This window comes from Zonotrichia leucophrys, chromosome 4A (assembly GCF_028769735.1).
Source record: "Zonotrichia leucophrys gambelii isolate GWCS_2022_RI chromosome 4A, RI_Zleu_2.0, whole genome shotgun sequence".
In the NCBI taxonomy this organism is placed as follows: domain Eukaryota; kingdom Metazoa; phylum Chordata; class Aves; order Passeriformes; family Passerellidae; genus Zonotrichia; species Zonotrichia leucophrys.
In genome coordinates, this window is record NC_088174.1 from 6,497,773 (window position 1) to 6,569,622 (window position 71,850).

Here is a 71,850-nt window from a genome sequence, read left to right on the forward strand (position 1 = left end):
CTAGCCCTTCAGTGAATAATCAGAAGGAGCAATGCACACTATTTAAAATTAATAGCCTTAGCTCTCTTTCCTTGGAGAAAACTAAAACCCAACAGGAAATTCAGGATGAAAGGCAATTTGTATGCATAAAACCATGCACATAAAGGCTGGATAAACATCTGTGGCTTGGATCACCCTGAAGTCCTCAATGCCCCTCCTGCCCTGGAAAAAGGAACCGCACATTTGTTACACATGGCATGGCACTCAGTCTCTGGGACCTTTTAAACTTTATACTTCTGAACACATTGCTACTTTCTGCCTTCTAGGACAAGCTCAACAATTCATGCAGTAGAAGATATTTTGGATTTGCACATAAGCAAGCCATTTAGTGCCTGAAACATCTCTGCATTATAGGTCAATAGGAACTCTTTAGTCAGCTTTTTCCATTTTCTGTGTACAGAGGAAATTTCAAAACATGTCACTCAGCCTAAGAAACAAGCTGATGCTCAGACAAGTTATTTTTAAATTTAGGTCTTCACAAACAGAATATCTAACAGACTTCTTAATATGCCACTCATTTGCTTTACATCTACAGCACCATTTAGCAACAAGACCAGTTTTGCTGTCACTCTTGCCACCTGCTTTCTTGTACCACTACCTGCACCTGCAGTACTGGATGCCAGCCTGTGTGGTTAAACCAGGAGCACCTTCAATTGTAGCTTAAGCAAACTCAGGGGGTTTTGATCTAGTGCATTAGAATGCTTACACTGCATCTGTTTTCATACCTACCACACATGAGCTGAGGAGTTATGAGTTTGATTCCACACAAATAGGAAGTCCTGCATTTTTAATACAGGGGAGATGTAGGACTTAGAGCTACATGGCAAAACAGAAAAAGCAGGTGAGTTCCAGTCCTCACTTTCCAGTAGGTACTTTACCCATAGAAATTCTCTATTATGGTCAAATGGGTCTTGGATTGCTCAATTTAATGTGCCTGTACTGTAATCATTGTGACACTGCCAATAACTACCTGAGTTGAGAGCACCTTAAAATTTTGACTCCACACACCCCAAGCTTGTTCTCATTATTCATTACAAACTTACTTCAGATCAGAGACAGAAACCTACCAGTGCCTCTGTCTACCTGTGTCCTTCTGTTCAGAAAACACAGAATTCTGCCTTAGTGAACACTAAGTGGAAAGCATTAAGGTGGTTTGCAGTTTTCATTTCCTTCCATTTGTCTTTTTTGATGAAATATCCTTCTTCTACCCAACCATTTCCATACTCAGCCTCAGAGTCTCTGGATGCCTTGCTGTCTGAAGGACTTTAAGTTCTACAACAGTGAAAAGTGATAAAAAGGTTTTCTATTATCTTCCTGCTGTAGCAGTTCCTTTTTTTCCCCCACTTTCTATTTAATATAACTTAACAGACTTACTCATAACTCCTTTCCAAGTTATGGCATAAATTTAATAAATGCAGAAATCCTTTAGCTTACATTGCATACACCCTATACCCTTTCTCTAAAAATCATTTTGCCTACTCCTTCTGTCAATGGTTTGGAGCAAGGACAAACACACTCTAACTTTGCTATGGCAGCCAAGCGAGCTCCCACTCCAGGCTCTCTCTGATGCAATAAGGCAGCACACGTAGGAAGAGAAAACTGCAGGAAATGTCTGAGAAGCTGATTGCCAGTAGCCACAAAACAAAAAATAAAGGCATATATTGCCTTTTTGCAGATAAGTTTGAAAGAAGTCTGAAATAGAAAATAGAAAATCTAATGGGGAAGGAAAAAGGGAATGATAGACCAAAGAAAGCAGCAGAAATCTGACAAAGAGATCTGGGAAGTCAGTATGTTAAACCTGAATTATTTGCTGAATGCTTCATATTCTTACAGTATTCTAGATGCAGTCCACTATTTCTGTCTCTTTGATTCTTCCAATTATTTTATTTCTTTGGCTTTTACATTCTTTCCACCAAGCAAGGCTTGTTGTTTTATCCTGAGCTCATCTTTCTCTTTTATAAGCCACAGCCTCAACCATGCACTCAGAAACCCGAGTTGGTACCTGATCCAATGAATTATTTTGGTTTTAGAGGACCCCCACCCACACCCAGCAGCCTGAAGCCTTTGGGTGGGATCAAACACATCAACCAACACTGCCTTTAAAACAAAAGAATTCCAGCTACAGATGCAGCCTGCAAACTGAAATCTCAAACTTTATGGCTCTCAAAACCAGCTGCAATGAAAACTTAGGATAAAAGGGAAGAGATCTTGATTATTTCTTCCAATGTTAAAATCTAAATATAAGTAGTCTAAAAAACCCAATTTTTTTTTAGTGGATGTCACACTCCAACAATACAGGCTGCCTGCAACAATGCTATTAATATAACCATTCTTATTAGCACATTTTTACCACAGGAAACATGATGTTATTGTTTCTAATCTCTAACATATTGAATAATATTTTCAACAAGATAATTCCAAACACATTTCCTCTTGTAGCTATTTTATTACATTTCCTACAGATAATGCTTACAAAATTATCTCACTTATTGTTATTACTGTAGCCTCTGGCTTAGGAGACAAACTCTAATAAAAAGAAAAATTCTGTTTTACATTTTTAGTCCTAGCAGGGATAAAACCTTCCTGTGTTTAGCCTGTATTATCAAAGCACACAGTGGAAAGTGACCAAAAATCCATAAATACATCCAACTTCTAAAAAAAATCCCCAAACCTCCTAGTGTCAATCACCCCTAGCATATCAAACAGGACAAAATACCTTCAGCAATGCTTCTAAAGAAATTATAATTAGTTTGTTTTATATGACTGAAAGATTAGAAGGCTGGTGCTGTATTTTAGGGGAAAAAAGAAGCAATAAATTGAATAATCACTTGTTAATGACAGGCTTTCACACTGAGATAGGAAACCCTATGTTTTTACACTATGGAGTATCTGAAACTATGGTGTGATAAGGGAAAATGGGAACTAATGTAAGTTGTTCTGTTTTATAGTACTGACCAAAAAGAAAATTTAATCCTGTTTTCTAGCTGAAAATGCTTTTTTTTTTCTTTTTCTCTTTGCACAAGAATAGCTGGTCAAGCAAGCAGTTCTAGGTGACAGCAAACAACTGTATTGCAAATGCTTTCCTGGAAAAATTGTATTTTTACTTTTCTGTGTAGTAGCTGGACAGTTAAAAATGAGTACCTATTATTCTTTTACTAAGACTTTCATCTGATAAGCACCCATTTACCAAGAATACAGGTTAGGAACCAAGGCTTCATTTTTTGACAGACACACTGTTGTAAATTTAATCAGTTTGGATAAGTTCCTAATGGTGATTAATTTGACATAGACCAAACAGAGTAAAGTTTTCAGGGAGATCAGATTTTTATTAACAAAGATATTTCCCTACAAATAGCTTCTGAAGAACATCCTGATTTTCTTCCATCTACATAGATTCATATCCTGAAAACAAAAAATTTCCCCCAAACCCTAACAGCCTAAGCTCTGTTACTTTATGTGGTAAAGTTTGAGTATTTCTCTACCGTTTTTTTCCTCAGTGTCTCTCTAATTTTGATCCAAATCTCTGGGATTTGTCTTCCTGTCTGCAGAAAGCAAAGAAGATGTGTAGCTGTTGGGAGGGTTGAAAGGTTTGCCCAGCATGTGCTGCAGGCTCTGAGAGAGCTGGAAGTGTCTCTCACTGGTAGAAGGATCATTGATGTTTGTCTGATCACTGTTTACTTAATTTAGAGTGAAAACAGTCTTAGAGAGACCTCACTTGTGGTTCCTTTTCTGTCTTCCTAATGCCCTGTGTATTTTTATCTAAATATAGACCCTCACTTTTCTCCTTGGATAATTCTTGATCGGTTCTGATGCACAATTTTGTCAACCACAGGGGCACAAACAGCCTCTCAATCTGCTTTTCCCATTAAACAGAATCTCTGAATGACTTATTAATAACTCCTTTTCATGTTGGGAAGCTGTCAAAGTTAAAATCAAAGCAATAGCTATAGCAAAACCCATCAGCAATAGCTAATTTCTACACACCCGAGCAGGGCTGATGTTTGACAGATCTGTTTCACACACAGAACATTGTTGGGTCTACTCTGCTCCTACTCAGGTAACAAACAAAACTGTTCTTCACTTTACCAGCAATCATTCTTAGTTGTTTGTCTTGCTGGGGTGGTTAATTAAGACAGACCTGAGGGATAATTCAGGGAGATGCTGTGCCATAGCTGCCCCTGCTGCTGTCCCCAGCCCAACCACACCTGGTGGCTTTTCCTGCTGTCCTTCCCAGGACTCCTGCAGGACATGGGGAAGGGAGAATGGGCAAACAGACTCCCTGCCACTGCTCTTTCAGTGAGTATCTTGTTTTTTTTCACTCCATACAGCCTCACCACCAACAAACTGTTGGCTTATACAGCTGCTTGACCACCAGTATGTGAATTTTTCATTTACAGAATCAGATTTTCATCCCTTTCAGTGATCTCTGCTCTTTGGCCTTTCATCCTCCTCTCAGTTGCATCATCCAGAGTTCTTTCTGTCTTGTCTGTAAAACTCTCACTATCATTTTGGTAACTGTCATATTCCCTAATGCTTTAGCCCAGAGGCTGAGATTTATTTATTCTTTGTCCAATCAATAACAAATAGTTGAGACACTACCTGATGAGCAATATTGTCTCATTTCCTCTCCTCAAGTAACCAGTCCTGCTATTCCTCCTCAAGCTGTTGTAAAGCACATAATGAGTTTCCAGTGGGCCAAAAGCTTTGACTACCTTCATTTTCTTCCCTTTTATGAGTGACATAACTAAAGGCTTTGATAGACTTTACAGTTTACTATGAGAAGTTTCTTGTTCTTATGAATTTTGGTATAAACACAATTTGTGTTTATACCACTTGGAAGCTGTTTTACATGAAAGTTCCACACTGTTTCATCAAGACAAATTCCTTCAGCGAGTAGGATGCCTCTCATCATAATGTCATCTAAGAACAATTGGTGTGTTGTGATTCTGATTGATAACGTTTGTCTCTTCCTGGGTAATGTTAGACAGCCATTTCAGAGACATTTTTCTTCTGTTCAGAGATGCTTTTCTCAGCAGTTGGTTAACTGTGTCTTTTGTTATTTTATCCTTCCATGTTCATCAGCTACTTTTCAGCAACACCTGACATCCCCATAAATCCTGTGTGGCAGAACCTGTGTCCACACTCCAATTTTTCTCTGGTATAGTTTCCAACTCACACATCTGCTGCAATGTACTCAGCAGATGAGTTTTAACAAGGCACTGAAAGAGTCAATAAAGAAGAAAAATAGTGCCTCTTAAGCTTTATTTTAACCACAGATGTGGCATTTTAATATTTAATGAAAACTGGACATGGACATCACTTCTTGTTCCATCAAATAGCATGAATATCTGAACATGCCTGAAATGCAGAATTACTGCACCATTACAGAATCACAGAATAATTTATAGTGGAAGGCATGTCTGAAGGTCATGCAGTGCAACTCTGTTCTTAGCTGGGCAGCTGAGATGCTGCAGACTGAAGCAGGGCATGACAGGAGGAGCCTTGGCCTCATTGGAACAGTAGGAAAGCTCTGGGGCACTTTGCTCAGCAGAGCCTGCACCAAAACAACCTTGCCACAGGACCCCAGTGTTGGTGGAGAGGTGTAGTGGTGACTCTAGAGTGAGAAAATTACCTGTGCTTGCTTTCTGCATGTCACCAACCCAAGGTTCTGTTTTTCAGCCCAGGGGATGCCAAGCTGCCCACACTCTCCGGCAGCCAACACAAAAACAGCCCCTGCAGCTGGTGCAGAGGAAAACACCTCTGCAAGAGGAGCCCAGTCCTTCCCTCACTGAAATCTGAAGTTTTCCTTCCAAAGTTAAAATTTTCTTTCACTAGCTCCCAGGCCCAGCAATTTTTCTTATTCCAAGAAATTCAGAGAGCACTCATAAAATAAATATACCAGTCTTGTTTTCCTTCTCTGTCTGAAATCTCTTCTGAAAAATGTTACATGTACAAAAGGAAAGCTGATGCACTGAGTGAATCACACCTCTTCAAAATGCAAATCAATAATCACAACTGACATCTAAACACTGGAGTTCTGCCAAACCTTTTGTAAAGGTGTAAATTGTTAATATAAAATCTAGTACAGGACTAGATGTTTTGACAATAATATTAACAAAAGCAGATGTATAAAATGGGGAGACAAATGAGTTCTGACAAAACTCTACTTTGGCAACTTTCCTTTTAATGTCGTGATGGTTTTGCTGAAAATCTCATTTGCTTTGGTTAACTGATACATTATTGAAGTGGAGCCTTTCAAAGTGTAAAGAGTGCAGCACCAAAGTTTTTACTGTTGAATGAGAAAATTTAGTTGACTTTTCATTGCAACCCAAGAGAGCAAAACCTCACTCTCAACTTTCAGTACATAAGATTTTCTTCGAAAGGCTGTGAAAATGAAAAAGATCTCTAAGCCAAAAGGAACAGGACCATTAAAGTAAAATAGGTTTAGTCCAGTTAAAGGGTACATAAGGGAACTTCAGGATTTGACACATGTACTGCCAAGTGCTTGACAGTCTCCTGAGAGCCTGCAAGAAATGGAAGAACACTCTAGGTCATGTTATTTAAGACAGCTCTCAAAATTAAAATACATTCACCATAATAAAAAAAATCCTTTATAATAGTCTAAATTTACCATTAACAAAAACAAAAATTAAAGGTATTATAGGCTCTTAGTGTGTAATTTGTTTCAAGCATTTCTCCTGGGTTCTGTGAGACACTGTGAGTCCCGAGGCGGTCCGGAGGCAGGATTTAGGGAGCTGGGGCAGTGCGCTGTCCCCACAGCGGTGTGAATGCAGTGACAGCATCACGAACCGGGCACGGGCACCGACACCGGGCACCGGCACCGACACCGGCACCGACACCGGGCCCGGAGCGCCCCGCACGGCCGGTCCTGGGGCGCCCTCGTGTGGCCGCAGCCCGGTACTGCAGCCTCGCTCTGCTCGTATCAAGTGATGGCTGAAAGACACGGCGAAAATAAAAAGTGAAAGCATAGCTGTGTCCAGGATATAAATCTATTAATTGTATGACAAAGACTGTGTTCCCAACTAGTAAAGAATAAAACATTAGCTGGGGACAAAAATGTCAGCTACATAAGCCAAAAAATAAAACAAACAAACAAACAAACAAACAAAACAAACTACAACAAAAAAGCATAACTAAAAGACTGCTATTGAAGGGTAATTTTTTCTTTTGTTTGGTTTTTTTTTTCACACTTCATCTGTTGCCACAGCATAAGATTACAGCATTGTTTGCTGTAACAATTTAGTGGGAAAATACAAATAATTTAAGTTAAATATGGTTCTAATAGGAAGTTAAATATCACAGTCTGTCCGGAGAATGACATTTTATATAGTAGTTCCATAGCAGTTCTCACCAGGGTCAATACAAATAACATTAAGGCCATATAAATGTACTGGCATATATAGCCTTTGAAATACAGACTTACTGCTCCTCGACATCCCTGGGAATTCTGCTATGGATTGGAAAGAGCCATGTGATGTTCTCAGATTAATTTCAGCTAAAAGTGCAATATATTCAAGAGAGGCAGTCATCAACCTTCATAAATCTCTGTATCAGCTTCAGACTGAACCCTCCTGTTCATGCACACAGCAATACCAAGGCCTGATGGTCACCCAAAGGATTTACAATGGGTGCTAGGAAAACATGCCCATGTTCTGTGTTATAGAATCAGATAAGTAATCTAGAAATGTCACTCTATTGACTAAAACTTCTCTAGTTTAGATTGACTAGAAAATTAGACTCTCTAAGCTCGTTAGTTCCATCTTTGATATTGTTGCTGATTGGGCACACTCAACTTAGGGAAATTAGTTGAATGTATTACCAATCAAAATCACACCAGGAAAATGAAAAGTAAAAAAAAATCCTAAAAACACCTTCCCCCCCACCTCTCTTTCCTTCATGGGCTTTGTTCCCAATACTCTACCTCCTGCCCCCAGAGATGCCAAGGAACAGGGAACAGGGTTTATGGTCACTTCATCAGTTCAAGTTTCTGCTGACGGTCTGTCATCAGGAGAACTTCTTCCCCTGCTCCAGCATGGTTCCCTCCTATGAGAGACAGCACTCTGAGAACTTCTCCAGTGTGAGTCCCTCCCACAGGGCACAGTCCTACAGGCACAGCTGCCTCAGAGTGGGTCCCCTGTGGGGTCACAAGCTCTGCTGGTAAACATGCTCCAGCATCAGCTTCTCTCTCCATGGGGCCTGCCTGCCATGAGCCTGCTCCAGCACAGCCTTCCCACGGGTCACAGCCTCCTGTGGGCATCCCCCTGCTCTGGCCTGGGCTCCTCCCCGGGCTGCAGCTGGATCCCTGCTGCCAGGCCCCCCTGTGCTGCAGGGCACAGCTGCCTCTCCATGGCAGCACCAGGGGCTGCAGGGGAACCTCTGCCCCAGCACCTGGAGCACCTCCTGCCCCTCCTTCTGCACTGCCCTGCCTGTCTGCAGGGCTGCTCCTCTCACACATTCTCACTTCTCTCTTCTCTGGCCACAATTACTCCCACTCAGTATTTTTTTTCCTTCTTACATATTGCCACAGAAGCATTATCATCATTCCTGATGGGCTTGGCCTTGGCATCAGGGACAGGTCCGTTCTGGAGCTGGCTCCATTGGCTCTGTCAGACCTGGGGGAAGCTTCTGGCAGCTTCTCACCTGCCACGCCTGTGATCCCCTTGTCACTCACTACCAACACCTGGCCATGCAAGCCCAGCACACTGACGAGTGCTGCCCTTTGACACACAGACAGGGGCTGGCTGAAAACTCAGAGAAGACCCTTGTGGAGTCCATCCAGGTGTGCTGACCACAGCACAGCCATCTCCATCTGCATTGCCACCCAAGGCTCTGCTTACAGCCACTGCAATGGAGGGCTGCACTTGCCTCCCTCTCCACACAGTCAAGAGAATCAGGGCTATTTTGATGCCAGTAACTTTTGGATACAATTCTTAATTCTATAAAGGAAATCCATTCCAGATGGATCAAAGTACCAAAATCTTTCCTTTTCTAATCACAGCATCAATGCCAATACTCATGATGATCATAGACTTTTAAGTTTCTGGTTCTCAGAGAAAAAAGCTCATATTCAAAGGCTGTATGTTCAATCTGTGTTATACACTGAGATGAGTATTCTAGAAACATCCAGAACCCCCTGACCTGAACTGAGGGCTGTGTGACCCAGCACACACTGCACACAGGGCAGTGGTTAACCACCACAGGGTGGTTATGGATGTGTCCAACCATGTGAAAACAACAGAACATTTCTCTTGTATTGCATTCTAATCAGTTGTATCCCAAGTCTTCTGAGGGTTTTTTCTGTTTAAATTAATTCATTTTCAATATATACATAATTCAGAGATATTCAAGATACACATAATTCATTTCCACTTTCATCTCATGTTATTTGGTTAGTGATTTTAAAAAAATAACTGAGTAAACCAACATGCAGTTTTCAATATGAATGTGAGTGTTGTCTGTCAAAAAAGACTGTTTACAATACCAATATGCTTCTGCAGAGGAAATAACATGTAGGCTTAATATAATGATAAATGCATTTGTGGGGTTACGAGACAAGTGGGTGGAAACGCATGAGTGGGAGCCGAAACTGAATAATTAAGCAGCAAAATGCTACATAGTATACTTTTAAATTCACTGACATGGAAAACAAGGAAATTTGCTACTGAGAGTTGTGGACCAACGTGATATACAGCCATAGTTCTGGAAGAATGCAGAAATTACTATTAATTTTAAATGAGACCTGTTATTCCAACTAATAACATATCATGAAGCAAATAACGAAGAGATTACCCACCAACATAATTATTTCACAGGTGAGTTGAATGACAATGTTGTTTTTGGAATAAGCAAACTGAGCTAGAGCTTGATAGTTTAAATAAGTAGTATTTCAAAACCACATTTTTTAGAAAATTATATCTGTGTAAGCTAAAAATTTGAATAACCTCCTGAAGTTCAGATTCCAGTATTTATTTCTTTGACTCTTCTCTGTGAAACTGGGAGGCTTCTGTCCTGCAGGCACAAAGTAGTCTTAAATCCCTCAGCCTTCTTTCCATATTGAGGTCAGGAAGACACAGTACACCAGAGAAACTGAAAACCACTTGTGGAAACATATAGCTACACTACAGTAGAATCTGTGGTAAAAATGACCCTTGGATGGCTCTCTACTCCCTGGCTACTATGCAGAAAGCTACATATTCAGAGGCAGAGGTGAACTAATGACTTAGAAACAGGGAAACATTCAAGTTTCACTGAAGGTCAGCTTAAATAATTAGGACAAAAAATCAGTAGACTAGTTGGCTCTTCTCACTAATATATTTTTACAAGGTTAAAGATTACCAACCATCCTAATATATGTAATGAAGGATTTTTTGGTTTAATAATTTGCAATATTCAGGTTTGTCTTTTTGCGATTGTTCTGCTTTTTTTGCCTCTCCACATGAGCACTACCTCACAGATTATTTTATTGGCATTCCCAGAGAAAGTTCACATTATCTATTCAAAGAACTGAATGAACAGGCATCATATAATCTGATTTCTTGTCCATACAAAATAGCATTTCAAATCCTCCCTAGTTTAGTTCAGCTTGTCTTCACAAGCTCTGGGAATACCCACTGCTCTACACCCTGATTGGGATATCTGTCACTTGTGTGCATCACTTCAGCCAAGGAGAAGCTAATAAAACTGCAATATTTTGGTTATATTTAACCTTCACCTATTATTGATTATTCATAAAGCAATGCCTAAGAAGTTTTTCATCTTTGTATCTCTATTAATTGTAACTGCTTCTTCCAAGTGCTGATCTGGTTATTACAACATCACCACTTCAGTGAGGTTATAGAAAAGCCTTTATTGAGGATATCATGCAAATTAGCAAGAAAAGAACATCTGAGCATCTTTATCAGAGTGCAATAGTCTTCTGTCCCCTGAAACTTTTGAACTGACAAGACAACAGCCTGGATTGTTTAGTCTCATTGAAACAACTCACAATCCTATGTATCCCACATGAATTCAAAGTCCCTTTGTCTCAGTATCACATCAGAAATAAGATACATATATTGTGACTTCCAGTCTTAAATGGAAATATGGAGGTCTAAGCATCACCTGTATGGCATGCCACAGATCATAAGGGAGGGGACAAGGAGTCAGCCAGGAGAGGCTGCCATGGGAAGTAATGCAGGAGGAAAACCAGCAGATAGAAATTTGAAAAACTGAGTTAAAATCTCTATGAGTCTTGTCAAGACTGAAGCCCAAAATAGGTAAGTAAGGAAGACTGTATAAAATTCCATTAAGAGACTCTGATAGTTAATTGGATTATCATCTATTTAAAAGATTGTTTCATGAGTAACTCTTATCTGTAGTTCTGGCCATCCCTTTAGGTAAATCTCCCCAGGTGAGGATAACACTCAGTAGTTCCTGTCACTCTCAGCCCAGTGTCTGCGGGAAGAGTCTCTCACTGGGCAGGGTGCTGGGGAGGGCTGTGATGGTTGCTGCTGTTCTGAAAGGGTGGCACCAATGGTTACATTTTAAATTCTTAACTCCTTCAATGTATGGAATCAAGGCTGGTATTCCTGGTGAAGGTCCATGAACAACTGGAACATCTAAGATACAAATCCTCAGAAAAAAAGTATTAGTTAAATTGGTACCAATGATCAAGGATCATATCCCCTGATATGACTGAGGAGTGTCACTTACCTGAGCTTTCTGTCCTTCAACTTTCCTGAGGAGATGGGAAGGGACATTTTTCTTACATTCTCTACAAATATTTAAGAAGGAATTTGAGTGAATCAATTAGTGAATAAAAGCCAAAGTTGTTTTATTTTGCCTTTTAATTATTTGGATGGTGAAAAGAGGCATTTGAAATCACAAGGGGCACAAATCCAGTCAGCAGAGCAGCCTGCAAGCACCAAGCTGTGCAGATCTGAGCGAGAAACAGAAGCACTGGGTTTCTATTCTATCCCCAGGACCAGACCCAGGACTTGGAACAGGTCAGTAGAGACTGGGAAATATGAAAGAATTCAAGGAGGTGGAGGGGTGGGGAATTTTGGTTGAATTATAAAAGCACTGCACACATCAGGGTTGGAACTAGATGATCTTTCATGTCCCTTCCAACCCTAAACCTTCTGTGATTCTATGGTTATGTATTAGTGAAGTCTAATATTTCAATTAAATAACATTTTACCTTTAATAGTAAAAGACTGTAATTGAATTACTGAGATGTATTTTTATAGTGTCACCACATTTGAAATAAATACACATTGGAAAAGATCTACTTTACTGGAAGTCTATCTAAGAACTAGTTATTTAATTTGTGAACACATTGCAGAAGGCACAGACAGTTCAGTCTGAAGATAGTTCAAAGTAAAAATCAAAGTAAAATAGGAAAACAACATGTAACTGGAAAAGTAAGAGGAAAGGTTAGGAGTAAATGAGCAGATAAACTAAGGAGTGTGCTCTGCAGATATTACATGCTCTCATTAAGCAGACAAGGATTAGAACATCACTAGTCAGGTCAAAATAAAGATTGTTAAAGTTAAGCAATGGCAAGGAAAATTTAAGTTCAGCATTATGGAAGATTATACAGAACAGCAGCTTTTATCTTGGGGAGTAGAGAAATCATCACTGGAAGAGCTAAATTAGACACCTCCATATTCTGACTGCTCAGAGATAATCTGCCTTCATGACAGCAACCTATTTGATTAAAAAGAGAATTATTGTGACAAACAATGAATGGGAAAAAAAGAAAACCAACAAAACTTCATCTAATTTTCAGAGCTGGGCATCATCACTCCTGGCAACTGTTGAAATGTTGAGTTGAACCATTTACATGGTTTCCAGTTAAAACAAAATAAAAACAAAAACAAAAAACCCAAACATGAACAAGTCACAACAGTGAGCCATAGCATCTAAATTCCTTCATGGAGACTCTGTAAGATCTAATCTGTCTAGTGGGGTTTTATCTGTACAAAAAAACTTGTCATTGCTCCTCTATTCATTTTTTTTCCTTCAGTTCCTCTTGGACCCTCTGCCATCCCCAGGCAGGTCAATCCTGTGACTGCTTGTCTAATGAGTGCAATGGGTGTAGAATTTCACCATGAGTTGTGTAGGGAGAGCGTCACACACAGTCAGAGAAATCATAACCATAGTAATACATTGTGATTTTTGAGCATAAAGGGGATTTTTTTCCCTCTCTGATTCTTTGCAGTTATGTTAGAAAACATGAAGATTTAATGTTTGTGCAGGGCTAGTGTAAGGCTGAACAAGAAGCTTTTGTGCCAGTGCACTCTAACTTGTAGATATTCCATCACACAGGAGCTCTTTATTCACCATCAGGCTCTACAGTGGACTGTATGTGCAATGTCACATTGAAATGTCCATGGGGTTTAAGTGCAGCTGAAGGATGCAGTTGATGATATTGGAGATCTCTTCCAACATTATGGAATCTATAGTCCTAAAATAATAGTACGTGTTACACTGAGAACTTGTGTGTTGAACACAGGAACTGCTACAGGGCAAAGCACAGGAATCATCCCTTCAGCTCAGCTCCTCTCGTGCCAGACCCTTGGGAGCTGTTCAGGTCTCCAGCAGAACCGGCCCTGCAGGAGCAGGAGCATTCCTAAGGCAGAGTCACGATTCCCAGAATCACAGAATGCCCTCAGTTGGAAGGGACTCGCAAGGATCATTGAACTCCTGGCCCTGCACAGCACAGCCCCAAGAACCCCAACCCATGCCCGAGTGTTGTACAAACACTTCTTGAGCTGTGGCAGCATTAGGGCCGTGACCGCTGCCCTGCAGAGCCCATTCAGTGCTCGACCATGCTCTGGGTGCAGAACCTATTCCTGATACCCAACCTGGATCTGCCCTGGTGCAGCCTCAGGCCATTCTCTCGGAGACAGCAGTGTCTGTCTCTCAGGAGAAAGCTGCAGACTGCGATGGGCTCTCCCCACAGTCTCCTCCAGACTGAGCAGACAAAGTGCCCTCAGCTGCTCCTCACACGGCTTCCCTTCAAGGGCCTTGACCATGCTCGTGGCCTCCTTTGGACAGGAGCTTTGGCTCTCTATTGTACTGGGGTGTCCAAAACTGCACAAAGAACTCAAGGTGTCGGCTCAATTCACATTTATTGTTAACTCCTGGCCATGGCCAAGCAGACAGAGCCCATTCCACGAATGAGCCTTCTTCCCCCACAGCGCAGCCCCTCAGGGACCAAGCCCCAACCCCACGGGCCCAGCCGCCATGTCCCCCTCCATCCCAGGAGCCCCCGCGCTGCTCGGACCGTCATTCCCTTCGCCTCGCCCAGGGCCCCGCAAGGCCATCGCTCCCCGGGGCCGTTACTCGGCGCCGTTTCAGGCCTCAGCACCGCCGGCACCGCCCCCGGCTGAGCGCGGCCCGGGCCGAGGCGGGCACACGGACACGGGGCCGCGGCCCCACACGGACACACACCCCCCGCCATACGGGCCTGGCTGAGGGTGCCGCGCGCCCCGACCAGCGCCGCTCAGGCCGCGCGATCTGATTGGCCGGCAGTGCCGGTCACTCAGGCGCGCGGCGCGGCACCGCGCGACCCGATTGGCCGCCAGGGCGGTCACTCCGGCGCGCGCCGGGCGGGGTGTGGCGGAGGGGGGGAGGCGGGACCTCGGCCCCGCAACTGCCGGGTTCGCGCGCGCCCCGCGCCACTGCGGCTGCGCGCGCGCGGGGCCGTTACAGAGGCGGCGGCGGCGGCGGGTGGGCGAGCGAGCGGCGCGCGCCGGCCCCGGGCCCGCTCCCGGCCCCGCCCCTCCCGCGGTCACGTGACGCGGGCCCCGAGCGCTCGCGTGCGAACCGGGCGCCCTGCGCGCGCCCCCCGCGCGCCGCCCGCCGCCGTTTCGGTTTCATTTCCGGCGGCCCCGGGCCCGGAGCGGCGGCGCCGAGCGGAGCCCCCGGCGCTGCCCCCCGCTCCCGCCCAGGGTGGCCACACCCCCGGGCTCGGCGTGAACCGAGCGCCCCCGCCCCGCACACACACACCGCTCCTCCCCCGCCTGCGCCGGCACAGAGAAAGGGAAGGGAGGCGGCGCCGGGCCCGGGTCTCCCGCACCGCGCACAACATGGAGGAGCTGGTGGTGGAGGTGCGGGGCTCCAACGGGGCCTTCTACAAGGTACCGGGTGCTCGCGGCCGGGCCGGGCCCCAGGGGAGGGAGCGGGCACGGCAACGGGAGGAGGAGGAGGCGGCGGCGGCTCCTCCTCCCCGCGCTGAGGGAGAGCGGAGGCCCTGGGGCAGGAAGGAGGAGGGAGAAGCAGCCAGGGGTGGAGGCCGCGGCGGGTCCCTCGCGGTGGCCGCGCAGAGCGAGCCGGGGGCCGCCGGCGCTGAGCGGACTCGAGGCCCGATGAGGAGCGAGAGCGGGGAGGCCTCGGGCCTTCCCCCTTTGTGGGAAGGGGCGCCCGGGGCCGCCTCGTCCCGGCGCTGAGCGAGGATCAGCCCTGGGATGGGGCATTAATTGCTAAATCCTCAGCTTTTGTCGCTACTTAAGGAAAGTCTCTCTCGCTGTCCGGGTTTCCAGGAGAGCTGCACTGCATGAGCACGGCCTGCAAGGCGGGGAGGAGGGGGCCCTCGTTAATGCACATTCCTGATGAAATGCTGTGGTGGATTCTTGCTCCTAATGCCATGCCTAGTGATATTAAAGGCAGCATTGCTTGGCCACATCTATCTGTGCTGAGTCCCTGAATACGTATAGATATCAAATGTACCTCTTCTTACTGAAATTATTTGGTGCCATTGCATGTTTGTTTCCAAGCCCTTGTGCTTAATAAAGCCAACCCTGAGCCTTGAACATAAGCGCTGAATATGTTTTATTAATACCGTGTAGTATTGTATGGCTTGCATGAGTTGAGTTGTATTAATCAGCTTATTAATAGGGTATAATTTGCAGTTTTGCAGAAAATAAAATTCGGATATGGTGGGTTTGGGCCTAGTCTCATTGACCTGTTATCAACATACCAGGAACAGCCATGGATCAGTTCCTGCAAGTTTGCCATGGTTTAAATGATCCTAGGACTTTAAAAATTGGGCCTAGTTATAGTGCGACATCCAATATTTATGTTAGCATTGAAGGACCGGGTAGAGTTTCACACTCACGTGTTCCTGTGCTAAGCCAGGTAGATACCCAAATGATGTAGTTCCAACACCTCTGAGTTTTTCTAAGAAAAACAGACCTCTTAAAAGCTTATTTTTAAAATTTGTGTGCTATCCTATTCTCAAAATAATTTTTTTTTTCAAAAAAAAAAAAGAATATGAGATACATATCAGTGGTAAATAAGCATCCTGTGAGTTCACAGTGCTGTAGTCAAAGTTCTAGATCTGTATATTGCTTCCTGGATTTAAATAATCTAGCACTTGTAAAAATGTTTTAGGTTTTTAAAGGTACAGTATTTGGTCAGAAAGAAGTAGAAGGAGTAAATGCATTGCACTTTTAATGAGGCTTTCATCAAATTATAGTAGTTACACAGTGATGTGAAGGAGATGATGGTAATAATGATATGGTACTTTCTTTAGTGACAAATATTGAATAAACCTGGGAGAATTGAAAGCTTCTGAAGCTTTTATTGTTTGTGTTCAGGTTTGACACCATGGGGGCCTGTACCCTCATGTGTAGGTGAAAGCTTAATTTGAGCATATGTTCATGGAAGCTTGGTCATGATTTAGTCTACCCAAGTTCTAACCAGACATTGCCCCAAGCAATATGGTTGTGTTTATCTTTTAACTTTTAGAAATTTTGACAGCATTTTTTTTGTTTCCTCTTTATCACTAACCGAACAGCTTTGGTTAAATTGTCTAAAGGGAAAAATGGGCATATGGATTTATCTGTCTTCACCTGAATTACCTCTTGAGATGGAGCATCACACTTAAAATAAATGCAATATTTATTTTTAAAGAATAAAAAAGTGGGAGTTGTTTTACACTCATGTAAATGTTCAGTATAAACTAGCAATTTTCCTCTGGTTTCCTCTAATTTGAATTACTTGAATTCTAATTACAGATTTCTCTTTCATCATGATATCTGACTATCACTCTGTTATAAAGTAATATATCTAATGTTTTTCTTGTGAGTTTTATGCCCATCTTAGAGGTTGGCAATTCAGTTGTAAAAAATGAATGTTGACCCAGCCTAGCAAGAAGTGTGCAGTGATGTCAAGTGTGAACTTAATTGCAGGATGATTTTATTTTTTTCATTTTACAAGTTTCTTTAAGCAGCCTCCTGAGAAGTGATTTACAGCAGTAATGTTTCAGACAAACCAAAAGCAAAACAATTCTTTTATTCAGTCTCAGGTTTTACTGATAACAGGTGAAGATTTATTTGGCTTTGAATAATTCTGAATTAATGGGAATATGTAAATTTTTGGACAAATACACCTCTCTTGTTACTAAGACATGGAAGGGGGAGGAGTATGAGGCTGCTGCAGTCAGGATGGGATGAAGTGGCTCAAGTGGGCACCCAGTTGTGGCTTCAGCTTTTCATATCCTCCTTGCAGGGCTCTCTGAGGACCTGAGCATTTTTGAGTGTACCCACCAACATCATCTGGATCTTTACAGTACACAACTGCCCACCTAAGCCCTGCTGAAAGTAACAAACCAGTGTTTTCTGAGATACATCCAGAGGATTCATGTCCCACACAAAGCATAGGAGATGGTTTGAGGATGCCTTCATAGCCAGCTGTGAGATCTGAATTCAAATTTCATTCTGGTCAGGTGCACTGGAATACTGGAGTGTGTTGATGTGAGTGCTGTAGTGCAGGCTAGTTCTTTCTGAATGGAATTCAAATACTGCTTAGTGCATACTCTGTACTTTGGTGATTTTTTTTGCTCCTTGCCTAAGATGAATGATTCCATGGAAAGCACAGTGCAGTAAGTGGGCATGATTCAGGATAATTGACAGTCTGGTACCTAGAGATGCTTAGTCATGACTTGCTATGTGGTTGGGCCCAGAATCCTTGGAAAGAAAATGTTAGATTCCCTTACTTATTCCATGAAGCCTGGTCCAACAAGCACCAGGACTGTGAATCCAAGGGGAGGAAATTGCCTTTTTGCAGCTCACAGCCAGGTAACTAGATCTTGAAGGTGTGCAGTATTAGGACATATCTTCTTATCTGTCTTTTCTTGTATAGGAGTAGTAAATTGTGTTTTGAAGCTCTTATTCACAGAGGACTAATAGACAGCCTTTGCCTTATCTCTTTGGGATTCGCTTTAGGTATTTCCCTCTAAAGGGGGACATGCTGGATGCCTTTCCAACATGGGATCGATTTTTCTTTTTGAGTTTGGGAGTGATTCTCTCTCGTGTCCTCTGCTAAAGATGGAAAGCATCCTGTTTATGAGGCAGTCAGTTTTGTGTGATGGTGTTTGTTGTTAATATCTCTGTGTTGTCTGTAACCCAATTTTTGCCACTTCTTGCTCTGTAACCTTGTGAAAATCTTCCACTTTTTATCCCAGTAGTTTCAGCGCCTTGCTGCTGTTTGCTTGGTTTTATAGATAACTTCATTGAAGCTACAGCTGATAAAATAATTCATCTTTCTTACCACTTTATTACTCCAGGTCTCACTATTAGCAGCTGTTCCTGTGGCCCTCTGTATCCATTTTTTCTTTCACTGTTCCATACAGACACCTCAGCCAATATCTGCAGTCTCTTTGTACATTCATGAGCCTGTCTGCTCAGTCCATCTGAGGATGACCACCTGTACGCTTTTTCCTTGTCTGGTGACCATTTCTGTGACTTTTTCTTCTCCCTATTCTGTTCCTTTGTATGTCCAGCCTTTCTCAGACTTGATTATACACCGAGTTCCCTTTTGACATTCTCCTTCCAACAGGTATGAAATGTTACAGAATGGTTACACTAACAGTAGATGCACGTTTGTTATCAACACAGCCTTTTTATGTTAAAAAGCATATTTTCCCTACTTTCCCTTCTTACAGTTAATTATCCTCCTTTATTAAAATGGTTGACAATGCTCATATCTGATGATGTGAGCAGACTTTAAAAAAGCAAAATTTCATGGCAGCTGAAGCCTTTATTTTTCCCTTTGAAGTGTCCATCGTTCCTTTTAGCATAAAAATATGCTGGTGTTTCCAATAATTCTTATTTTTTTAACAAATAATTTGTAAAATTTAAACCATATATTCAGCATATAGCCATTCTTAGAATGTGAATGTTTATGTGTTTGAGAAATGCCATGCTGTAAACTTTTTTACTTTATTATATCTGAAGCATGGAGAGAAATGAAATGGTTTATGTGACTCAGAGTCAAATTTGGTGTAGAAAACTTAGCACATTTGATTTTTTTCCACATTAGAGAAGAAGAATCAACCTTTGCCATTACAAAATGTGCTTCTGTTCACAATTTTGTGTAGTCTTTCTTGGTATTTCTGCTGTTAGCAATAATGGTATGTCAGCTGCTTCAGTCTTTCACTGTCCTGTTACCTCATTTTGCTTCTGTCCAGTTTCACTTTGTTTTTAAGGCATTTCATCTTTGTGTCCAAATTCATCAGAGCCACCGTTCTGTCCCTTCATGGGGGTGCATTTTAAGCTCATGTATCTGCACTGTAATGTTTGAATTTCCATGCCTACTTACACTCCTATCTATAAAAGGCTGATGAATGGTTATTGTATTTCTCCTGATACTCCTGTGAGATCAGAGCCCCCTCTCTGCCTTCACTGACATCTGGGGCTGGCTTGTCCTGTCTGTGAATTTGGCTTATGGTGTTAAAGGCTTCTTTTTAGCATTGTGTGTAATTTCACAAGTATTACAAAAACAAGACTTCCAAACAGTTCAGATAAGTATTCATTTTGATTTCCCAAAGGCATTGCTGCTTAAATATTAGTTTTTTAAGGAAAACTTAGAAATCTTTCAGACTTTTTCTGTTTGTACTTGTAAATGTACAAATTAAAATATATAATGCTGAAGAGTCCACATACATTTTTGTGCTACAGATCAGTTTAAATATTCATATTGGAGGAAAATTGACATGGTGCTGTGGTCCAGATGATGGTAAACTGATGTGATAAGTATCTGACATTTTTGTGTGTCACAAGAAACTTAAACTCCCCTTTCTCTGGATAGATAGGATTGGACAACCAAATATTAAGGACTGTATTAACAGTCACTAAAATATTTTGCATGGTGGTTTAAGTATAAAGATCACAGAGAGGTGTGCAGACATGTTTCATATATTGCATACTTGAAATTAGTTATTTGGCAAGGCATTGTTCACTTTGTAATTAATTATAAATTTATTCCAATGAACTCTTGTAATTTTGTGAGACTATTAATTAAAAGACAAACCACAGAGTTATGACATCAGTGTTTTGGCCAGACTGAAGGGAAAACCAGATATTCATCTGCTTCTGTGGTTGACTCTTCTGAACCTGGTGTAAGCTAAAGAAATTCAGATTTGTGATTTTCCCTGGCAGTGTGTGCATTGATGCTGCCTGTGTTAGGTCAGCAGTTTAACCAGTGCTCCTGGTTCAGGCTCCCTCTGATTTCTGGATTGTGACCAAAGCAATGTGCAAGAGCTGTTTAAGGAGAGCTCAAACAGGACGCTGTAGTTCATTCCTCTTTCAGCCCCCTGTATCTCTCAACTTTTACTGTTTCCAGATAATACAATTGCTAAACTGTTTGAAGGTCCAGGCTAGTCATCAGCTTAACTTGGATTTGCTTGTTGCACATTGTGATTTACTTATTAATGGTAAGTTTTAGCATTATTACCCTTAATGAGGTACATTGCTGTAGCCCCTAGGATTGTGCTCAAGGTGTGTTGGATGTTAGGAGCTCTCTTCCATTTCTCTCTGGATATGAGATGTAGTCTTGCTCTTTGCTGCTGTGCTTGTGAATTTTTCTGCCATTTTCTGTCACTTTTTCAGAGTGCTGATGAGGACACCTTTTGGTGTTTTCCTCACCACAGAGGTGATGACTTCTCCCAAAGTACCTTTCATACAAGGAAAGGTGATTTTTTTTGGCATTTTATAAATATGAGAAAATTAGGTATGAACAGATTGTTTCTCAGGGCATGAGTTGTGTTGCTCTTCCCTGTTCTCCTGAAGGCTGTTAAGTGTTCCTGGTATCATTTCTATGGAATTTGCTTTGTAAAATAATCTCTGCTTTTACACTTGAATAGTACTATTAATCCTTGTCCAGTCTGTGGCACAAAGGAGCCCTGCCTAGTGTCTGGTAGAGATCATAGTGGTTTTCAGGTGTTAAAGGCATTCATTTCAGCTGCATCTGTAAGAATAAGTGGCACTTTACTACCATTGGAGACACGTGGGTGAAGCCTTTGAAGGTGATCTGTGTAATGTGAAATGAGTCAGGACTACTATTGTATTGTTCAAATGCATCTCCAGTTCTGGAATCTTCTTACAGAATACACCACAATATGAAACATGAGCTAAATGTATCAATAATGATCACCTGAGAGCTCTGTTGCCTCTTCATGTAAATACCATTTCTTAGAAATGCTATGAACATGATCTTGAGATGTGGCCTTAAGTCTTTTTTATACCATGTCATTGAAAAACATCAGCTGTGCTTGTAATCCCCTTTGAAGGAATATGGAATTTTGAAATTCATAATTATGCAAATACATTTGGAGACTTTTTAAAGTCTCCTTGGCTTGCTGGTAATAATAAAGTCTTGTTCTTAAGAGTATTGTGAGGCGAGCAAGGTGTAAAATAATTTTTTGCTGTTGTCACTGTGGCTTTCCTTCGACTTCTATTCACAGTGGCATTGGTTATGTTTCAGTTCTCAACTTGGATGGTTTCTTCCTTTTACTGAATGACTCTGGGTGATGACACTGATGTGCATTGCCACTTCATTTTAGCCAGTTCTTGGAGCTCTGTGTTAGGTCAGGTCAGGTGTTGCACTTTGATACTAAGATACTGCTGTAAGTCAGGAAATATTTTGGAGTACTTTGTAAAGCAAAAATAGCAAAAGAATTTCTTAAAAACCATTTAGGTTCCATGTAAGGGAGACTCTTACCTTGTAAGAGATAAGATCTCTTCTTGTCTTGGAAACTTGCAAGGGCAAGAATAATAAAATGGAGAATAATAAAATGTTCATTAATTAATTCTTCTAAAGAAGTGGTAGTTGCTGCTAAATGATTTTCAATTTACTGAGATTTTTTTAATCTACTAAGGTGGATCTCCATTAGTAGAAAAAAATTTCTCTGTTCTTTCATGTTCATGGGCTTTTATTTACCTACCTTGCAATGATACTGTGTGTGGACTAATGTTAGTGGAATACTCAGCACTTTAGCATCTTGTTTTAGAAGTTCATAGAGGTACTTGAAATTAAAGAATAAAACCTCCATGATCTTTTCATCCCTGGTTAACCTGTGACCTCCATTGTTTCAGGCTGAGAAAAATATTTTCATTGGTACATCCCAAAGTTCTGAGTATGCTGGTCTTGCTGTTCTGTAGATGGGGAATGGGGGAAGCATTTGGGGCTTTAAGCTAAATATTGACAAATCCAAATCAGGCAGTGGAGTGCTTAAGGCAGGAGGAGCCCTCAGTGCTGAATTCTAGTTCTGCCTCTGCTTTGTGGTGGCATGGAGAGCAGAGCTGCTGTCCCTCCCCCAGGAGACAAGGGAAGGCAGGCCCCAGGGCATTTAAATAAAGTTTGTGCTCTACAGACTTAGTGTGGTGAGGTAAATATGGGGAAGACACTGCTGAAATTGATATAGATGAGTTTTTTGCTGGTGCAATGTTCAAATGTACTTTGAGGTAAAGGAAGAGACAGGACTTGGAGGTTTTGTGGGCTTTGGTGTCATTTGTTTTTTGAGGAATACTGATGTTTAATTTCTGTGCCTGTGTATACATTAAATGTGAGTATAAAAACCAAACATGTAAAATTGTTGAACTATCTTGTCATTTCCTACTAACCTTTCCTGTTGCTTCTAAAAAGTAGCAATAATGCCTTCACAGCTGAGGCATTCTGTTTGTGTATCAGTGTGCTGGCAGTCATGGACCCAAGGAGGTTATCAGCTTTCAGTATGTGTTTTATATAAGTCTATTGCAAAATTAAATAGGCTGACTTTAAAACATACTTTCATTGTGAGATTCATCAATATTTGTGGAAAGGAGGTGTTTTACAGGCTTAAAATTACTTTTAAAAGTGTCTATAAACATACATAATTATACTTTGTTTCCTCCACAGGCATTTGTAAAGGATGTGCATGAAGATTCAATAACAGTTTCATTTGAAAACAAGTAAGTGTATTGCTGGTGTTGTACCTGTAAATGACAGAGTATCAACCTTGCATTTGATTGACCTAAATATGGCTTAGTGCAGAGTAGTGTGTATTAGATACACTAAACTTGCTGCTGGCATGTTTTACAGTTATATTTAGTATCTACTATTTTGTGATATTTCTGTATAAATGCTTTTAATGGTTTAAATACTTTCAAGTGCAAAACCATAGTAACATGGCTTTTGCTGGGAAGGTAATCATGTTGTCACTGAATTTACCTGATGACAATCCATGTTTGAGTAAGTCAGCAGTTGTACCATTACTGACTCTTTCACGTGTGAATGTCTTGCCTTGGCTTTAGAAGATTCCATTATTACAAAATTTGTTCTATAGATAAATGATGAATACCAATTTTCTGATCTAGAAACTAAAATTATCCAGTCTCCATTAAAGAAACTGAAAATGAAAACGCTATTCAGACTGGATCCTGATCAAATTTTCATAACCTGTAGTAGAACCAAGGAAAAAGAAGATATAGGCCTCTTTTGAAGGAAGTGTCCAAATATGTTATGGAATGTTTTTTAATCTGTGTTACTAATGTTGGGGTTAAAAACCATCCCTGTAAATAGAGAAACAGCTTCTACTAGAAGATTTGAAAGACTGCAGGGTGGCATCAGGGTTTCATTTAAGATGCTTAGTGGTCATTTGGATGTGTTTTTTCTTATTATGTATACATTGGATCACATTACCTTTCATACATATATGCACAAAAGCTCCACTGACTTTGAAACTGTAAAATTAATGGATTAAAAATGTTTGATTTTGTTTGCAAAGAAGATGAAAATATTTAGAGCATTCACTGTGATTTTTGTTTGCAGCTGGCAACCAGAGAGACAAATCCCATTCCATGATGTGAGGTTCCCACCACCTGCAGGCTATAATAAAGACATAAATGAAAGTGATGAAGTAGAGGTGTGTATGCTCCATTAACAGCTCTTGTCTTGAGAAGTGAGAGAACTTGCTGTGAAAAATGTCAGCCAAGCCACTGGAAGGTTTGCTTCCATGTTAGGTGATGTCACCTCCTTTGATTCCAAGTACTGCAGAAAGCACAGTGTCAGGCACGTCTCCAAACCCAGTGTTTGACAGTAATAAACCATGCAAATTCCATGTACCACAAAAGGCCATGTACAATTCCATGTACCATGAGTTACAAATATGCTGATTTATAGACATGGCCAATGTTGCATTGATTACAGATCAGTCCTTTTTAGGACATTTAATTCAGAAATAGGTGATGAACTGTGGTTATTAAGCTGTAAGGTAATAATGTCTCTATTACCAAAGCTTCAAGCTGAATCATAATTTGCATTATATGTGTGTGTACATGAAAACATAGAAATATATGTGTATATGTAAATACTTACGTGTATATTCAAATAGGTTGACTTTAAACAGCATATTTCTAAAACCTCCTTATTTTACAAAATTGCAACATTTATTTTCCTAATTAATTTAAAGAAAGAGGCCTTGTAAGATTTGCATTCTGCTTGCATGCTCTGTAGGCTTTTAATTTGAAAAATAAGAAAATGGCAAAACTTCTGTAATACAGGTGTGGCTGATAGCATATATGTGCTAAAGAAGTGTAGATATGTAACCTCCCTCTCACCCACTGGTAGGACTTCATCAGACCTACACACAATTAGAAATATTATTGATTAAATATTAACTGATGTAAAAGTCAGAATTATCTCTCTTTTAACTGCATGCAAGACTGAGGCAGCTGCTACACTAGATTGGGCGCTGTATTTATTATTATTTGTCTATACAATCTTGCTGTTACATGCTTCCTGTGTTGTGCTCAGAGACTTTTTGTACTAAGATGTTTTGCTGGGTTTTGTTCCTATGGAGTTCCTGATCATATTAGTGTCAACTTTTGTGATGTCTTTTAAGGATATAATGTATGTATTTTGTTCAGGTTTATTCCAGGGCAAATGAAAAAGAACCCTGCTGTTGGTGGTTGGCTAAAGTGAGAATGATAAAGGGTGAGGTAGGAGTATGCATATATACATATATATATTTTTTATATTGACTTATACTTTTATCTTTCTTTTCTCTTTATATATTGATGTACACTATGGTTTGAACTAATCTCTATTCATTTTTTTAAGAGTTTCTTGATTAGGACAGTTGCAATTACCATTAACCTCAACCTGAGAAGTCAAATTTGACTTGTACAGTTAACAAAAGTACCTTTTCCTTAATAGTGTAATGCTCACTCATGTCATAAAATATGTGGCTTGGATGATTTTATTATTTTTATATCAGTTCTACGTAATAGAATATGCAGCCTGTGATGCTACATACAACGAAATTGTCACAATTGAGCGTTTGAGATCTGTGAACCCCAATAAACCCGCAACAAAAGATACTTTTCATAAAATCAAACTGGCAGTTCCTGAAGATTTAAGGCAAATGTAAGTACAAGCGTTTCTTTATAACTTGTTTCAGATCGTGGGTAACTTCTTAAGCCTGAGACAAGAAGAATAATAATGCTTTTTACCACTCTAAATTAACTTATTGCAATGTAAAAATGTAAAAAATACAAATATTCATGTGGTCATACTTCAGAAATAGAAACTATGATTTTTTGAATTGTGGTTTATTCCTGGAGGAAGAAACACTTTCTTCAAAATTTTAAGGTTTATTTTATGTGTGATACAGATTAAGATTTTCACTCTTAGCACTGTTCACTGGTATGCACAGGTTAATCTGAATCCATTCTTGAAGAATTTTTATTATTTGATGATGGCTCTGGGAATAGTTGAACAATAATGAAACCTCCCAGAGTACGATACAAAGCCGGCTAACTTTCTCCTAGGCCATGGACCTGTTGTTGTCGTATAGTTACAGCTCTAAAAGTCACAATAATACTGACTCCCCTTGTTTACCTTCAGGTCACTTTCTGCTTTCCTTAAGATGTGTGTTATTGCCTCAGTGTGGGATGAGTTATAAATTCAGGTTAGACTAAAACTTCCTGAAGTTACAGCATACACGCGTAGACACAGGAAACCTGGAGAAGCCAAGCACAGCATGAGATGAGCATATGGTCCTTAGAATGCTGCAGGGGTTAAAATGAAATCACACATTTTAATGGTTCATGATGTGTTTGAAATCTTGAACTTGCTGATCATAGTGATTATAGTTTTTAATGTAGTTTTGTCTAACTTGTCATTCCACAGATTTGCATACAGAAAATTTCTGAAATATTTCTAATCCTACTCTTGTGAAAACAAATGAAAAAAAAAAAGAGTAAAATAAATTATAACAGAATAGAATAAAATAACACCTGCTTTGAAAGGGAGAGCTTGGAAATCTTTATTTACATTCTTTGTATTAAGGAATGAATCTTTTTGGCTGTTAACCATAAATGCAGTGGTTACTATTTTTAACTTTGTTGCATTTTTATTCCTAGGTGTGCCAAAGAATCTGCACATAAGGACTTCAAAAAGGCAGTTGGAGCTTTTTCTGTAACATATGATTCTGAAAACCACCAGCTTATTATTTTGGTAAGTACAAATGTTTTACTGGAGCATTGGCAGTGGTTTGTTTCACGAGTCCATGTGTAAAGCACTGTTGTGTTCATTACCAATGCAGTCAATCAACGACGTGACCACGAAGCGAGCCAACATGCTCATTGATATGCACTTTCGGAGCCTGCGCACCAAGCTATCCCTGATACTGAGAAATGAAGAAGCCAGCAAACAGCTGGAGGTATGTTGGTTGTTTTCCCTGAAGTAATTTGAGTGAAACAGATAATAAAAAAATCCCTGGTGTGTTTCTTAGCTGGTGGGACTTGCATTGAGGTGAAAGTAATGATGTATTGATAATAATCTGCATGGTAAAAAAGGCAAGTGGAAGTATCATCCAGAAAAGATCTTTACAGTTACAAGGCCTGTTCTTTCAAAGACTCGTTTTATCAGCAGGATTTTGTGGGGGATTGAATACAGCTATGTAGACACACATACATGTGTATTTCTTTCATATTTTGAAGCATAAAATAGCCATCATTGCACGAATAATGCCACATATTTGGTAGCTTTAAAAATAGATGGGAGTGAATATGTTATGATCCTGATAGGACTAGAACTGGATCTAGCAAAATAATACAGTGAAAATGAGATGAAGGGGGTGAAAACTGATGCTGGTAGAATGTATGAAGGGATAGGTTTGTCTATAGATAAAATGTTAGGAAATAATCTTACAGCAGATACAGCTTCTGATACTCCTGTGACTGGTGAGTGGGTGTTGACTGGCAAGAAGCTTGAGTCATCCTTGTCCATGGGTAAAAGAAAAAAAAAAAGAAAAGAGTAGGCAAGGAAATAAGGGGTTTTTTTATACACCAGGATTAACATTTCTTCATGGTTTTTCTCCTATCTACAAATTAGAAAAAATAGCAATATTTATGAAAACTTTTTAGATTCACTGTCAAGAATCAGAGGTACCACTTAAACTCCTGTAACTCAGTTTGACACAGGTGTATACCAGCAGTGTTTCTGCAGAGCCAGGTTTCATTCCCCCTTCCCAGGGGTTCCATCTCTTTGAAGTGGGATGTCATGTTCAGGCCTTGTGTGTGCAGTGGGCATACTCACTCCCACAAGAGCTTCTCACTTCTGTTGTTCCCTCTTTCATATCTTGATTTCGGTGTTTCAGAGCTGAAATCTAGGTTTGTTAGGGTTTTGATTTTTCTCTAGATGAGGGATGGACCAGTTTCTCCTCACTGGTGTTCCTTACTGAGCACCCCATTGTAGCTCTTCAGTAATCATTCTTCTTTATCCTCCAGAACTGACAGTTGTGTGGGCAGTTTACCTCTTGAAGTGCAAAGTATTATTTTGGATGTGGGAAGAACAACAGCCTCTTTAGAGCTAATTCTCTTTACATGCCCCCACAAATGCATGCACCAACAACTGTTGTCATTGATTCCTTTCCCAAACTGATCTTGGATTCTTCTTGTCATTGTAGCACTGAGTCTTTTTGCTGCTGTGAAAGTCTCAAACTTGATTTGGTTCTCACTAGAAAACCATTGTTGAACTTCAGTTTCTACCTAAGTACTTAAATAAAGGTTGTGAGATAAATATATACAGTTAAAATTTGTGTGACAGAAGTTGGCTGCTATTTTTCATTTTGGCATTTGTGTTTCTTGTAGTTAGAGTAAATATAAAATCAGTTTCATCCAAAGTTGAAAGGAAGCGCTTCAGATAATAAAAATCATATTCATGATTATTGTTGAGACACTGACATACCAACAGACTGCATATGTCCATCTGCAGAAAAAATATTTAGTGAACACTTTGGGCTTTACTGCATTATTAATAGCAGCTCACTGTTTTCATCAAGTAAACCTTTTTATGTTTCTCATAGTCACTGAACTTTCAAAGTCTGCCCCTTCTTTTCTTCTAGCAGTTTTGCCTGTTTTGTTTCCTGAGTCATTATCACTAGACCAGCTTCTTTTGTTCAGTGGAGTTTTTTTCTTCCTATTTGTTGCACCTTCTTTTTTGCATATTATCTTCTTGACTTGCATGGCTCTACTTCTCAAACATGGTTTTTAGAGCATCAAGTAAAATAACAGATTATTTTTTGTTTACATTCTTTCCCATTGGATGTGATTTAGCTGTTTTGGGTGTCGTTCACATACTAAACAGCCTGAATTGACAAGTGTTTTGTGTTCTGGCTTGTATTTTACTGGATCTAAGTAGAACTCAGTTCTGGCTGCTGTGTAGGTATTAATACATTATTTGCATAGATGTTTCTTCTTAATGTATTGGAGGGAAATAAAATACAGAATTTCTGATGTTTAAACAGAGCACACTTCGTAATAATTTGCAGAAAAGCTGATGATGTTTTAGTGCAGGCAGAAAAACTCTGGTTTGACTGTCAAGGCCAAGGTCCTCAGTGATGATGTAGCTTCATCTTTTCCACATGTCATAGATAGTTAACAATGGATCATTGTCTTGGTCATCTTGTTCTCTCCTCTTATTTGGCTGTCTATAAAAGATGTCAGCTAGTGAATCAGCATTTGGATTATCTGTTAGAAGTGGAAATGTGAGCAATTAAAAATAACTTTTGCTTTCCAAATTGTCTGTAATGTAGCTACTGAAGTACTTGACAGTGCTCTCAGATAATCTGAAGTATTTCATAACACTTGGGTACTTACACCATTATCTGCTGTAACCAGCTCTTTGAAACAGTGATTTAGCACAGGATATTTACCAACAGCTTTAAGCAGGAGCAGCTCAGAAAGCAGTAGCAGTTTAGCTGGAACAGTATAGGGCTTGTTGTGGGCAATTCCTTGATGTTTTCTCAACATCTGTAGGGTCTCATTTTGCTGACATTAAACTGCTAATTTGAAGTGTGCTTATGTATGTCTTGACAGTAGTTACAGCTTCAATTGCAATGCAAAAACATGGACAGGATTATATCTCTTGGCTTTTATCTTGTTTCTTCCTTGCAAAACACTCCTTCCTTAATAGATTATCACAGTTGGAAATTCTGTCTTCCCACAATGCATTAAACAATTGTTGCTTTCCTGTGTTCTGTTATGCTCACGCTTGTGAGTGCTCAGTATGACCCTTCTGTCTGGGTAGATGTGTGATTCCTGGCTGAAATTCTGAACACACTTGTTCTCTGAATTCAAACACTTTTTGTTTTGTCATGCATAGGCACAGATTCTTCATTTTTTTAAAGTGCATTAGATATCCACAGCTGCTCTGTTTTATATATAATTGTGTCAGTCATTGAGTTATTACAGTTTCACCCACCTGTTGAAATTGGTGCAGTTTTTTTTCTCAGAGATGGTAAAGTTTGCTTAAATAATCACCACAGTTACTGTTTCACTACCTTATGAGTGCTATCTTACCTAGTAACACCTGATAGCTGTAGCTATTAAAGGGTAATTCAGAATGGAGGTGTCAACACAGCTAGAGGCCAGCCTTATGTTAGCATTTAAAACATTTCTGAAGGAGACTCCTTGGTGGTTTTGAAGCTAAAATAAGTGCAGTAAAGGGATTGAGTAAATAAAAAGTAGGCTAAGCATCTGATTGAAAAATAGGCTTGAAATTTACGTTGATTTCTCTCTCCAGTGTGCTGGAGAGACAATCAAAGGGAGCTGACATTAGATTTTCCTTCAGAGTTCTAGGCAACTTGCATCCCGGTTCCATGAACAGTTTGTAGTACGTGAAGACCTAATGGGTTTGGCCATTGGCACTCACGGTGCTAATATTCAGCAAGCCAGAAAAGTCCCTGGAGTGACTGCCATTGACCTTGATGAAGATACTTGTACATTCCATATTTATGGAGAGGTGAGTTCCCCTCTTTATCATTTCAGAAAATACCTGAAAGAAACAAGCAAACAAAAACCTTGGGGAAACGTATCTTGTTTCTTACACTTCTTTCTATTGTAGGATCAAGATGCGGTGAAAAAGGCAAGAAGTTACCTTGAATTTGCTGAAGATGTCATACAAGTCCCAAGGAATTTAGTAGGTAAGTCATTTCTGGAGGCTGCCTCTGTGGAAGTAAGGAAAAATGCCTTCTGAGAGCTGCACTGAACTGGAAGCAATGTGCTGATGCTCAAGTACAAGGTAGAATAATTTCTGGATTGAGCTGGAGAATTATTTACTTCCCCCAAACAAATCCAGAGATTAGTTCAGCTATAGAAGAGATGAATCTGCAGTCTCAGATTTTCCTAGCATATTTTGAATAATTTCTTTGACTTATGTTTGTCTTTTTTCTCCTGTCTTTTTAGAGATGTTTAGAAGTAGTACTGTGAGATGAACTAGGTATCAGATGAAGAAAATTTAAAATACTTCCATTGCCAAATAATGAAGAAGGTCCTTAAAAACACATGCAGCCCTTGTATATCTGGAGAAGTCTTTTAATAAGCTTTTGATGCTACAAAGCAAAATAAAAATACATTATTTCATTCAGTAGATTAGAAAAGAGCAGAGAAGACACTTTATGGTAAAACACAGCCCTGAAAGCAAATGCTTTAATAGGTTGTCAGGGAGTGTATGAAAGCTGGTGTTGAAGCAATGTGAAATTCTGCAGCAGGACAAGTCCTAAGGAATGTGGCAGCTCAGCTCTGGAATTGATTAAAAGCAGTTTTCCTTATTCCTCCCTGTTTTTACTGGTGATAAGTGAAAATGATAAGCTGCCATCATTATTTTAATGTGAGGTCTTAAAGTCTGTTTCTCTTTAGAACTTAGCAATTATATTTTTTTGGCAGGTTTTCATTTCTATTCTTAATTCTTAACATGGATCCTTTAGAATATAACTTTGGCTGAACCCTATGTTATGTCTGAAATAAGCTATGTTGAATAAATTGGCTTTTAAAATTCCTAGTAATTTGCTTTAAAAATGCAGAAGGCTTTTTTAGATATAGAGATATATATATATACTGATACTTTTTCATATAAAGAAAATGCAAACAACCACCTTTTTCTATTTAATTATATTTTTAAAAATTCAAACTGAAAAAAATCCAAACAAAGAAGAAACCCATCCAAGATGTTATTTATTTTTTAAAGACTGTATGGACATTTTTATTTGAAAATATTTATGTGTGTTGTCAAATCCTCACAAAAACTTGGATTGGCATAACTGATGTAAGTTGTGGAGGTTTTGTGTGATTTATTTTTTAAATCATTACCAAGGCTTTTTTACATTTACTAGTAAGGTGCTGTTCCATTTGCCAGTAATATATAATGAAATAAAGTATTCAGATAAAGTACTCAGAAATAGTTTTTGACAATCAAAACAGCCTTTGTCATTGAGGAGGAACTTACTGGGCATATTTTGTCATGTTTTCTGCAAATACTCATGTCAGGAAAGTTGGAACACAAAAATGAAACTTTATTTGGCTTTGAATGATAGGAGCAGTAGGAATCTGTTGTGACTAAAAGTGGTATTTAAATTCTTCTTAATGGATTAATTGTATCAGTCAAACAGTAGCTGTTATGCACTTGGGGTTTTTTACCTCTAAATTAGTGACATGCCAATGAAAAAGATCATGTTTTAGGATTTCCAGCAGTTTGTTAAATAAAAATGCATTTTTTGTTCCATCCAGAAAACATGTTTGACATCACTGTTTAAAGCTTTTCTTGAAAGCTGTGATCGAAGGATGTGTCCTCCCTCATCACATCCCAAGCAGCTTCGTTTTCCTGCCAGTTTGCAGCATGTTGTATTGCTGAGATGGGAGAGAACTAAATTTTCATTTTCCTTGTCTCACAGTAGAATGTCTGCTTCAGAAGATACATGTCTGCATTACTAGCATTGGAGTATAATCTATTTCCATTTTTATCTTGGACTTTTTAGTGAATTATAAACTACTGGCAAAAATGTCTGAAAACCTCAGTTTCAGAGAATTTTTCATCTGCCTCAGACCGTATCTTTGGTAGTATTTGATCAACCAAGACTTTGTAAATGAACTAAGTTTTGCTTACACAAGGAGTAGTTCCAGCAGATGTTAAGGCACTGTAAAATGATTTTTGTTTGTTTTGATTGGCTATTTTAAATGCAAACAGAAATGTTTGTAATTTTTGAAGTTATTTTAAACCTACCAAAGCAAAGCCAAATAAGCATTCAAGGTACTGAATATTTCTGTAATCAATGTGTTTTATAAGTTACCACCACAAGCTTATGTAGACATTTTAGTTTGTGGCTTGTTAGCTAAATCTTTGTTGTAGAGGATCAAGTTCTTGCACTGGCACTTAAATAGTCTTGTCTAACTAGAGTATAGCAATACTCTCAGGTTGAATGTTCTGTATGTTCTTTCTGTAGGAAAAGTAATAGGAAAAAATGGAAAACTGATTCAAGAGATAGTGGACAAATCCGGCGTTGTAAGAGTGAGAATTGAGGCTGAAAATGACAAAAATATTCCACAAGAAGAGGTATGTTTACAGTTAATTTAATTTTTCTTTTTGTTAATTGGTTATATTCTACCCAATTATCAAATCCTTGTATCTTTGTAGTGGTAAGATAAGTGATTAATGTGTTTTCTCATGGATTCTATCTTTTTCTATTAATGCTGAGGAATAAAAATTTGGAATATAATTTTTTATATAAATTTGGCTTCTCTGTTTTAGAAAAATGCTTTGTGAAATTTATTGGTGGTGCACCTTCTTAGAGATTTCATGTGGTTCCTGTTGGAAGCAATGACATTTCCCAGCATGTGCTAGGCTATAAATCCATATATATGAAACTTACTGATTTCATTCATTAATCTTCTTTGAGTTTGATTTCTTAGCTTTTTACCCGGTTTAATTTTTCATTGCAATTTCTTCTGTTGAAATGAAAAACTTGTGCCTTATGTTAAATCTCTGCTTTTAAAAAATACTACCTAGGTTCACAAGAGCCTGTAAATTATAACCTAAAGAAAAAACAAGCATGAACACTGTGAAAGCCCAGGTTTGCACAGGAGGGCTGGCAGCCTTGCAAAGGGCCTGAATGAAGTCTCAAACATTGTCATTTGAGGCACTTCTGTGTGGGGCTGCATTGAGGGGCAAGGTTGTGGTATGCAAAAAATCTTACAGCATGAAGGTCTTGACATCTCAATGCAAAAAGACTCCCTGCAGTTCCAGGTGTGAAATGTGCTTAAAGAAAACTGGACTGCCTTTCATTTACCTCAGAATCCAAATATGTACCAGCTAAGAACCTTTGCACTATGGATAAGCTATGAAATGTGGTTTCTTATGTTCTTGCTTGAGTAGTTATTTCCTCTGCTGCTTTATCGCTGTAGGACTTAGTGGAAATCCACAATCCAATTTCCATCTTTCTATGCAGAGTGGCTAAGCAATTAACTAAGGGCTTTTTTTTACTATTCTACTAGTTTTACATCTGTCTGAAAAGGTAAATGGTCAATATTTAGACTTAAAGGTTTCACTGGTCTGTCATATTTAATTTCTAAAGAACAATTCCTGCAGCATAAAATGGAATTAGTTTAATAAGCAAGAGGGTGCTGCTATTGCTGCAGGCTAGAGAATCACAGAAGGGTAAAAGAGCCAGTACTCATGGCTGCAGGGAGTATGTCTGGCTTTTTCATTTTTTTAATTCTGACTTGAAAAAGCTGATTTGCTTACGCTTTTCCGTCCAAAATGCAGCTTTGAAGGATTATCTTGAAAGGTCTTTTTTACCTGTCAAGCTCTGCATTCATACTTCTGTTTTACCTGTAATGACATTACTAACACTGGCATTGCTTGCACTGCTTCATGTGTTAGTTGTGTCATCTCAGAAACCTGAGATCAGACTTGAACAGGTAAGAGTTGTAAATTGAATGCAGCTTTATTTCAACTATAAAATCCAAATAATCTTTCCATATGTAAATTTGGATATTGCAGCCCTTCTTCTTGTAGTAGAACAGTAGCTCAATTAAATTTTAATACAGCACTTGGTTCTTTTTATGTGACTGAAATGTTAGAATACTGCCCATTAGTTTGAAGTGCAGTTTTATACATCCCATTATTTTATAACAGGCTATCTTCAGGCTTTTCATATTTTAAAATGAGATAGGTGCTGTTTGTTACAGTAATGTATATTACTTTTATCTCTGAATTTAGTATGCACATAAGGTCTGCTCAGTTCCCCCCACTGCAGCCAAGTTGAACATAGGTACTTTTGCTTTGAAGACAAAAATAAGGTTCAATAAATAAGCACTTTGCTGCTTTTGTATGGCTGAAATTGCTTGACATGGTTACCAGCTCATATTCTTAATAGCTGGCATTGTCATACCTTGAATCCACTGCCAGAAGCAACAGAAGCCGTTTCCTTAAATGCCCTCTTAAATCATTTGTCTTGTCATCATTTAATAATTGATACTGTGAGCTAGTTAGTGCCAGTTTAGTAGAAATTTCACTGCTCTTTATCAGGTTGTATAAAATATTTATGAAACTTAAAATACCCCAGATAATAAAACATTTCAGTCAACAATGCCTGTGGCTAAAGAATCTTTAATGCTTATGAAAATCAGTGTTAATGTTGAGGTTCCTTAGGACTAGAGGACTGTGTATATATTATTTTTCCTGGTTACTTAATGTAGATGTGTAAGGTCTAATATAAGGGTTTTGCCTGTAAAAGAAAGGGAGAGGGCAAGAAAACCAAACACAACCCTAAAAGGGGAGACAGATTTTAGACTGCCCACTCCTGGGCAATCTCAGCATAGTGTGCTTTTAATTTTTAAGACATTGGTGTCTCAAATAATTTCATTTCTGCAGCCAACCTTCCTTTGGAATGCAGTTCTGTAAAGGGTATGTGTACAGTGAAAATTAAAGGCTTCTTTAGAGGTAATGATGAGATAGCAGAACAATCTTTGAGATAATCAGCACGTGTGCCAGGCTCTGCTCTGCCGTGGCCTGGGCTTCAGCAGCTGAGTGCTGGAGATGCTCAGCTTAACCTCTGCAGTCCCCAGTGAAGCTTCTCCTGCTGCAGCTGCTGGAGCAGTCAGGTTCTCTCCTTGGGCCTGGGTGGGCTGCACTCACACCTCTGAAATGCTGCAGGGATCTGGCTGAGTGTCAGTAGTTTTGGTGTAGAAATTGTCCTTCTGTTGCCAAGGTTTACTTTGTTTTCCACACTCAATGAAACCTTTTACATAGTTTTTGTTTTCACCTGCTTTGGCTACCTAAGTTAATCTTTAGGTATTTTGTCTCTCAGTGTCATAATTTCAGACTTTAGAATTTCCAGATTTATATTTTCCATGTGTTTATTGAATCACTTCACATGTTTGAAAGGTAGAAGAACTGTAAGTTAGAAATCATCACCTGAAGTACTAACTCTTCCTTGAATATTTTTTGGCACTTTTTTTACAGCTGTACAGATCTTCAAGAAGGATCAGGTTTTGTTTTGTGACAGAATGTTAATTTGATTTACTTTTTTAAAAGGTCAAAGGTAGACCAACAGGAGCTGTTGTGAGAGAATGGATGCAGTCAGCGAAGGTGGTATTAGCTTGAAGGGGGAAAACATAGTGTTCTAAATTGACTCTTTTTCACTTGTTCAGAAAAATAAATATTGACATTGTGATGCAAATGATGTAAATCTGCCTATTGAAAAAAGCTCTTTGCATAAAGGGAATTAGAGTACATGGTGTAGTCAATATCAGAATTAAAATAGACTGTTGTCTCACTTTTTCATTTTTGCTTATTCATGGTGTAAGAATTGTTTTCAGGTTTTACAGTAGTTTGAATTCATTACCTAATTCAGAATTCAATACCTTATCAATAACCAAAGCCTATTGTTTCTGTGTTTTAGGGCATGGTACCATTTGTGTTTGTAGGAACCAAGGATAGCATCACTAATGCAACTGTTCTTCTGGATTATCATCTTAATTATTTAAAGGTGAGGATGATGATGCTGCTTTACCACTGATTTTTTTCTATCAATACTTAGGGTGGTAACAGTGTGATGATGATAAACTGTTCAGATCCTGAGGCTGTTGAACAATTAGTATTATAAAAGGTTTTCTGTCTGAAAATGAAAGGTTTTTAAAAGAATAATTTATCTGAAGAATGGGATGACAACATCTTTCAGGATGCACATTACAAAAGAGTAAGAAAATAAAAAAATCTGTCAAAATGTGCTGCCAGCTTTATATATGAGAGAGTAGTCAGTCCTTCATGCAGCTGCAGAGCAAACGGCCTTCCATGCAGAATCTTGTACAGAGTGGGCATTTGTTTTAATGCAAAAATGCTAAATTACTTTTTCTGTAATGAATTGACATTTCATACCTGAGTATGTTTTGTAGGCAACTCACCTTTATATGTTGTGTTTGCCTCTTGGCTCCATAACTTCCCCAGTAGTCTGTGATGAGTGGTCTGTTGTATAGGGAGCAAAAAATATCCCATACTGTTGCTTATAGTTACTTTTGCCTGTGGTGGTTGTGGCCAGGTGCCCAATGGCAGGGCCAGATGTAACAGTAGGGACAGCTTTGAGTTCATTTAATTAAATAAACTCTTGCATCTGTTTTGAAGCCTTCAGATCATTCATGGTTTATGTCCAGTCAGTGCAGTAGCCATCAGTGATTGTTTTAGAATGCTGAAATTTCTATACATTGTTAAACTTTTCAATACAGGTAATCAAAGAAGTCAGGAGAAGAAACAACTTTTGTTTTCTTACCAACTCAGTCTCTTACCAACTTTTACCTTTTAACTCTGCTTTTGTCAGTGTTTTGGAGCAGAGGTACAGCAGCTCTGCAGGTGTCACAAGGCAGAGGCAGAGAAGAACCAGATGAAAACTAATACTAAAAATCAAGTTCATTTCTTGGATGCTTGCTATCCTTTGAAAAGATATTTCTGGTTTAAACTTCTTTGGCTGCCTAAAGTGCATACTTGCACGTGAGTCAGTACTTGAATGGGCACTGACATGGTAGTGGGAAGTGTTTAATAGCTCAGCAGTTTTGCTTTAAATTGATCAGTTCATTGTCAACTATGATCACTTTGTCTTAGTGCCCTTAAACCTTCCTGAGCCAAAGGTCACAAGTAAGTGTTCCTCAGTCTGTGATAACTATTGGATAGATTCTTATCTCTAAGGTTTTATCTTGGCCTTCTTATCCCATTCAACATAAACACAGACAATGTTGTTATCTTAGTGGCCTGTTGCCTTACGATTCAGAATAATGTCCTCTAGTTCACTGACAAGAAGTGGGACAGACCTGTTCCTCTAAGATTTTCATGTTTTTATGCCTCCAGGCAAAGATTATTAAGGAAACTTTTTGTAAAAGATACATAATAGTGCATCAACATCAAATGTACTGTATCAGCTCAGAGTCATGGATTTCTTTGTCTGTAAAAAGAAGAAAGCAGACTTGGCTGGAATGACTGTAGTGAATTTTCAGGATCTTGAGAGGAAAGACTTAGACCAGACCAGACTTAGGATTCACAGCCTCAGTCTGCAGGAAGGTGGACTTGGGCCTGTTCAGGGATCTGCTTGGAAGAATCCCATAGGATACATTCCTGGAAGGAAAACAGGTTTGGAAGAGCAGCTCTTAAAGCATCACCTTCTCCAAACTCAAGAATAGTCCATCTTGATATGCAGGTGTTCACACTAAAGTAACAGTAGGCCTGCAGGGATCAGCAAGAAACCTGTGACTAAATTAATATAGGAAAACCAAGGATACAAGGAGTAAAGTCAGGACAGGTGAATCAGATGGACACAATTTGTGTGGGCAGGGATGAGTTTGGAAAGCTGAAGTCCATCAGGAGTTGAATATGGCAAGGGATGTGAAGGGGAACAGGAAGAGCTGCTGCAGAGATATTGGCAGCAAAAGGAATACCAAAGAAAATACAGGCCTGCTGCTGGATGGAGATGGGAACTTGCTCACAAACAGGAAGGATGAGATGCTGAATGTCATCCTCAGTTTTGGGGTTTTTTTTAATTTTAAGTTTCATCCTAAGGAACATCAGCCCCTAATACCAATGGCAGAGTCTGGAGCAAGAAGTCTTAGTCTTCCTAAAGGAAGGTTGAGTTAGGGAATATCTTAAGGGGGAGAGTTGAGCCGTACACCAAGTCACTGATGGAGTGCATTCCTGAGTACCAGAGCATCTTAGCAAAGTCCTAGCTGGGCTAGGTGACCTGCAGAGGATGCAGTGTCAGAATGAAACTTCTATCAATAGATTTCTCCCTAATTAAAGAAAAAGGAGATTGCCACTCTGATGTGAGCTAGATAACATCTGAAACTAGCAAAGGTACTTCATGAATATGTGTTGCTGTATCTCTTTTACCCACTTGTATATGGGAAGGGTGCTGTGTGCTGATGCTTCTGTGCCTGAGTTACAGCACTTTTCTCTCTATGCTTCCTCATACTGTTCATTATCATTGTGTAGGGTTTAACAGCAGAGTGCCTTTTAAGGAACAATACTGTTACATCAGAATTGGTTTATAACTGTTAGTTATTATGTGCAGCAGTGTAAAGAGCTTGTGTTCTGATCTGAATGCTTTTTCTTGATACAAACCTAAACTTGTCAACTGTGCCACTGTAAGAATGTGTTGGTAGCACATGGATTTGAACATTTGAAAGCCTTTCTGTTAGACAGGTTATTCTCAAAGCTGATTTACTGTTTGAGTATTAATCGGTTGTAATATTTCAGTGGTTTTTCTCTCTGAGACCCGTGTGTGTGCACATACAGATGGTTTGATAGTGGTGGTCCATGACTTGCTGGCCTTGTGTTTGCACAGGAAGTGGACCAGCTGCGTTTGGAGCGATTGCAGATTGATGAGCAACTGCGCCAGATCGGAGCCACTTCGCGGCCCCCCTCGAACCGCCCGGACAAGGACAAAGGGTACATGACCGACGACGGGCCCGGCCTCGGCCGCGGCAGCCGCCCCTACCGGAACCGCGGCCACAGCCGGCGTGGGCCAGGCTATGCTTCAGGTAGGTGCCTCCAGGGACACCTGCACTGCTCAGGGAGGCCTCCTGCTCTCGTGACTGCTTGGAAAAGACTGGACTTAGAGCTGTTTACAATGCAGTTACTATTGAGCGTTAATATTTGAAGATGATACAGAGCTTGATGCTGTAAGAAAGTACTTCCAAGTGTAGTGCTTTCCTGTAGTCTACACTGATTTCCATGCAGTTCCTGCTTCTTACAGCATGCTTCTGTCTCCTACATTATGGAGCATAACTAGTTATTCCCTAACTCCTTAGGGCAAGGATTGTTGTTTTATCTATATTTTGAACAATTCCTGACCATAAAGTCTAAGTTTTCATATAAGCCTGTGTGAGTCTATCCTAATATAAATATTTATAGGTGAAAATACTGTGTAGCTCAATTTACAGGAAAGCTATTTTCTTCATATTAAATTGAACTTTTATGTTTTAATAGAAGACCATACTCACCAAAATAATGTGTTGCTCTTTGAAACCTTGGATAATTCATTAATGAATAGTTTTCCAGATCGTGCTTCTTCAGAGCAATCTATTACTGCATTATCCATAATGTAGGTCAGCTGGTGTTTGTCCTGACTGAAAGGCCTGTAGTGTGAACTTTGTAAGAAAATCATAGCTTACGTTCTGCATATACAAAATTAATGGTTTTGTGGTGTTTACTATTTTTAGAAGATGTGAACTCACTTTGCTGATAATATGGGCTATGGGGGGAAAAAATGGGGAAAGGACCAGCTTTTGTCAATAAAGGTGATCTGTTAATTGGAAAAATTGCAATGGCCATTTATTTGAATTGATACATTTCTAGCATTTTGACTTTGTTCTCTTCTTTTGTAGTCTGTTTACAGGCTGTTTCATGATGGAATTTTTTTCTTTTCATAGATGAATTGCAGTGGTGAGAGGAGACAGGACAGGTTACATTCACAACTTTCAGTTGTAGAAATACGAAGGAGTCTAGTCTATTACACTTATGTCTTTTTAGATGTCTATTACATTTTGTAGTATGTTCAGTAATCCATTGATATACTGATAACACCAATTTTAAGCATGTGACACACTTAATTATTTAGCCTTAAACACACAACTAATTTTTATTAGTCTGTCTTGAATTTTGAAGAAGTAATATATATTGTGTACCTTTCTGTATGATGTACATTATAGAGGCAAAAACATCCCAAAACTGTCCATTAACAAAAAAGAAAGAAAGAATTTAAATATATACATTTTGCATTCTACTATAGTAATTCCATGCTAAGCTACACTGGCGTGTTTGGATTTTTTTCATCCTCTTGATAGGAACTAATTCTGAAGCATCAAATGCTTCTGAAACAGAGTCTGATCACAGAGACGAGCTGAGCGATTGGTCGGCGGCCCCGGCGGAGGAGGAGCGGGACAATTACCTGCGCCGGGGGGACGGGCGGAGGCGCGGCGGCGGCGCCCGAGGCCAGGGCGGGCGGGGCCGCGGAGGATTCAAAGGTAAAGCAGAGACTCCCTTTGGAAGCGGCTGGCAGTGAGCGAATCCTAAAGCAAACTCCCTTCTGCCGGCTGCTCCTGTTCTTATCTGCTCCAACTCCCCACCTGCTGGCCTCTCCTGACTTCTCTTTGTCAGTCTTTTAAATGGAGTATTTTGTTTCGGATGTGTTAAGCACTGAGCAGAGAGGTATAATTTTTTTTGACCTGCTTTATTTTTGAGGGGGTTTCACTATCATTTTTTTTCCTAAAATGTCTCTTGGCTCAAGTTTGTCTATCACACATGGACATCAAGGAATCAAATTCTAGTTTGTCTGTAGATACAGAAAAATCTTTTAAAATCTGTTTTACTCATTCAGCTGTCCATATTCACATCTTCTTATATTTGATTTTATTGGAACAGGATAACATTGTAATTTATGTGTTCAATGGAAAGGACCAGGCAAAAGTAACATGGGAGAACTTTAAAAAGCTAAATATATATACAAGAACATATGATGTTCCATTATATTTATTGGTTAAAATACTTGATTCTGCAGCTCTGCTTATTTCTTGATTTATTTTTTTTTCAAAATATGGGTGCTGCATAATAAAGACAGTAATGTATAATTTAGAAAGCTTATAAGCCACTGAAAAGTGTGAAGGTATTAAGCACTGCTGATTGTGTACCTCTCTTCTGTGGTCAGTCATTTTGAGAAATGTTTTTTTTTCCAGTCAATAGTGAGTCTTTTTTTAAACTGTGGTGGTTTAAAACACTGAGGTTTTATCTGCCTTATCACCTGAGAACATTTTCTTTAGTGATTCCTGGCCCATAGTTTAAGAGCTGTTGTTAAATGTTAGTAATAATACTTGTTCATGAGCCAGAAAATTCTGAATTGCCTCCTGTGCTTGTGTAAAATTTAAGTAGCAGAAGATGATGTCTGTGTTGAACAACTTGGTGGGTGAATTCTCCTTCCAGGCAATGACGAACAGTCGCGAACAGACAACCGTCAGCGCAACTCACGAGAGGCGAAAGGGAGGACAGCGGACGGGTCCCTTGAGGTAACTCTGCTCCTGTGGGAAGTCTGTACTCTTTAAATTGCATTGTGTCCTATAGTAACAGTAGAGTCTTCTGTTGTGAGTTGTGAGTGGTACTGTAGCGTTGTGATTCCATGTTCTTTGACTCCCTAATCACATCTACAAAAGTTGTGTTACAAAATGATGCAGATGCTCAGGACTCTATATCAAGCTGTGTAAAATGCAATTTTGTAATGCTGTTGAGCTCTGTCTGATGAAAAACTGATGGCAAGTCCCAAGGATGTACTAACCAGCTTGATTTCAGTCTCTGTTCTTACTGGTGCTTTGGTTTTAGCTTTTATTTCTTGCTGTGTTGTGTGTTTTTGTCTATTTTCTATGTACCTGAGGGAAGAAAGTCCTTAACACTATATAAAGAGTGTGTGTTGTAGCCAGAATCCTCAGAGTAAGAAAGATTAAACTTCAGAAACTACCTTCACTACTAAATGAAACATTTGTAATTGAAGGCTATTCAGTCTAGAAAGTAAGTTTAAAATTCACATCAAGAAACTTTTCAAGTAAGAGGTTTGAAATATCTTGTAACCTTTAAATATTTTTAAGCTTTTTATAAAGATATTTCCCCATTTTTTCAAATGCTTTGTTTCATGAAGTTATCAAGCTGATACCTTATGTATATATGTTAAGTTTCCCCACATGGAAACTGTCCTTGCTGTAAGTGGTAGCTTGCAAACCTTCCACCATCTCTTACTGCATAGGATGTGTTAAGCTGGGAGGAAGAAACACAGAGCAGCTGCAAGCTGCTGCCTCTGTGTGGTGGTGCCAAAGGGACGTCAGGGTGACTCTTGGCTTGGTTTTTGGAAAACCTGGTTAAGTAATGGGCCAAAATGGAATAAGTGACCAGTGCTTAGTTTTTGAAATGGGAGTGCTGAACTTAAAGGTGTAGTAATTGAATAGGCATATGAAATGCAAGTAATTGACTTTGCAAAACAAAAAATAAATAATGGCCGTGTGAGTTTTATAATTAATTAGTAATTACCTTACCAAGTTTGAAGTAGGCAGTGAGGAATTGTGGTAGTGAAAAAAAAATACATAAGACACTTAAATCATGGGGGCTTTTATCTGTTGCCCCAAGATTTGGATGCAGTAACACGTTACAAGAAAATAAGGACTTGCATGTTGTTCAGATTTGGCTGAGCAAGTTGCAAAAGTCATGTTACGTGTAAAGGAATAAGCATTTGCCTCCTTTGCAAGTATAAAAATATGCTTTCAACATGCTCTCTTGAAGTTTTTTATGGCCACTTAAAAAGACTGCAGAAATTTTTTGGGTGTATTAAATGGATTTTTTTTTTTCAGTTTCAGAAAAGGTCTGAGTAGATTCTGAAATTCAGAGATGCTGCTGTGAAATGACACTGTCATTTGGGGGCTTTTTGCATATAAAGAGTAGGAAGTCAAATTACTAGAAGCTGAAGTAATGTTTCAAGGATCCATCTAATACTAATTCAACTCTTTTGTGCACAAACAAACTGGAAATTTTTCTCTTAGCTCCAAATGCTAGGTAGATGGCAGAGGATTTTTTGGCTCACAGGTATGTGGCATTTTTGAACAGAAAAGAATTTTCACCCTCCCCTGCAGCTGGATACATTTAACAAAGCCATGAGGGGCTGGCACTATTTGCTGCTCCGAGAGCACCCAGGGGTGGAGGAAAGGAGGAGAATGCTTTGTATAACTGTGAATTGTTCCAGATCAGAACTGACTGCAATAATGAAAGGAGTGTCCACACTCAAACCTTACAGAATACCTCGAGCGAAGGCAGCCGGCTGCGCACGGGCAAGGAGCGGAACCCCAAGAAGGAGAAGACGGACAGCGCGGACGCTCAGCAGCCGCTGGTCAACGGAGTCCCCTAAACTGCATAACTCTGAAGTCATACTTCCTATACTGTTTCAGTAATTCCTATTCCATGTTAGAGAAACTTGTTAGGCCAAAGACAAAATAGTAGGCAAGATGGCGCAGGGCATGAAATGAACATATGTTCTCTGTTAGCCTTTTTTAACATCAACAGTATGCAGTTGTTTTCAGAATAAGAAGTTATTCAAATATTTGCATAAAAATACCTGAACTTCTGAAAATCGCTTCCAAGTACATATTGCAGTTCAAAAGATGAAAGATTCTTTTTTGTTTGTTTTAAAAATACTGAGCTGTGCATTGGTAAACTTTCTGTTCAGTTGTACCATTTTAACACATCGGGTCAAATTCACTGCTCAATTTCAATTTTCAGAATAAATAGTGTTTGCAGTAATCAAATTGGCTTCTGTTTTCAATCTAACTTACCAGTTCTTCATGAAATGCTATGTCGTTTTATGTCCTGTGTCAGTTCACATTCTGGTCCACCTTTTTCAATATTTTGGTGGACCCTGAAATCTGTGTGATGTAACAATTGTCATTTTCATTAGCAAAAAAGTTGTATGATCTGTGCCTTTTTTATATCTTGGCAGGTAGGAATATTATATTTGGATGCAGAAATCAGGGAAGATGAGTTGGTAACACTAAATGTAAAATATATGTAGCAATCCTTGTCAGACGTTAGTACTTTATAGACAAGTGCATGCTTTCCATAATTTTTTCCTTACATAAACATTCAGTTAGGCAGTTATAAGAATAGGAAATTTATTTTGCACTGAAGATTTGGCAAATAGTGTTATTGAAAAAGGGGTGTAATTTTTTTCTTTGTAGGCAGTACAGAAGCTTTTTTTTTAAAAAAGAAAAACTAAAAAAAAAAAATCTTTCCATTGTGGAAAACTGAAAAAACTCATTGTTACTGAGGGAACAAGTGTAACATGTTCACAAGCTAGTAATGGGTGCCTGCTGTTTGGCCAGATGACCAGCCTAAAGCATTGATGGTTTTCATCCTCCCAAAATTTTTGAATTGCTTATTTTAATTTGGGGGCTATTTCAGGACAGGTAAGAAGAAAGTCACCACATTATGCCCTGGCAACTACAGATACAGTAGTTGAAATATTGAAGGTAAAATAAAAGTTCTTCATATTTTGAGCTGCAGGGTCCTAATTACCAGCCAATATGAAGGTGTCACAGAATTTGATGCAAAGTACAGCTGTACACCAGGGAAGGGTGGGAAGAGCTGGTAGGAGCTGTGCTTTCTTTCATTTCTGATCACACGTTAAACTTACTGGGCACAACTGCATAAGGACCTTCATTTTAGTCCATTTTTGTTCAGATTACTCCAGAAGGAGAGCCACTGTTTATGTACAGAATTGTACAAACTTGACCTTGCCTCTGATGTATTTTGTGAGTTTTGTTTCTTTGCTTTCTTCATTCTTTTTTTTCCTTGCATACAGGTGAGCATACTAAAACTGGCAACGAACTGCACATGATTTAACAAATATAAAAATGTCTTAAAAAGTATTGCCAAACATTAATGTTGATTTCTAGTTATTTATTTTGGGAATGTATAGTATTTGAAAACAGAAATTGGTACCTTGCACACATCATCTGTAAGCTGTTTGGTTTAAAATACTGTAGATAATTAACCAAGGTAGACTGACCTTGTAATGTAACTGCTCTTGGGCAATATTCTCTGTACATATTAGCTACAACAGATTGGATTTTATGTTGACATTTGTTTGGTTATAGTGCAATATATTTTGTATGCAAGCAGTTTCAATAAAGTTTGATCTTCCTCTGCTAACTGATGTTGATGCAATCCTTATGAATGATTGCTTTAAAAAATCTCAACTGACAGAAAGTAGGAAGTATTTCTTTGTTTAGACTTTAACTGTAGCCATTGTTTATTTACACATTTTAGAAAAATCTCAGATACTACCAGATTTCAAAAATCTACAGCACAAAATGCTCAAGAAGACACAGTCTCCTCATGGAATGGTGCAGTACCTGTTGAGTGGTCACACTTCATGCACTCATTTCTCACATTCAGTGGTTGAGTTCACTAAGGTGCTAACCCAGGTAAATGTGAAATTCCTAAACCACAGTCTGACTAATTGGCTGCATTCCATTTCCACGTGGGTTTTGGGGTTATGACCTTTTTCAGTATTTGTGTACTTCACATACGTCCCTTTCAGTTCATATTCCAGTGATTTTAAATGTTATTAAATTTCAACAAAGTAACCTGTGAATCTAAATGTACACTTTTATTTTGAAAAGTCATGTTGTTACAAAACTTGAAAGTGCAACAAATGTCTGATGCTTGAGTTCAGGTCCGTCCTATTGGTAACTATTATAAAGTACGGTCTAATGAATGAAAATTATTTTTAAAATAAAGTTCTTTGAAAGAGTGAGAGGTATTTGTGAATCATGCCAAAGTCTGAATTTAGGAAGGTTTAGCTCAAAGCTTATGAATTAAGAAATGCTTAAAAAAATAGAAAGTTTGTGTTTCTGTTGTTTGCTGAATGCATTTTTGTTACTGATGGGTGGGGAGTTAAGATATTTAGAGTTGTTATTAAAACTTTGTCAAGGAAAAAAATCTCTTTATTCAGCTTTTTTTTTAAGCAGATAAAAATCTTTTTATGAGCACTCATGAGTTCAAGAAGATAGGTTTAGTTTCATAAACACAGGAGTTATTTGAATCAGTTGCTGAGGAGCTTTTTCAGCCCTTCTTTGTCCCTAATATCAAATATTGTGTACCATGTTCAGGAAGGACATTGAGTGCTGTGAGTAGGGGACTGAGTGTAGCCCTTGTTTCTTCCTACAAGCACTTACTTATTGTGAAAGGCAGCTTATTTTCCTGAACTGCCGTATGTTTCCCTGCGAAACCCTTCAATATTGACTATTAAAAGGAAAAATTTTAGCTTCCAGTGAGTATTCACTCATTTCAGGAGTCCTGCTGTGCAGTTTGCTAAGTTCTCTCCTAATCTGCAAGAGAAGATAGGTGTCAAATATTTTTATCCTGTGTATTGTTAAAGGTTTTTTTCTATTTCCAGAAGCAGCAAGTCTTGCAGTAGAATACCTGTGTTGAAGGGTGAGAGAGATGTGTCGCTGGTTCTGGTGGCTACTTAAAATAATTTTTTAAAAAGTCAAGGCTGAGCTTGTTTCCACAGTAGTGTGTACTAAGCTTACTCATCATTCACTTGAACCTAACAGATCTTCATCCTAAAAGATGCCAGTCAAAGAGTCTTTTCCAGACATTCACACCCATGAAAATTGGGGTGACTAGGGGTGTTTGCACAGTTAAGATGTTAAAGCAGCTTAATGTATGTTAGGAAAAGTGAGGTTAGACCTCCTGAGCTTGGTGTTCTGAGTAGATTCCACTTGGATCACAAGGTTCTCCTTGCCAGAGGTTCATTAGACTTAAGCACAATGTGAGTTTCAAATATTTTTATGCTGTGATTTACAGAAACAGCTCTTTACTCTTGCAGTGAGTCTTTGATAGAGGACTGGATCTTTGGCCTGCATGGGGGAAGAATCTGGTTTTCTACAAACAATTTTTTAAAATGCATCACACATCTGTCACTTGTGCTTTCACAGTTACAAAGGTCATTCATCTGAAATGGCTTGATAGAAATAATTGCTGTTAAACCCAGATGAGTCAGTTTGCCATAATTATTCTTTTTTGACATTGTTTAAAAATTACTTTACAATAGACTTTAAAGCAGTATTTTTGTGTGCTTTGAGTACTGTATAGAATTGGATTATAAGAAAGAGCAACAATCATAGGTAATTTTGTGTATTGACTGAAAATTTGGTAGGAGAAAATGTTTACTTACAGTTTTGCACTGCATTTAGGAAACTGGTTTCCAATAAAATCAGTTAATTTAAAAAATGATCACATGGATGTAGTCTGTAAATGCAAAGAACCTGAGTGTTGAAGAGAGGTTAGGACAAACATTAAGGTGTGGTTTGGGGTTTGGATGTGCTTTTTTGCCTGATGCACTCAGGCTGAGCCTCAGGTGTAGACTACAGCTGCAGCAAGGGTAATCAACACTCCTAAATGTAGTTAAATCAATTTAGTGTTCTGTTTAAAGGGGGAGAATTTTCTGTGGTTCTTAGCAGTCTGAAAAGTCCTATGTCAAAAATCCATCACACTGTCTGGAGTGTTCCATGAGGTAAATGAGCATGGAAAATCTCTCATGTAAATCATATGCTTCAGAAAAGGAAGGCTTGGGGATCAGACATTTCCAGGTATCTCCTTACTGGAACTGCTCAGAGTGGCTGAGTCCGGTCTGGGTGCAGAGTGAAACAATGAAACTGAGGATACTGTGTATTGTTGCTTATTTTAGCAAGCTAGTGCTGCATGCAAATGAGGTTAAAGAGAGCCACCCTTTAAACTCATTTTGCAATTAGCTGAAATGAGGAAAAAAACCCATGTGAATATATAAGTTTTTTCAGGCTCACTTATCAGTTCAGATGGCTGTTGTAGCAAACTGCAACTGCTTTAGGCAGCTCATCTGTTAGGGGAACTGCTGATTTGATGACATCTGCATTTACTTTAGGGCTTCTGTATATTTTAAAAACACTGCTCCCAGTCTATTCAGAGCCCTTCCTTAATAAAAGGAATGGAAGTGGTAGAATCCTAGAATGTTCTGGTTTGGAAGGGAACTTAAAGATCCTCTAGTTCCAACCTCTGCCTCGGGCAGGAACACCTGCCTGTAGACCAGGCTGCCCAGAGCTCCGTCCAGCCTGGCCTGGAATGCCTCCAGGCACAGGACATCTACAGCTTCTGTGGGCAACCCGTGCCAGGGCCTCACCACCCTCATTGTGAAAAACTTCAGCTTTCTATCCAGTCTAATTGGAACCTCTTTTTGTTTAAAACTGCTGCTCTTTGTCCTATTGCACAGGCCCTGCTATAAAAGGCTTCCCCATTTTTCCCATGTAGCCCCTTTAGGTACTGAGAGGGGCCCTGATGTGTCCCCAGAGCCTTCTCCAAGCTGAAGCACCCCAGGTGTCTCAGCTTGTCTTCAGAGCAGAGCTGTTCCAGGCCTCTGGTCACCTTCATGACCCTCTGGACAAGTTTGAAAATCTCCTTCATGTGGGGAGAACTTGTGGTTTAACTCCAGTCAGCAACAGCAGGTAGCTGCTTGCTCACTCACTCACTCACTCAGTGCTCTCCTCCCCCTCCACCCTCCCACTGGGGATGGGAATCAGAGGAAACAAGAGAGTAAAAATCATGGGTTGATACAAAAATACTTTAATAATTGAAAGATAATAGAATACAATCATAATAGTTGTGATGAGAAGGAGCAAGAGAGATTAAGTCCAATAGGAGCAAGAGCTGCCCAATACAATTGCTCAATACACTGACCAGTGTCCAGCCCATCCCTGGGCAGTGTTTGGCATCTCTCATCCAGTTTATATCCTGAGTGTGATGTGCCATGGGGTGGAATATCCCTTTGGCCAGCCCAGGGCAGCCATCCTGGCCATGCTCCCTCCTGGTTTCTGGTGCACCTGCCCCCTGCCAGAGCAGGGGAACCCAAAAGTCCTTGATTGAGAGCAAGAACTGCTTAGCAATTACTAAACATCAGAGTGTTATCAGCATTAGTCTCATCCTAATTCCACAGCACAGCACAGCTAGAAAGAAGAAAATTTAGCTCTATCCCAGCTAATATCAGGCCAGACCTCCAGAGCTGGTTGCAGTACACCAGGTGGGGTCTCAAGAGAGTGGAATAGGGGGGCAGAATCACCTCCCTTGGCCTGCTGGCCATGTTCCCTCTGATGCAGCCCAGGATGTGACTGGCTTTCCAAGTCTAAGAAAGATGTGTGTCAGATTTGTGCTTCAAGTGTGCAAATATTTGGTAAAGCAATACCTAATTAATTCACCTTTCAAGGGTTAGTGAGAAGCTCTAATTTAAGCATTCTGACTGAACTTTTTGATTTGAGAGGAATGTGTTTTGATCTCTTACCTGGTCTGCTCAATTAGGTGATGTTTCTGTGTTGTACACTGGAGTGTGACTGGTAAGAGTATGAACTTGTTTTTAACTTGGTGAATTAGAATACCTGAGAGGCTTTCCAACAGTCTCAGCCGGGGCCAATTTCACCCAAAGCCCACTGAGCTTTTTCTGGCCCCTCAGTTGCTCCATCCTGTTCCATGCACCTGAACTGGGGGTGGTGACTGTGATGTGCTGTGGTTCCACGGTTGTCAGGGCCAGTCTGTGCTTGCTGCACCCTGGGGAGCTGCTCATGATCTGCTCAAGCATGGCTGGAGGAGACGGCAGAAGAAGTAAGTAATGGCAAGAAAAAGAATTTTCTCTTTACCTTGTTTTCCTTCTCCCTTGTTTTCCCAATTTGTCATGAATGGTATTAAATTTTAATAAGTCTCTTGGAAAACATGATTCCTGTCCTCTTCAGAAATAATTTCACATTACCAAAGTAGTTTCTCTATGGGATAGAACATGTTTGTATATTCCTCTATAGCACAGGCACTTCCAAGGGCAGGGAACTTTCCTCACTGAGCAGGAGTGCAGAAAGAGCTGACCCTTCAAAGGGCAATATCCACATGAAATGCAGTCAGTCTCTTCCCTGTGCAGCACTTCAGAAAATGGGGTTCTCCCCTCCCCAGTACTAACAAACTGTCTCTAGGTTTAAGCTGTCTTTAGAACTAAGTGGTAATAATTGAAATAAAAACCCTTTTTAGGGTAAAACAGGAGGGGCAGGCAAAGTGAAATACAGCATCTGTCAAAGCAGTCATCAGGGATTGCTTGCAGGTACAAAACCCAGCTTAAACCTGCTGGTAAATTACTATGAATCACATGGGGATTTCTAAAAGTATTTTTGTCCCTAATACATTTTGAACCACCTTTCAAAAATGCTATCCAAAACTCTGCATATGCTCCAATTGTGAAAAGAGTGAAGAATTCAATGAGCTAAACTAGAATTCAGTTTTAAGCTTTCAAAAATTATTCATTCTTCATTCTTGATTCTGTTCATTGAACTCACATTAAAATTTTTAGCTAAATATTATCTTTTTAAGTGCCAGGTGTCCAGCTCTGGGATACTTCAGAAAGATAATTTTTTGGCTAGTCTCTGTTAACAAGATGACTTCCTTTCAACTTCCTACAAAGGAGTAATTTCTTCAAAATTAATCATTGTTAATATATACACATATATTTTCAATGGGTTTGGGCCTCTTTCTTGCAAAAAAGGCAGTCCTGCTCTGTGCAGTAATCAACTGTCAGGTTTGTTCTAATCCATAAATATGGATATTAATAATTTGTTTTATGCAGGGTTATACCCATTACTGCTCTTGGTTTCATTGCAGTGATGCTGCCCTTGGGCACCCGTTGGGTGTGGGTCTTCCTGGTCCTGCTCCTGCTTTGTAGCATCCACTCACGTGAGTATTGCAAAGACAAAAACATTCTCAAAGAAGCAGCAAGCACTTTTACTAGCAAGCAGTCTTGGGAATGCTTGGAAAATACTGAGAAATATTACAAGCAATTGCTTCAGATTGGATTGATCCATTCTGAGACTTAAATAGAGCAAAATATATTTTTTCCTGCAACTATAATTCCTATTTCCCTCTGTGCATCTGTACAAGAAATACATCCTGCTGGTTTCATCCCTGTCAGTACAACTTGCTTTTATTTCACTGTTTATCATAGTTTTTTCTTTTTTTTCCCCTAATTATAGATTATTCTATTTTTTCTTTCTTCTTGCTGAAGAATTATCCAAAAGACTGAAGTTGCTCAATACCTGAGTTTTTGGTTAGGCTGTGATCTCACTTCTGTCACAAGGACTCTAACACCATGAAATGGCTTTCATCAATCTCCATCACTGAAAGCTATTAAAGTGGTGATGGTGTAAGTTTCTCTCATGGAGAGGAAAAAGGAAAACAGGTGGGAATACTGGGTCTCTTTTTTCCCCCTCATTGGGGAGTGGTTGATTGCCAGTGGAGTCCTACTGTGATTTGCACTTTTGGTGTAATGAAAAAGAGATGTAGGGAGGCAGCAAGGTTTACTGATCCCATTTTTTTTTTTAGAATGGTGAAAATGAAAGGTGATTGGAAAGTCCCAGAGTAAGAAATCAGCAGCATTTGTGTAAACAGTACCTCTATATTTAGAGATGTTTTGCTCTTTACTATGCAACTGCAGCAGGTCACCATCTGAAATAAGAAGCTGGGATAGATGTATGTTTGGTTGTGTCTGATAAAGGTGCCTTTCACCATGTTTCTGTGTTTTAACTGGGGTCTGATCTTTAAAAAGCTAGAAGTTCTGCTTGTGTGCATAGGAGAAATATAACTATACACGCAGCAAGCATTTTCATCTAACCTGCACCTCATAGGTGAGCAGCAGGGCTTTTTATCCTTGACAATTTCCACCTGAATGCATTCTTTAATTTAAATTTTACAGCTTTAGTTCTTTACTCATTGTGGTTCATGAAGCAATTTAAAGCAATATAAGTGAATACAACAGAAAGACATCTGTGCTTAACCTTGCTAGCCATCAGTAGACACAGTTTCCTGATGACTGTAAATGCCTTCCTAATGAGTGATAATCAGTATGAAAATGTCATTGCTTTAATTAATTACGGATAGTTTTGATGGTAATGAGCTAATCATTGTGAACTTTCAGTTCTCGCAGCACCGATTCAGCCTGATTCAGAGCAAAGTGCAGAGGAACCCAGCAAACCCAACATGACAGTGAAAGGTGTATTTGAATCTTTCTTAAGCTTCTTCAGTCCAATGAGTAAGTGTCACTTCACCCTGCAGCATTGTTTCTCTCTTCCTTCCCACTTCTGCCTCACTTCCAGTCCACCCTCCCTCCCCTCACTGTCAGCAGTTCATGTGTTTAAAACCCTCAGTCTAATACTGCAAAACTCACTAGAGCTCTTGAAAATAGGATTGTTAAGTGCCTCTTTGGGACAATCACAGATTTGTTTGCATTGCTACCCTCCTGTAAAACCTCCATCACCAGTGATGTGACTGTGCTGGAAATGCTGAAATTATTTGGAAGTTTGGCACAGGATCCACCATGCCTAGCTTTGCTGTATCTCATCTGGACTAGTTTTCCAGTCTTCCCATGTACACATAGAAAGAAAAGAGAATTTGTCACAGCCTGAATGAAAGAAGGATTTTGTCCCACACTGGTGTCTCTCCCACTTCTGGTGGCTAAGGGAGGCTTCAGGCCTGTTAGATTACACTGATCCACTCACCTTTGGACTGCTGAAGTAAAATTGCACGAACTACATTATTTCATAAAATTATGGAGACGGAAATTGTAGGGGGATAGAATACAAGAAAATAAAGATCGTGTAGAAAGTAATCTTACCCCTAAGGAGTTGCAGCTGGGCCAATTATCAAGGATTAGGAGCAGGCCTGACTTTAACAGGCCACAGCTGTACCCAATGAGAAGAAGAGTGCTATAAAAGAGTGAGGTGGCTGGGTGAGGGGGAATTGGAGTCAGTGGCTGTGAAGAAGAAAGAGTCAGTGCTCTGAGGAGCTGCCTATGAGAAACACCAAGAAGGTATGGGACTTTTGCAATAGGAGGTAACAGCATGGAACCCCTGCAATAGGATGACAGCTGGAAATCGTGATGCTAACTTGCTAATATCAAAAAGCAAAATAATAGGAGCACAAAATATATTTGTTCTGTATAAGAACTGCCAGCCTGGTTCCATAACCACACTATAGACTAATGAGAAGGAGAAATGCACCTTTCACTTGGTGTGTTTCTGCAGTAATATCAGTGTGTCTCCACCACTACTGCTCACATGTAGGCCTAAGTAAACATGGAGGACTGATGAAGATCCTGATTCCCCCCCCCCCTTTAATAAATTGAATTTGGCTACCAGTAATGTCTCTGATAAATGTGAGACTGACAAGGCAGCCAGTCCTGGGGGAGTTGTTGGAACCAAATGATGCTTTGCAGCTGCTGTGTAACATAAGGGATGAGATATGATGTTTTATAGGGATTAAATCTACAGAGGCGTCTACTATTTATAACTATCTTACACATTCAAACCATTCCCACAGAGTATCTCATGATTATCAATAAATCTGCTATTAAATAGGAAATCTCAAAAACTGCTTAAATTTGTTGTTCATTAACTGTATTGGATGTTGTGGGGAGTTTTTCCTAGCAGCTGATTTTCAGCTGCTTGTAGAAACAAATAATAAGTGCCAAACAGAGATGGTTAGTTGTAATATAGTCCTACAAAAAAAAGAGAAGAAGCCTTAAATTTCTGCTGGTTTTTAATTAGAAACATAACAGTCAGAAGATTTAGTTTGTCTTTTTCACTTACTTTACAAACCTAAGTACCAAATGTGTCACAATGTTTAGGTTCAGCTTTGTAATAGATCTTTACAGAAACAAAGCAAATTACAGAAGATTTTCTATGACATGATTTAGTTCTTCTGCTAATTTCAATATAAAAATTGGTTAGGTTTTGGGAAAGTACATGAATGTCAATGATATTGTTTTTTGGCAGATTTAATTAATCAAAACATGCTGGATACACAAAAGTGATGACTTCCTTCTGTTTCACATTGCTCCCAGGACAGACATCTTACCCAACATTGGTTTTTTTTTTCCCTTTTTAAAGCTTGCCGCCTCAGCAATGAGCGACTCTTAACTCCTTGTCCTGTAGAAGGCCTGAACCTGACTGAATGCACAAAAATTCACTGCTGTCCTTTCAGAATTGGCCAGGAGGAGCAGTGCTACATGCCAGTGAGAGATGGTGAGTGTGCTGCCGCAGAGCAATCCCTGCCCCTGGTCACACAGCATAGTTCTCATTGCTGTTGTACCTTTGGCTTTCCAGGACACCCCTCTCTTTAAAGTAACTGTAAACTTGCATGTATTTCTTAATCTATACTAATAAAGGAAACAATTAATTAATAGAAAATATTCTGGATATTGTCAAGCCCAATACAAATAAAGAACAAGTGCCATACAAATAAATACAGTCACATATGTCATTACAAAGAATGAAGTAAAGGCTTTGTTTGCTGAGAGTGGGGGTTAACTCAAAGTAGTGACTCCATGAAAGTGCAGTGAATGAAAAGTGAAGGAACTGGATTTGTGTTTTACATGGTGAAGAGGAGGCTAATTGGCTGTTTAATAGCTACTGAAGCCTGTTTGGGAGGGGAGTTACTAAAATAAGAGTCAGAAATTCTTCCTGGAAGAATCAGATGATTTAACAAGTAGGAATTTCCACTAACTGATGCTTAAGAAATTCAGCTCAGACATTAGGGAGGGAAAAGTTCATCAGAAAAGGGATGGAGTCCCCAGCCTTGGAGGTTTTCAAGAATTGGATATAAAAGACACAATTCACTTGATCTCATATTGGTGGTAGCCTTGCTTCAAGAGGAAGATTGATCTACATGATCTGCAGAAGTCTCTTATAACCAAAATGTCAGTGGTTCTGTGTTATCAAATTTCAGCCTTAACATTGCGTTTTACTTTTTTCCTTTGAGCATCACCTTAGTGGGCATGATTTTTTTTCCTCATATAAATGCAAAAAACACTTTTTGTAGTTTTTTGTAGCTCCTATCTTTCCTTATCACTCTATGGTTATCTTTGCTCTACTGAAAGGATTGTATAAAATCTTAATTTTAATTATAAATTTTTCCTGTTTGTCTAGCTTTCTAGAAACAGTTGTTGCTTTTCATGGAGGTTGCTTCAATAAACTGAAAAAAGCAAACAATTTAGAGATGTTTTATTATAGACATAATTACTGAGTGTGGAAGGGACCTCTCACAGCCATATAGTTAATCCTCCCTGTTCTACCAGCATTAGCTACAATGGGTTTCCCAGGGGCTGTGTCCAGTCAAATTCTTAATTTGTCCAAGGACAAACAACCAACAATGTAGGAAGAGTTTTCAGACACAAGCAATCTTGCTAAACATGGATAATAAGTTAGTAAAAAGAAACCATAATCTAGAACTTAATGGTTTAGTTCTTCCTGGTATAATTCAGTATACCTCCACTGATTTCAGAGGTGATATCCCAATTTTTAGGATGAGCTGACCTTACACAGATATGAAACACCAAGGTTACTTGTCAGCTGACAGGAATTCACTTTCTCTTGTTTGTGCTTCTTCAGGAGCAGGCTGAGGTCAAAATAAGACTTTGAATTTTTTCTTGTGCTTGAGCAGCTCCACATTCCAGTGCTGGGACAGCTGTAGTTACTACCAGCTAGATAACTTTTGATTGAAGGAAGTTTTATTCTGTGCTATCAGAATCTGTTTGTTAGTTAGGGGCAAATGACAGAAATTAAAGGTTTTAATAATATTCAGTCCTAGTTTGGCCTGTTATATTTTGTATAAAAAACACTTCACTACAGCAAGAGGAGAAGCTGTACAATGAAAATTATAGCTCCTCTGCTCATTTTCAGATACATGCTGAAGCAAATTTTAAATTTAAATATGCTTATTCAGCTGTGACTGCTTGATTCCTTATTCCAGTTAGCTTTTATTGTTTGGACATCAATATCAAGGGCTGACTATTTTACAGAATTATTTGTTCATAGATTAATGAGCTCCTTGAATGCTCCTGGATGTACAGCATATGTCCAAAGAAAATGCAAACACTTACTGTTTGCCTTGTAGCAATCTGTTGACAAAATAGAAGCACTTAGCAGATATTAGACTCATGGCAGTTGTGTTTCTCAGCTGGTCACAGGCTGCATACTGAATGGTTCTTCTTGTTGGGAGGTTTGCCTTGAATTTCACTGGGAATTAATTGAGGCCTTAAGAAAATGCTACAAAAGTTATTAATTGAATTAGATTAATAGAATTCATTTGAAAGATTGTCTCCATTCTCAAAGCAGCTTCTAGGGGACTTTGGTTTTCTTAACTACTATTTATTCCCCCCACTCAACTGTGCCCCATGCCCTAGGCTCACCCAAACCCTGGTTGCCTCTGAAACTAAACAAACACTTGTGCTTTTCCAACTGAAGTGAAATTTGAGACCAATTCTTTCTCATCTGAGCTCATTCCTAACATTTACTGTTTTGCCCTTGTGCTGCTGAATCATAGAATCATTTGGGTTAGAAAAGATCCTTGTGGTGATCAGTGAGTCCATCTCTAAATTCATCTGAGAGGTGGCAGTTTTCCTTGGCATTTACTGAAGTCTTTAGGTGTGAGTGTGTCTGAGTACAGTCAGAGCTTTGCTGATGAAACACCTGTCTGAGCTGTGACTTCATGGCACCAAAGGTGTCTGTCTGAGAGGTGATTCTGCCACCTGAGCCTCAGTGTCTGTATCAGAGTTTTCAGAACTAATGCAAACTTCTGCTGGCTCCACAGATGTGCAGCTGGCCATTCGAGTGGTTTTGATTACCGGAGGAGGATTTTTGTTTTTGGGATTTCTACCATTCTGTTGCTGTGCCCTTTTGCAGAGAAGGTAGGTGTTTGCACGTGACCAGACCTAATTTATGATGTACTGGTTCTAAATGGTGAAAATATGGAGAACTGACATCTTTTAACTAGGTGAGGGGAAACAAGATTGGGGGGAAAAAAGGGCAAGAAACTAATGTTCAAATATAAAAGATGAGTCCTTCTATTTTGAAGCTACATAAAACAGAGAGTCAATTTGGCTTAAAGAAAAAAAGGTTATTTAATGCCCCAGTACTCTTTCTAAGACCTGGAAATAAAAGACTTGGACTTAATCTTACTTGGGAAGTTGCATTTAAAACACGAAAGCAGATTCCCTCCAGGACAGACCTGGAGTTATGCAGTAAGACAAGGAAGGGGAGAACAAAGTATGAGGTCTGAGTAGAGTAAGAGAGAGGGGCTCTGAGTTGGGAATGAATTATCTCCAATGTTTCTAACATGCAGAGTGGGGTTTTTTATTTATAGGGCACTTCACAGCCTGCAAGTTCTATGCAAGCAGTTTAGTGTCTGATAGTGTGAAGTGTTTCAGCATGTGTATGTGTTCTCAGGATGCAGGGAAAATGTAAACTCCATAACATCAAGGTCATTAAACTGATGGAATGAATTAACATAGTTATGCTTTATTCTGCTTAGGTAGTAGTTCATATTGAATGGCTGGTGCTACAACTTGGTTAATATGACAGAATTGTCTTTTTAGTGAAGATTTTTTCTTCCAAGTGTTAAACTTTTACTCTTCTAAGACATAGTAGTCTGTGTGGGATCATATACATGCACGCATACACACACACATAGACTTTACTAATGAGGCTGCCTGGCAGATGGCTGTTTGCTGTGGAGTTCCACATTTTGACAAAACCTGCTGTGAAAATCTCCACATTACATCTTACACTGTGCTCAACAGCTGATGCTCAGCATACAGATAGCTGCACTGAGTCATCAGTGACTCTGAAAGCAGGAGGCAAAGAATCGACATGAAATTATCATAAATTTTCTGGAAAATGAATTAATATGTGTTCATTTTGGGAGAATTCACATTAATGTTTAAATGATCATTTCTGTGGTTTTTCATAGCCAGTGAAGCTAGGAATTTTGCTCTTCTGCTGACTTGATTTTTTGCTTTGTTTTTTAATGCAGTAACTAACCAGATGCTAAATGGTTTAAATTTCCAATGTCATATATTTAAGTTCGAGGAAGGGTGCAATCCTACCACACTGTAATTTTGAGTTTTACCAGTTTTAGAGACAGTTGATAGAGCTTTGAGAAACATTCTTTTAATAAGCCAAAAACCTCTCTGGGTAGAAATTCTTTTGTTTCCAACATTATACAGTCATTGTTGAAAGAGTCCTGTGTACAATGCCAAATCTGTGTACAAATGCAACTGGTGTGCACAAAAGTAAAAACTGTTCTCTAGAGTTAAGGAAAAAAATAAGAGGACTTTCACTGATGAAATTTGGGATAATTGTTTAACTCCACTGTGCCTCTTCTAGAGTAAATTGCAAAGTTTCTATACCATGGCCAGACAAAGAAAATATAGGAACATGAAATTCCTGTAATATTGATAGAGGGAGCTGAGTACTCCTCTTCTTGCCACACTTGATCAATTCTAGTTGATCTAATTTCCCAAGCCAGTGAGGCTTTGTTACTTTCCACATCCCCATGGACAAACTGTGTGTTTGCCTCCTTCCCATGGTGTTTCTCATGCAGGAAGCAGAATCTACACATCTGTTCCCTGCCAATTGGCAATTTCCCTTGTGTGCTATCAGCACACTATTTCCTGTCTAGAGCTGTGCTCTGATGGCTTTGCTATGCCCATAACTGTGCCAGCCTATCCTACTCCTCTCACTTTTGTTAGTCTTCTTTAAGAATCACATGCAAGGACAGGTAGGTTAAAACACTAAAGGTTAGAAAAATGCAGGTGCAGTTAAATAGCCCTACTTTTAAATAATACGGAGTAGATTTTAAAAATTGAATGGAAAAGTTTCTTCATTCCTGCCCAATCCCTAGTACAGCTGTGTTAAGAAGCCAACAGAATTTTGTTAATTTGTTACTGGGGAAATTTCTGGTCAGGGTTGCACTGTCTCCCCGTCCTTGCCTGCTGGGGATGTGACAAGCAGCCCTGTGCAGGAATTCCTCTCTCAGGAAGAGCTGGGCAGCAAGGGGTGTCCCAGGCCTGGGTGTGCCTTGTGTGGACTGGGCAGCGCTGGGTTAATAGCTGGGATTGATGACCTTAAAGGTATTTTCTGTCCTGAGTGATTATGTGTGAATCAAAAGGTGAAATTCATGAAGAAAATGTAAGAAATGGGAAAAGCATTGAAATGCTTCTCCTCACCTTAATCTTTCTTCTGGTGATGCATCTTATCATGGCCTCTGAAATCAACTATAGCCTTTTGAGGTTTTTTCACTGGAGCTAGCATTTCATGGCTGAAGTTAGGTGACCTTCTCTAAATTCCTACTTTGGAAATCAACCAGTTTCAGCTGTTTTAATATGTTGCAGTCCTTGTGTCAATCCTTTACAAAAGATCAGCAAAAAAGTACAGAAAATTGCACGGGAAAAAAGAGCTGCTGAAAAAAAGAGCCGTGATGAAGAGATCCATCGCCACTTACTGGACTGACCTAAAGAACCAAAAGAACCAAAAAGGAAGGTAAACTAACTTTGGGGTATTTTCTTGTTCTAAATTTAGGGTTGTTCTGTTGAGTCTGTGTAGAATACTAAAGATATGCACTACCAAATACCTGCTGCCTGCCAGTGCAGCAGAATTGTCCAAAGGCATTGTCAGGGATCACCTCCAGTTCCTGTGGTGGGACAGGTAATGAGTTTGCAAGAATTTGGTTGGTGTCCTGAGCTGCCAGCTGACAGCAGTGCCATGGACAGGCTGAGGGTAAAGCCCTCTGCCACTTGAGTGTTCCTTATCTCATGTGGAAAGTGTAGCATGAGAAAGTGGAAACACAGTGGGTCTGCTGCTTTCAGGAGAGGCAGATCCATGTACAGACACTGAAGAGCCTTTCTTTCTCTATAGATAGGGGTGGTTTGCAGCTGGGGCATTCCCATAGCTCCACACCTTGGCATTCCTGCCATTCTTCCTCAATGCTGAAGAGCAATTGACTACTGAAATAAATGTAATCTGAGAGTGAAATGCTATTTACTTCATGTGACCATGCCAAGCTATAGCCTGCTAAAGGTCACCTGAAATAACAAAGTGTTAGGGAGGTCATTAGACAATAAAGAAATATTTCAAGGAGAGTATTGATTTGGCAGAAATGTAAAGGTGTCCCTAAATCAAGTCACACTCATGTTTGGGATTTTTTTTTCTCCCTTTGGTGTATAGGAGCATCCACCTGATCCTGAAAATCAAGCAGAAGTCACCAGGATTATTTGGCTCTCTCCTAGAAAAGGACACGTTTTATTTTAGCATTGGAGTAATACAAAGTTGTTAACCCTTGATAATATTATTGATTTTGCAATTAAAGTTTTTTTCATTCTAGTTTCTTGTACTCATTCCATACCTCCTGTACAAAAAAACAACCTGGTAACACTGGGACGAAAAACTGCTCATGGCAACCCCTGAATAGTGAAGTCAGTGTTCTTTTCATCCACAGCATCCCTGTGGAGGGATATAAGGAGAGCAGTTATGTGTCCATCTGAACTTAGGGGTCAGCCTTAGAAAAAGATTAAGGGAGTGCTGTCACTCATTCAATTGGTATTGAGAGGAAGCTTGCTCTGGTTCTATACTGGATGGCCCCATAGCACAGTAGTGCTACTCTGGCTGAGGAGAAAGCTAATTCCTTACCAGGCTACAGAGGAATTGGGAAATCTGCTGTTGGGCAACTGCTTTAAAGATATGCTTGGCAAAAATATAGAGCACTTAAGGAAACTGTGAGAGTGTTGTCTCTGGAGTTGTTCTCTCTGCTGGTTATTGCTGCACCACACAACTTTTTTTGATCCTAGGATGACCTGTCTCCTGAAGTAGGTGATTCCAAAATGCAATTTCTTTCCATTTCTCTGTAGTGTAACAAAAATAAAAGAAATAAATGTGTAACACTTTTTGACAGCTGAGTGCAGAGTGAGCACCTGAAAGAATGTCAGTGGAAGTCAATATCACCCATAATAACACAATCACCTGTCATATTTCTTTGGGGCTGTGAAGTCCATGCAGCAGAATTTCCAAGAGCTGCAACTGGCAGGAATGGAGCTTTGGTCCTAAGCTGGAGAGTAAATATTATGAGTGGTTCTTTGAAACGTTATACGTGCAGAATTCCCTGTTTAAATCATTTTTCTTGGTTTCCTAAGTCCTAAAAAGGGGGTTACTTAAAATCCAAGTGTAATGTGGGTGGAATATGCATATAGGTGATCTCATGAAGTTGCTGTAGTGCTTGCTGATGATCAGATGTAACTATATGGAGGAGTTAAAAGGCTGACATTGCAACCACTGCCACAAGCATTGTGTTACAGATGATTTGGTTAAAATTTTGTAAGCAAAGGTATTACACTCTTTTTGATGTGGAGCAACAGAACAATGGAAACTGAATAGGGCAATGTTTGCTTTCTAAATCTGATGTGTGTTTGCTCTCTTTTGATATTATCTTTATGGAAGGTGAAGTACATGTATAGACATCTTGACAAAGAAAAAAAAGTTTCCTTCTGCAGGAATTTCAAGGTACTGTCACAGCTGAACTGTGCACATGACAAACCAGAGAAATCCTCGTGGCTGGTGATCATGGAGAGAAAGTTGTGCTCCACGGAAGTTAGGATTTCACGTGGTTATTCATGATTTTGATTTGAAGGGCAATAAATTCCTCCAGTTTCCATGTCAGTGGCAGTACAAGTAGTTTCAATGTCCCATAACATCCTGACAAAGGGACACACTGATAAAACAACTGTATCTAAGGGTGAGCAATCAGTGCATCTGCAGTCACTGTGCCTGGCAGCACCAGAACAAGAGGAACACAAGCCAAATGTTCTGTTAGAGGAGGAGGTGCAATGAAAATTTACAGCCAGGGTTGTGTTCCCCTTAGTGGGACAGCAGTCCAGAGCACAGGACACAAACATGGGGCCTGTCCTTTTCCATGCAGCAGCTTTGCTCTAAAGGTGGTCTAAAAATGCTGGAAGCTTTGTTTTCCAGTTGGAGAAAACAGAAGTTCTGATTTTACATTTTAATTTCTCTATTAGTTTGACAGTGCATTGAATTAATAGCTTTCAAGCCATGGGTATCACTTAAATAACTGCTCTCTGTGCCTAAGATGTCATAATAGCTATTTCATTACAGTTTAAGGTCAAGATTGCCACCTTAGGGTCACAGCACAGATATTTATTCACAGGTCTGCGTGTGATGCAAACTGTACTGTCAATGTCACAGAAAGGTGGATGCTCTGATCCATCTGCAGGATTGGCTGCCTGCTTACACTGAATATTCAGATTCCTTGCATAAAATGTTTTTGTTTGCTTGTAGCTTGTTTTTGTGCTCCTGGGCCTAAGTATATTACAGAGCAATTTCAGCATGGGGTTACCTTATATCTAACTGAAACATGTCTTTTCCCCAGTGCCTAGGCTGCTGATTGTATCATGCATATCAAGCCAAATTCATTTTCCTTTGTCCCTTCTATCCTTTCCAAGAAGTCGATGAGGGCCCAGGTCAGCTACCAGAGGGCACAATAATTTTTGCCAGGCTCCTCACGGTGCCTCTGTGGCTACAAAAGAAGCTGCTGAAAGCTGGGTGTGGTTCCCAAGAGTGCAGAAAAATCTCCCGGCCCAGGGAGAGGGGAGGGACCTCTTCAGTACTAAAACCAGGGACCACAAGATGGTGCTGCAGGAAAACATTTTTCCTGCCAAGGTTTTGGGTTCTGGAGAACTTTATTGATTTCTGCCTTTTACAATGTGGTTCATCAAGTCACAAAAAGGCAGATGGTGTACAATAGAGCAATGGTCACTCAGTAAAAAAGACAACATAATACAGCATATGATGACAAGGCTTTAGAAGACTTACAAGATATACAAACCATTGCTTGTGGCTTTAGCTCTGCTCCCTTTCCTATTGAACTGATAGAGAGTGAAACAAAAGAGCTCTCAGTGGAACATCCTTCTTTATCTTCACAAAGATTAAATAAATACAAGGCTAAACAGCTTGGCCCGATGCTTGATAGCTGTGCCCAGGAGTGAATGCTGCTGCACCAGAGGTGGGAGCTGTGATAGGGCTTCAAGAGCAGGACAGCTCTTCCATCACATCACCTGCACCACATCTAATGGCAAAGGATTTGGTTTATGTTCTGTTCCCTCTGGAACCTGACCCACACCTTTAGCCACGCTCCCTGAGATGAAAACTCACCATGTCTTTTTGAAAGCTTTAAAGCAGTATGAAATGACTGCATTACATTGTGGGTGATTTTGGCAATATCTGCTACTTCTCTCTTCTGACCTTTAGAAAGCTTTCAAAGTCACAAGAATTGAACTTAAAAAATAAATACAGTGGAATGAGAGAGTAGGTTTGAACTGTAAAGCTCAAAAATCCAAGGCCAAATACAGAATTGTGTTTAAGCAAAATCTCTGTGACTGGGGAACTTGTATTTTTGAAGGCTTGAAGTTCAGTTCTGAGGCCTATTTTACCCAGCTGAGATCCATACAATGCCAGGTGGTGCACATAAAGGAGAAGAATGTACTTCATTACTCAACAAATATTTTTCCAGCTTATTTCCATGTAAGGGATGTAATTTTTAAATGTTATGGTTGCTATGATTTTGCTGACCTAGGCTTGGATGCACAGCTAAAATGAAGTGTAAAGGTTTCCCTGGAAAAGGTGTTTTATGTTCTCCTGTAAAGTCTCAGTGGAGCAACTGATTCTGTCTAACTCAATTTTGCTTCTGCTGTTTGTGCTCCAAAACTTTTTTGCTCTAACAAAGCACTGGGAAAAAATGGTTTCTGCCAGATGAAAGGGGAAAACTGTCCACAGCTGTACTACTTTAACCTTCCAAGTTCCACTGTACTGCCTCCAAGTCCCTCCACAAAAGCCGTGTTTCTTTCTGCACTGCTTCTCCACAAAGTTCACCATCCTGTGTGTATCTCCCATCCCAGTGGAGGAGTCTCTGAGCACATGTGTGTGTTTTGTTCTGTGTCCAGGTAAGTGCAATGGAGCCTCACTCTGTTCTGCAGCATCAGCCACACCTCTGTGCTGGTGGCTCTGAGGGTTTGCCTGTGCCAGGTGACACCCAGGCAGTGTGGGAAGGGCAATGCAGTTCCACAGGGAGCTCCCTCCACAAGGGAGTGTGGCTACAGATGCTCTGGTCCTGCTGTACCCATCTCCCTGCTTTTCAACAGGGTCATTTTTCACTCTGTTAGGCTACAGCTGTTCAATATTCCACCCAGTGTGGGTCATCAGCTGAGTCAAAATGAAAACATTAAAACAACTTTCCTTTAGAAAAGGAATCTTCTAATGCAGGTGCTGGGCCTGCCATTAGAAGGGTGCTCTTGCCCAGGCCCCTCTTCAGGGTTTTACTGAAAAAGCTAAACATTTTCATATTCAAGGTAATTGATCTAGCACTAACACACAAGATGTGTGTGGCAAATATGGGATGGAAAAACGAAGCCAACACAAAGGACAGGACCTGTGCTTAGGACTTAGGGCACAGCTGGGATATCCAGGGGAATAATGCACAGGTATAAAATGCTCTTGCATACATTTCCTAATGGGAAAGCCCTGCTTCAGTTGAATGCCCCAGCTAGGCAGCAGCATTGCCAAAAAGCAATTTCTTCAGCTAACCATGGCCTTATGAACTGCAGTAGGTCATTGTGGTTGGCTGTGTGTTGTGTCTTTTCCTATAATTTTCAAGGAAAAGTTCGCTCCCATTCCTAACATTGGGTGCATTGACAGCTGATATTTCAACTTTTATTTCCCAGATAGCAAAGTGATAGCTTTAAATAATGACAGAGCTCAGTCTGAAGGAAGGAGCAAGTATGGGCTCTATGAAAAACTGTCAGAAGCAAGGAAATTTGAGAGCCTGGGGAACAGCAGTAATTGGGGTGCTCTTTAGCCATTGTTCTGATGTCACAGTAGGTGGCCCAAGCTTTTGAATAGTGCATAAGCATGGCGTAATTACTGTTGTGGTGATCCTCATCCAGAACAGTCCTGGAATGTCAGAATATGAGTGTGTTTAAACCATGAAAAACCTGGGGTTGGGGCACATCAGGTAAAGATCAGGCTGTGCAAACTGGAAAGGAAGAGAAGGAAGTTCATGGGAAAAATGATCTTGTGAAAAATAACGTGGAACCCTTCACCAGAGTGCAACAGAACGTTACTCACATTTTCCTTTTGCAATTTATTTTAGTTATACATGAGCACACTAAAAGTCTGTCACAGCAACTGCTACAAGCTTTTATCATCTTTTATCTATAAGCTTAATTGGTTATTCATTTTGGTTTGAGTTTATTTGTAAGCGCAACTACAATTAATCATAACTCAGAATAGCTAGCTAGAAAACAAAAGGTTAACAGCAAATTCTGTTTTACTGGTTAAAGATGCTGCTATAGCAGCATTTGCTCAAATGGTTGTTTTACACATGCAGTGGCATCATCCAGTTTAAATCCTGCTGTGTTTCTTTGCCAACAACTGCTAGTGAACATTTGCCCACCTTCCCTGCTGCTGAGTAGTATCAGGATTAGATGCAGGGAGGCGAACAGGCTTACAACTTCATCTGTTGGCACCACAGGAATGCAGGAGCAGAACAGCATGGCAATAGGGAAAACTTTCAAAATCATCAATTTTAAGGTCTTGCCTCAAAATGACTATTTCCTGGCTGGGGGTGGAGGGGGGAGTGGGGGGTGTAAGGATAGTTTTCCCCAAATGTGCAAGGAATAAAAAAGGAAAAAGCAGCAAGAAGAAAATCTTTCTCAGATAAAGACATGATGGGCATTTATTTGTTATCCAACCTACCAGGCAGGTGAATGCCTCCAAAACTGTGTTGGGAAGTAGATTTTGACACGGGAGGACTGCCTGTCAAGAAAACACTGAAGTTATCCTGCTCTGTTGGGAATAAAAATTTAGGGGGCTTTAGTACATCTTGGACTTGTTGAAGATGATGGATAGCTTGCAGCAACAGGAATTTTCCTCCCCTCACCAAAGGATGCCACTTTTCCCTCAGTACTTAGCAAAAGTCTCTTTGAATGACATGATTACAGAGAATCACATTCTGAGCAGAGGCTGCTAGAGACAGCTGGGTTTTCTGAGCATTTATATTGGCTTTTGTGTGTGCTGAAAAGCAGCTGAACCCCTGCATTTCTCATCTCTGAGCCTGGGTGCCTCTCTGACCTTCTCAGGCACTCGTCTGTGCTCATGGGCAGGGCGGGAATGCAATGTGCCAAATGGCCAGGAGACAGGGAAAGGAAAAGGTGGCACTGCTCTGTGCACTGAGCTGCTCTGCTGGGAGCTCTCACTGTGCTGGTACATCCCAGTGTGCTGTGCTCTGCAGGAGCTGGGCTGCAGCCCCTCGCCCAGCAGAGCTTTCCCAGCTGGCTGGCAGCAGGGAGCTGGGCTGGGAAGTGGGGTAGCAACAGATATTGCTTTTTAACAATAAACATAGCTTTAATGGCTCCTCTTAGGTTTTTAAAGTAGCAGAGTACAGAGTTAAACAAAGAAATAATCTGTCTCACATCCTCTCTTTTCTTGTTGTTTGTCCTCTGTAAACACATGGCAGGCATCTCTGTTATTAACATTGAGTTTGAGTCCCCTGTGATTTGTCTGATGGCAGTGATACCTCTTCTTTATAGTATTTCACCTCCCCTGCTCAAACAATGCTCAGCTATGGCACCAAACAATCAGCCTAAATTGTGCATTAGCAACTACAAAGTAATTAGGATTTTTTTTTTTAGATTAAAATAGATTGTGACCAAGTAGGCTGACAGCTCCAGAGCAGCTGTTATGGTCTGAAGTAACAGTGGTGTATATTAAAGTGCCCTTGACCACATATTTATGCAATAGAACTAATAGCTCTAAATTAGCTGTTATGATCTATCAGTTAAATAATATATACTCTTAAGAATGTCAGGCTAAACCCTAAGGAATTATTGTTACCCACTGCAGCAATTTTCATATTCTTATACTTCAACAAACTTTTTTTCTTAGAACAATCACTTTTCTATTTGCTTAATGCTGTTAATAAGAAGCATACAGCCCATACAGAATGACATGCTTTGAGTTAGGAAAGTCTGCAGAAAATACTGTGATTCATTTAGAGTCCTTACAGCAGGAATCTCACATTTATGGAATTATTTGGAACAGCAGCAAGAGGCATTAACAAGTAACTGAATTTTCCTTGTTTTGTGATTCTATCTTTACCATCCAGAGGATTTTCCACTTTACTGTGATCTCCTCATGGGCTGATGTTCAGAGCAGGGTGCTCAGGTCCCAGCTCAAGGATTTTGAGTAGTGCAATCTCCCTGACCCTTACCTGCCCCAGCTGCTTTGCTGTTTCAGCACTACTTCTAGACTTAGAGCTGATCTAGTGCTACCTGCAAGACCAGTCCTTGGGGTTTCCAAACTTTTGATCATGTGCCCTTATCAGGAAAACGTTTTTGAGCATTTACATGCACTACCATACCCTTTAAATTGTAAATGCATTAAATACCTTATAAAACACACACACAGACAATTTTAAAAGGAGGAGATTAAAATGGAATAAACACTGGGAGTTTATTTTATTTTCATTTTAATGGTGTCAAAATCATCTTCTTCCTTCCAGTACATTGTCTTGTGTACCCCTTGAGGGCATGCACCCAACTTAGGAGACCATTGCATCAGTGTAGTACAAGGACACTCACTTTCTCCTATTTAAATATAAATTCTTCTGTGCTGGAATTCTCCCTCCATTTCCAGTTGTCCCCACATCCTAGGCATAAAGGAAACAATGACCAATGAGACAAGGAAATTACTTTTTCTCTCCCATTCACTCTTCACCTTGTTATTAAGCCTGTTACAGATATAGCAACTTAATGACTCTTATGACCAAGATGGGTAGATCACAATTATTCTTAGTACATCATGTAGTCAGACTGCTTTAGTAAGCCCCTGTAATCTGTGATGAGATTTGGGGCTACTCATCATTACAGGGTAGGGAAGGTGTTAGCTAGTCCTGCCCTGCAGTTCCATATGCAGCCAGCTGCAGAATCTCATCATTTGCTTCTCCACATTTTATTTTAAGGAAAATGTGTTCATGCTTCCCAGTTTATGGGAATGGCACATGCCTGAGCCAGGTGTCATGCTGGCAGGCATCAAACATTCCTGCACCCTGTGCCCTTCATATCCACACCTGGCTGGGAATTGTCTTCCAGGGAGTGAACCAGATCATGACCCTACAGTGGCCTCCTCCAAGCTGTCCCTTCTGGGCTCAGTGATTCCAGGGAAATAAAAGTGCTCAGGCCAGAGCTTTGTGTCATAGGCTAAACTGGAGGGAGGTAGAGCTTCCTCTACAGACAAAGCTTTGAAGGGTCAAACCTCCCCAGACCTGTTTGACTCATATTTACTGCTGTTGAGCAAGGAGACAGTTCTGTCAACCTGCCTGAGTCTAGCCTCAGAGGAAAGGGTAATTATTTCTTTATTCATTCAAACCACCAGCTGGAAAGGGTTTCAGGTTTGATTGATTACAAATGCCATGCACCTGTGGGCAGCAGTGTAGGTAAAACCTGCTATTAGTAGATTTCTGTGTCTTTGTGAGGGGCTCCTCCTTGTCTCTGAAGTTTTGTTATATAAAAGGATGTTATATAAAAGTATTCTGAAAGAAGAGGTTTTAAGAAAACAGTCTAGAGAAGGAGATTGAGATTTCTGCCTGGAAGGTGTTTGCCAGCAGCCATTTACTGACCAGCCCAGGTGAAGATGATAAAACTGATGAGCAGGGCCCTGTGTGTGGGTGAAAAGAAGGCAAAGCACAAGGTAAGAGAGCAGAAACAGCATGGATTGTGCAGGGAGGGCAAGGTAAGACAAATAATAAAAGGTGATGGTGTCGAGGAATACATTTAGTGTGGGTAGCTGGGGGTGAGCTGTTCCTGTGTTATTGCACTGTGAATAAATTGCTTTATGGAACAAGACATCTAAGGCTGCTGTGGGAACCCTGGGGTGGAGCTGGTGAGGAAAGCTGCTCTGACTGTGGGTCTGGGGGAGTCAGGAGGGACATGCTGGATGATTGGAGCTGCCACTGGGATGGGGCTGTGGTCCCAGCAGTGAGACCAGAGCTGGTGCTTTTGCTCAGTGGTTAGACTGGGGGGGAGGAGAGTAAACCAAGTGAGCTTATGTTGCTTGGCTTAGGCATGTACTTCCCTCTGATGGCTTTGTTCCTTGTGCTGTAGCTTGGTGCCTGCTTTATCCTTTCACAGAGAGGAAAGGGCAGCTTGATCAGTGCCAGCTGGTTTGTGTGGCCTCCTAGGCAGAGTAAGCAGCAGAGAGAAGGAAATTAACCCTTGGTGGGAAGAATGAGAGAATCCTGCCTTGGTGGAGGAGGGGTCCAGGAGGACCTGGCCTGCAGATGGTGGGCTGCTGTTGGCTTGGCCCTTGTGCAGGGAGAGCTCTTGGCTTGCTTTTGTGGAAGGGTGGAGCATCCAGCCCACCTTACAGACAGCTCTCCCAGCTAAAACAGTGTTGGTTGTGCAGCTAGAGAGCAATGGGCAGGTCTGAGGGGGCTTGGAGTCCTGCTCTTCGTGTCCTGCTCTTGGTCCCCTCGTGTCAGCCACTGAGCTCTGTGGTGCAACACAAACCAGTTTGTGACTACAGCAAGCAATGACTGGGAAAGTCAGCAGGTCTCACCTGCTCCAGGGCTTCTCACCATTCCTCTGAATGGCTTTCCAAGACACCTGCTACTTTCACAATGGTAACTTGGTACCAAAATCTATTAAGAGGGTATCTGAAACATATCATATGAGGAGATGAAGAAGTATTTGTATTTCTATCATAATCCAAGCAAAAATAATACTTGGTAGATAAATGTTTATGACAATCTGTTTGTGCTGGTTTTTTTTAAATATGCCCCTTTGTTTAAAATCATGGGGTCTGGGCTCTGAGATCACAAGGGTCTATGTTCCAATGACTTGGCCAGTATCATCCTGAAGTATTAAATTCTGCAACAGCATATGTCCTTCATCTGACTGGGAGATGGGTTTGTAAAGATTATATTTACATATGATTCCACAGGAAAAAAAATGTACACCATCAAAGCTGCTGCAATTAGGGTTTGGCTCTCAATCCAAAATATTTATGAATTGACACTGATGTTGTAAGTCTCAAATGAAACATTCATTCACAAGTTTGATTACTATAAAAATGTCATTTACAGAAGAAATAAGTTATGAAGAAATCAAATTTCATATAAGAAACCCTGGAAAACAAGACCACAAATGACAAAACATAGTATTTAGAGCCCAGATGGCTGCATAAAATAAATAGCCATTTCCCTGGTGGAAGCACAGGCAATTTGGCTGTGTGAAGCTACAATTCCAGCAGAGATCCTTGAAACAGATGTTAATATTGCTTGTGCATGGAAACTTTACTAAAATGCAAGATGTTCAGGTAACATGAATGTAATAACTGACGACCTCAGATTTCTTTGTCTGTAGGAAATGTGCACTTAAAACCATAAAGTGGCTATTGTAGAGCCTGGAATGCAAATATCTGTACATGTGTTACAATGAGCTTATAAATGTGGCTGCCTAAGAGGTTTGATACATTTAGTAAATTTCCTTTTGCTGCTGTAACTGGTATCCCTGTGAAATATTTTAAAACAGTAAGAAAAATTAAGCTGAATGTGAATATAGATGGATAGGCATAGGTATGCATAGGCATAGATAGACATAAAGGTGTAATATCTTTACCTGTCTAGAGAAGAAAGAAGAATTTAAACACCTGCTTCATGTCAGATTTAAAACTGTCCTGTGTTAATGTGTTGTCTTCATCAAGTCTGTGCTATCCTTTGTGATGTACCTGGTCATATTGGAATATGAATCCCAATATAACCAGTTAGATGGTGCCTGGGCCAGTTCTGACCCTCGCTGCTGGGCCAAAGGCAGCACTGTGGTGTTTTACCCCAGAGATACCTTGGCTGAGAGTGAAGCGGGGCACAAGACGCAAGTCCAGGCTTGTCAGGCCTCCATTTACCTCAGGAGAGAGCTTCTGGCGATGGTGAAGAGAAGGAAGGAGTGGATTCTGCTAGAGGGTTATATCCAGATGTTTATTTCATGGGTGCAGAGGTCTGCACCGGGACAATTCCTTCAACAGAATGAGGCCACATGGTCTCATAACATTTTAAAAGCTCAGGGCAGGGAAGGAGGGACAGGTGAGGCCACAACCAGGTGAAGGGGCAGGGTCTCAAGGGACTAGGGACACCTATCACACGACGCCTTGCTGGTATGTTAGCCTGATTGACAGGGCACACTCAGCG

General features: G+C 40.0%; 1 protein-coding gene and 2 long non-coding RNA genes across 5 annotated transcripts; all 3 read left to right on the forward strand.

Annotated features, from left to right (window-relative positions):
- The first annotated feature begins 14,779 nt into the window (after positions 1-14,779).
- FMR1 (fragile X messenger ribonucleoprotein 1) lies at positions 14,780-46,468 on the forward strand. 3 transcript variants are annotated; one of them, XM_064713243.1, is made up of 15 exons: positions 14,780-15,185; positions 23,224-23,276; positions 24,136-24,229; positions 25,233-25,304; positions 25,583-25,731; positions 26,730-26,823; positions 26,912-27,028; positions 30,442-30,612; positions 30,715-30,793; positions 33,089-33,198; positions 36,548-36,634; positions 39,470-39,665; positions 41,007-41,150; positions 42,103-42,185; positions 43,901-46,468. In XM_064713243.1, the coding sequence occupies exons 1-15, from the start codon at positions 15,135-15,137 to the stop codon at positions 44,060-44,062; spliced, it is 1,662 nt and encodes a 553-aa protein (XP_064569313.1). In that variant the 5' UTR covers positions 14,780-15,134; the 3' UTR covers positions 44,063-46,468. The 3 variants fall into 3 exon arrangements, with proteins under 3 accessions (XP_064569313.1, XP_064569312.1, XP_064569314.1); XM_064713242.1 differs by having other exon boundaries at positions 14,782-15,185; positions 40,971-41,150; XM_064713244.1 differs by having other exon boundaries at positions 14,784-15,185; positions 40,971-41,150; positions 43,952-46,468.
- A 5,747-nt stretch (positions 46,469-52,215) lies between these two features.
- Positions 52,216-52,804, forward strand: LOC135447717 (uncharacterized). The gene is made up of 2 exons (XR_010440257.1): positions 52,216-52,245; positions 52,691-52,804. It is a non-coding gene; the product is annotated as an uncharacterized LOC135447717 (long non-coding RNA).
- A 685-nt stretch (positions 52,805-53,489) lies between these two features.
- LOC135447726 (uncharacterized) lies at positions 53,490-60,929 on the forward strand. The gene is made up of 5 exons (XR_010440269.1): positions 53,490-53,581; positions 54,660-54,794; positions 57,361-57,457; positions 59,942-60,089; positions 60,774-60,929. It is a non-coding gene; the product is annotated as an uncharacterized LOC135447726 (long non-coding RNA).
- Positions 60,930-71,850: the final 10,921 nt, after the last annotated feature.

Excerpts from the sequence above, each read along its gene's own strand:
- FMR1 (XM_064713242.1), top strand. The coding sequence starts at position 15,135 with ATGGAGGAGCTGGTGGTGGAGGTGCGGGGCTCCAACGGGGCCTTCTAC. Across the intron at positions 27,029-30,441 it reads AAGCCAGCAAACAGCTGGAG|AGTTCTAGGCAACTTGCATC; the intron begins GTATGTTGGTTG and ends ATTTTCCTTCAG. Across the intron at positions 30,613-30,714 it reads CATTCCATATTTATGGAGAG|GATCAAGATGCGGTGAAAAA; the intron begins GTGAGTTCCCCT and ends TTTCTATTGTAG.